General features: G+C 40.7%; 3 protein-coding genes across 5 annotated transcripts in view; 1 reads left to right on the top strand and 2 right to left on the bottom strand.

Moving 5' to 3' along the window:
- Nucleotides 1-15,687: 15,687 nt before the first annotated feature.
- On the top strand, nt 15,688-27,199 carry LOC137278868 (uncharacterized). The gene is made up of 7 exons (XM_067811688.1): nt 15,688-15,930; nt 16,882-17,167; nt 17,286-17,846; nt 19,148-19,272; nt 23,376-23,625; nt 26,097-26,180; nt 26,562-27,199. Exons 1-7 carry the CDS (start codon nt 15,688-15,690, stop codon nt 27,197-27,199), a joined length of 2,187 nt encoding a protein of 728 aa, XP_067667789.1.
- An 18,557-nt stretch (nt 27,200-45,756) lies between these two features.
- Nucleotides 45,757-58,449, bottom strand: LOC137286250 (uncharacterized). 3 transcript variants are annotated; one of them, XM_067818006.1, is made up of 9 exons: nt 58,326-58,358; nt 57,388-57,476; nt 51,706-51,974; nt 50,518-50,803; nt 49,851-50,411; nt 47,882-48,009; nt 47,197-47,446; nt 46,843-46,926; nt 45,757-46,402 (listed from the first exon to the last, which is right to left on the bottom strand). In XM_067818006.1, the coding sequence occupies exons 3-9, from the start codon at nt 51,952-51,954 to the stop codon at nt 45,813-45,815; spliced, it is 2,148 nt and encodes a 715-aa protein (XP_067674107.1). In that variant the 5' UTR covers nt 51,955-51,974; nt 57,388-57,476; nt 58,326-58,358; the 3' UTR covers nt 45,757-45,812. The 3 variants fall into 3 exon arrangements, with proteins under 3 accessions (XP_067674107.1, XP_067674114.1, XP_067674099.1); XM_067818013.1 differs by lacking the exon at nt 57,388-57,476 and adding an exon at nt 53,036-53,091 and having other exon boundaries at nt 58,326-58,355; XM_067817998.1 differs by lacking the exon at nt 57,388-57,476 and having other exon boundaries at nt 58,326-58,449.
- Nucleotides 58,450-68,346: 9,897 nt separating this feature from the next.
- The window catches only part of LOC137278077 (uncharacterized), a 5,273-nt gene continuing 1,530 nt past the window's right edge, over nt 68,347-72,089 (bottom strand). The window contains exons 3-7 of the mRNA XM_067810585.1: nt 70,669-71,229; nt 70,155-70,309; nt 69,727-69,976; nt 69,255-69,347; nt 68,347-68,897 (exon numbers count right to left, since the gene is read on the bottom strand). Coding sequence (XP_067666686.1) covers nt 68,347-68,897; nt 69,255-69,347; nt 69,727-69,976; nt 70,155-70,309; nt 70,669-71,229 — 1,610 coding nt within the window. The remainder of the gene's footprint in view (nt 68,898-69,254; nt 69,348-69,726; nt 69,977-70,154; nt 70,310-70,668; nt 71,230-72,089) is intronic.

Here is a 72,089-nt window from a genome sequence, read left to right as displayed (position 1 = left end):
AAGCACACACCCTAACCTACACCCAAACACACACCCTAACCTACACCCAAACACTCACCCCGGCCCAACACGCATGCCAGCGCACCAAAGCACACACAAAAACGCACACCGAAACACGCACCAAAACCTCACCACATACACACCCAAGCACACACCTCAACACCCATGCCGGACCGACACACACAAAAGCGCACACGCCAACAGACACTAAAGAACACACTAAAACCTCACCAAAACATACACCAAACGCACACCCCAACACACAGACGATACAGACGATGAACGTATCCTGCCCCACCTGTGATACTACCTGAGACGATGAACGTATCCTGCCCCACTTGCCTCACTAACACATGCAGAAGCATGTCAATTGTTTACCTGAAAAAAATCGTTAACACCTGCAATCCGAATGCATGTCACATTGGAAATAGTCTCACACTAACCACGCTAAAACGTTATGACTGATGCCATAAATGTAAGACCGCACCTGTTGCTTCCCTGCACGCCCACTCCGAGTTTCTTCAGTGTATTTCCTTTGCCTCGTACGCCATCAGGTCGTATGTTCACCTGAAAAAATACGGTAAGACCTTCTATTGAAATAAATGTCACTTTGGAAATATTCTCACACTAACCACGCTAAAACTTTCCGGAGAAGTGTTATTGATGCCACAAATGAAATACGACCGAGAAGAAGCACTCCCAGTGCATCACCTCTTCTTGTCGCAGAGGCTTGCAGATCACCATTAGATTGTACTTAGATGATTGTTAGCATTGAAATCGGGTATTTCAACTATGTGTTCTCAGTAACGTTGCCGTGGTTGTTGGTTTTTGTTATAGAGAATTATTTCTATGGATGTGAATGAAGCTATGCCTAGATTAATTGCCATTTGGTGCTAGGTTTGCTCGAACCAGGAACACGCATCACTTTTTGAATATCTAAGCAATACTTAAGCTATATAGAGGGGATCAGAATTACACAGTCCAGTGATCAACAACAGTCGAGATACGACATGTCAGCAAGGTTGACACCTGATCCCTTTAGTCACCTGTTTCGACAAGCATGGGTTGGTGAAGACTAATTTTAACGTCAATTTTCTCGGGACATATATGGAAGATATAACATGACAGATTACCAAATGATGCTTTAGGCATGGACGCAAGACGGCATGCCATAGTATGCCATAGTGCTACAGGACATTACACGGTGTACCATATTGCTAAAGGACACCACACGTTACACATTTGTGCTACAGGACATCGTACGTTACACCTTAGTGCTACAGGACGACATCACATGATACACCTTAATGCTACTGGACATCACATGATACACCTTAGTGCTACAGGACATCACACGATACACCTTAATACTTCAGGACATCACACGATAGACCTTAATGCTACAGGACATCACATGATACACCTTAGTGCTACTGGAGATCACATGATACACCTTAGTGCTACAGCACATCACATGGTACACCTTAGTGCTACAGCACATCACATGATACAGCACATCACATGATACACCTTAATGTTACTGGACATCACATGATTCACCTTAGTGCTACAGCACATCACATGATACACCTTAAAACTACAGGACATCACACGATACACCTTAATACTGCAGGACATCACACGATACACGTTAGTGCTACAGGACATCACGCGATACACCTAAATGCTACAGGACACCACATGATACACCTTTGTGCTAAATGACATCACATGATACACCCTAGTGCTACAGGACATCACATGATACACCTTAGTGCTACAGGACATCACATGATACACTTTAGTACTACAGGACACCACATGATACACCTTTGTGCTACAGGACATCACATCATACGCCTTAGTTCTACAGGACATCACATGATACACTTTAGTGCTACAGGACACCACATGATACACCTTTGTGCTACAGGACATCACATGATTCACCTTAGTGCTACAGGACACCACATGATACACCTTTGTGCTACAGGACATCACATCATACGCCTTAGTTCTACAGGACATCACATGGTACACTTTAGTGCTACAGGACACCACATGATACACCTTTGTGCTACAGGACATCACATGATACACCTTAGTGCTACAGGACATCACATGATACACCTTAGTGCTACAGGACATCACATGATACATCTTAGTGCTACAGGACATCACATGATACACCTTTGTGCTACAGGACATCACATGATACACCTTTGTGCTACAGGACATCACATGATACACCTTTGTGCTACAGGACATCACATGATACATCTTAGTGCTACAGGACATCACATGATTCCCCTTAGTGCTACAGGACACCACATGGTACACTTTAGTGCTACAGGATATCACATGATACATCTTAGTGCTACAGGACATCGTATAGTACACCATAGCTCTGCTGGATATCACAAGATACACCATAGTACTACAGGACATCACAGTATGTCGTTGCTTGGGTAGTTAAATGTCACGAATTTTGTGTTGCTCACAATAACATATGTAGTAAAACCGTGTAATTGTTGATATATTCAGGACACTATTTCAGTGATAAAACCATTCATTTTATATTTTGGCTAAAAAGAGGGTTGAACTCTGACACAGAAGCCGAGATTTGTTACACATTGAGTTGAAATTAGGTTAGATATATACTAATCAGCAACCAGAGTCGTCTTTTTCCGACGTCACAAAATGCACAAAACATGCCGTGACATCAACTAAAATGTCGCATTATTTTCAGTGATTTCATTACAGTTGAAAATGTGGCTGTTACTCCGTTAATAATGATGCAAAATTAATCAAAATACATATACACAAACAGGAGAATATGGGATTCTAAGAACTAAATTATGCATTTGATAGGGACATCCAATTCGCTATTACGTGTTTTTTTTGATGGAGTACACTGAATTCTTTTCTTACAAATTGTGAAACTACCAAAAGGTATCCTCTCACATTGGGGAACTTTGTATTGGAATAGTTTAGTTCATTGTGAACAAAACATAACGAAAATATACTGTCCGTATCCATAGCAAATTCTCTCCATGTGATCTGAGTTACATTGACATAATGTAAACCATAGTGGAGTTATGCCCCCTTATCTTTATACGTGCGTGGCCTCTTTCTCGACGTTTGACGTCACAGAAGAAAATCGACTTTTGACATTTATTGCAGGTCATTTTTGATTTTGTGAGTATGACGTTATGCATTAGCACATACATCTATTTCATATACACTTATGTCGTTCAGATATCAAGTTATATTTTCTTCGCTCACACTTTCCGTAAAGATGCCAAATTAAAAAAATTCGAAGCAGTGTGCTTTTATTGGTGCACGATGAAAAACTGAGAAATTTACTGTTTTTCAACAGACACAATTTTTTTGACAACTTTTAGCAGTGTCTATTTCTCAAACCCTGATTTAGCCGCAGTTATATTTATACCAACGGATAGGAAATTAAATATTCTCCATTTCTGTGCAATGTTATGGCCGTACGCAGATCCAGGACCACGTGAGCGTAATCTCGCACAACGTTCACTTTCCAAACCTTACGAAAATGTGCGCCTGAAAAAAAAAACTCGGCATCCAGGGGGTTAATGCGGACCTACGACAAAAAAGTGCGTTGAAACTGCGTGCTAGACATCTGTGGCGAGCTTTGAACGAGAGACATCTATCTTCTGTTATACCTCTACATGACAACATGGCGTACTCCTACAGCAACAAAAGTGGAACTGTGAAATCGTTGATAGACTACATATTCATGAGAGAGGACAACATGAGCAGTGTGTTAACCCACTGCATAGATACCAACGCTCCATTCTCAGCATCGGACCACCTACCTGTGATGATGACCTTCAATGTTCTACCAGAACCAGTACTTTCTAGTGGATATCGAATGAACTGGCGTAAAGCAAGCTGTGATGAAAAGACTCATGAAACTGAAAATTGTTTCCGTGGACTAGATTTTACCCCTGATAGGTATTCATGTGTAAGTGGCCGTATTGAAGCACAGAATGAGCACACACATTACCCAGTGTCATCTAGCAGCAGCTGTTACATTCATTCCAGTAATGTCTTTTCGACCATATCTTAACCCTGGCTGGAAGAAAGACAACATTAAACCCCTTCATGTTTATATGCGAAGAAAACGTAAGCCTTGGGTAGAAAATGGAGAACCACGCTCAAAAGGTGATGTTACATAAGTACAATATAACAAGCAAAGTCCATGTTCAGAAGAATGTTTAGAACATCTGAAAATGAAAAGCCACAAAAGTTTATAATGCTGCTGAATTGGACATAAACGACTTTTGTAGAACAACAAACGATTGAAAAATAAAAAGGGGCATTTAAGAACCCTAACTTTTGAATCTCAAATTAGCAGCACTTCTCAAGAGATATGTAACATATTTGGCAAATATTTCAGTAAACTAGCAATAGCAACATCTTCTCAATTACACAGTATGATCATGACTCTGAAAAGGGCGTCTGTGGGGAAATTTTGCCATAATGTTTTAAGATACTTTTCAAGAAATATTGGATACTCCATTTACAAGTGATGAAATCGTCAATGAAACGCCTTAAGAATGGCAAATCTCCTGGCCCCAATCTTTTGTATAATGAACATTTAAAGGATGCAGGCAGGTCCTTGACATCCCAGCTCTGTGTCCTGTTTAATAACATCTTGAAGTATGAGTATACAGAGACATATAAGTTTGGACATATCATACCAATACATAAAGGGAAAGGGAAAAGTAAATGTGACCCCTCCAATTACCGCGGGATACATCAACAATAGGTAAACTATTTGAACGTGTCATTTTGTTTAGAATTGAAAGATGGCCTTCACGTAAGCTAAGTAACTATCCACATCGCCTCCAGCTTGGGTTTCGGAAAAATCTTGGAGCTGACACAGCCGCACTGACCTTGATAGAAACCATATCTTACTTTAGAAAAGAAAATTTCCAGTTGTTTGTGTATTTCTCGATAATGACCGAGTTTGCCTGGATGGATTGTTTCTTAAACTGTATAACCTCGGGATAAGAGGTAAAATCTGGAGACTACTTCGTATGTCGTACTTGTCCATGCAATCATGTGTTTCCTATTCTGGTTTCCTGTCTGATGTCTTTAGAATTAGGCAGGGTGTAGGGCAGGGAAGAGTGATTTCAGCTTAGCTATTCAGCCTATACATCAACGATCTAATAGATAACTTTAGCTTTAGATAACTCAGGGCTAGGTCTCCATGGAGACACTGTCCAGGTATTATTCTCGCTGACGATACTACTTTAACCTCCAGCAATCCACGTAATTCCCAGACTCTTCTACATGTTGTACATGATTATGTTGCGAAGTGAAAGTTGAAGTATAACGTCAGTAAAAGCGCCTTGCTTGTATTGAATACAGACAGATCTCTTTCACCAGTTAGTCTGTACCTTGGTTCCACGGCCATCCGTCTCATGCAGTCTGATACGTATGCTGGAGTTCAGCTGTCTTCATGTAATAAGTCATGTGATAGAACAATGTCATCATGTGTAAACTAGTTAATATGTATCATGACCTTGGCTTGTGCTATGGTTCACTCAACCCTGTTTGTGCTGGTCGTATTTGGAACAATGTCATTTTACCATGTGCTTTATACGGCTGCACTGTCTGGAGCAGCTTAACATCAACAGAATTGGACATGTTGGAGGCAACGCAAAGATATTTCTGTAGAAAGGTACAAGGCCTGCCCAAACGCACTGCTTCTCCTGTGGTTATAGATACCCTGGGTCTATTACCAATTCAAGGGTGTATAGAAAAATCTTGTTTGCCTATGTTTGGTAGAATCTGCCGTCTAAACAATGCCTGTGTTGTTAGGCAATTATTTCTCCACCGTCTATTTGAATCCAGATGTATGGCCATCGTGAACAAGTATGGTTTGTCTGACGTAATTAATACGTATATCACAACAGGCGTTATATGATCTAGTGAGTGAGTGAGTTAATATTTAACGTCACATCGGCATTATCTCAGCCATATCGTGACGAGAACATTCAACAATGAAAAAGAGCATATAAACATTGTAACAACCTGTCAACGAAGGACAGTAAAACGACTAGAATATCACAAATTCAATTAAAACTAGCATGGAAAGTTAAAACTAATAGCACTATTTAGACAATACAATATAAAAACAGACTATAGATCGCCAACAACAGAAGGTAGATCACCACACTAGGAACCATGGGGACTTACAGTACCTTTGCTACCTGCATGGTCCCTAGTTGGATTTACACCATTCCTTCAGCTGCTGGCGATTGTACGAAAAGTTAGCCGAAATTAAAATCACATGAATACTACGATTAAAATCCTGGTAGACTTAAATTTACTGTGAATGTTTGTGGACTTACGTACCCTCTCAGGAGGACAATAATTTTACAATACTTCAACCCCCTTTGAGGGTACAGCCACCAACAATTCAAGTTACTAATTCAAACTACCAATCATTAAAATCTATTTACACAACATAATTTTAAAAATTCCACCAAAAAATCAATTTCTTTTAAAAAACCAATGATTAAATGACAACTAACAGTGTTAAAAAGGTCCTTGACAGTTTTGACATTGAAAAATTTATCCCTTGTGATGGAGAATTCAACACAGTCAAGCAGAATATGCTTGACCGTGATTTTTTCATCACAAGGGATACAAAACGGAGGATCCTCACCTTTCAAAAGGTACACATGAGTATATCTAGTGTGGCCAATACGACATCGTCGTAAAATAACCTCTTCAAATCTGGACCGACAACCCAAGTGGGTATAACCAATGTAAGGTTTTATCTCATGTAATTTATTGATACCCACTTGGGTGTCCCACGTCTTTTGCATCAGATCACGGATATAAGATCTAATGGTGGCTTTGTAATCACTATAAGGAACAAGAAGTGGTGTCACAGATTTGTTGAGTGCTGCTTTAGCAGCAAGGTCAGCCAATGTGTTACCAGAAATGCCTACATGGCTGGGTATCCAACAGTAGACGATGTCGTGTTGGCCAGTAGCAAGATCATTATACAATTCAATAATTTCTATTAATAGTGGATGTTTGCAAGAAATATTTTTAATAGCCTGAAGGCAAGAAAGAGAATAGGAATAGATTATATATTGTTTACGTTTAAGGTGACTTTGAATATATTTGAGAGCTGTTAATATGGCATTAGCTTCTGCTGTAAAAATAGAACTATTATCTGGTAATCTAGAAGATATTGTTCTGGATCCAATGACAGTGGCACAAGCCACAGCGCCACCGTCCTTGGACCCATCTGTAAATAAGGGTTTGTAATTGCTATATTTATGTTTTAATTGATGATATTCTTGTTTATATTGTAAGTCATTTGTTTCTGACTTTTTAAATGATGTTAGTGTTAGGTCAGCTTGTGGCCTAACCAATTGCCAAGGAGGAGAAGAAAGAAGACGGGAGGGAGCTATGTTTTCCAGCTGAATCCCAGCAGCAGAAAGAAAAGGTTTAATTCTATGTCCTAGGGGCGGGACAAGAGAGGACTTTTTGTTGTATAAATTCTCATAAAGGGGATTGAAAACACAGTTATATGCAGGGTTAGAATGATTAGAGTATAATTTAGTAATGTATTGTAAAGCTAACTTTATACGGCGCTGCTCAAGAGAAGGTTCATCGGCCTCAACATAGAGACTGTCAATAGGTGAAGTTCTAAAAGACCCAAGACAAAGTCTCAGACCTTGATGATGGACAGGATCAAGAAGTTTAAGATTGCTTTTGCAGGCTCCACCATAAACGATTGAGCCATAATCAAGTTTAGAACGAACTAGTGATCGATAGAGATGGAGAAGGGTAGCTTGATCTCCTCCCCATTTTGAATTTGAAACAACTTTCAACAAGTCAAGTGCTTTCAGGCATTTAGTTTTAAGTGATTTAATATGTGGTAAAAAACGTTAAATGTGAATCAAAGATTAGACCCAAGACTTTGGCTTCCTTCACAACTTTAATGGGCGTCCCATCTAGAGACAGTTCAGGGTCTTTATGGGGTTTGTATTTACGACAAAAATGTATGCAGTAAGTTTTCGATTTAGAAAATTTAAAGCCGTTTTCAAGACACCATTTATTAATCTTGTTTAAACACAACTGTAGTTGTCGTTCAATGGTATTCATATTTTTACCACGACAAGAAATATTAAAATCATCCACAAATAACGATTCATCAATTGAATCGTTTATAACTTTTGATAAACTGTTGATCTTGATGCTAAAAAGATCCTGATTGTAATGATCAAACAGGGTAGAACCCACACGGACCTGGAATTGTCTGTCGTTTAAAAAGTTGGCAATAAGTTGAGATAAACGACCTTGCAAACCAAAGTCATGTAAATCCTTCAAAATGCCATGTTTCCAGGTTGTGTCATATGCTTTTTCAAGATCAAAAAAGATAGACACGGCATGTTGTTTATTAATTAGTGCATTTTTCACAAATGATTCCAGTCGCACTAAGTGATCGACAGTACTTCTGTTTTTACGGAAACCACACTGTATATCTGTGATAAGATTATTAGTTTCTAAGTACCAAACAAGTCGATTATTTATCATGCGTTCCATGGTCTTGGAAACACAGCTAGTTAGTGAAATAGGTCTATAATTGGACGGATCCGTATGATCACGTCCAGGTTTAGGTATTGGTACTACTATGGCGTCACGCCATGATGGAGGAAAGTTACCCGATGTCCAAATATCATCAAAAATATTGAGAAGAGTTTCTAGGCAGGATTCCGGTAAGTGCTTCAGGAGTTGATAATGTATGTTATCAGCTCCTGTAGCAGTGTCATGAGCTTGATCAAGAGCAGTATGGAGTTCATGAATAGAAAACGTTTCATTATAATCTTCCCCATTATCAGAATTGAAATTAATAGGTTTTTTTCTTCTTGTTTTTGATATTGTTGGAATTTTGGAACATAATTTGAAGAGGAAGAGTGTTTAGCAAGGGTTTCACCTAGTTTATTAGCAATATCTGATTGATCAGTAAGCAATTGATCTCCATGTTTAAGATGATGGACAGTAGATTTAGTACCTTTACCTTTGATTTTCTGGACCATGTTCCATACCTTGGACATGGGTGTCCGAGAATTTATTTTGGACACATAATTTTGCCAAGATTGGCATTTGATTTGTTTAAAAGTACGCCGTGCTTTAGCATTTAAAATTTTAAATTTATTTAAATTATGCACCATAGGATGGCGACGGAAATAATGTTCTGCTTTTTTCCTTGCCTTCCTAGCTTGTTTGCAGTCATCGTTGAACCATGGTTTTCTTATGTGTGGAACTACAGAGGAATTTGGTATACACTCATCAGCTATGGAATTCAGTTCATCAGAAAAAGATTTAATAGCATCAGGAACGTCAATGAAACGTTCAGGTTTAAGTTTTTCAGCACACAGTGTTTTATATAAAGCCCAGTTAGCCTTTTTAAAATTCCGCCTTGATGATGGAGGAACATCAGATGGAGTTACAGCTTTTAATATAGTAGGAAAATGGTCACTTCCACACAGGTCATCGTGGACTGACCATTCGAATTCATTTAATAGTTCTGAATTTGTCAATGACAAGTCGAGAGCAGAATAAGTCCCTGTACCAGGGTGTAAATATGTGTTGGAACCATCATCACAAATACATAAGTCATTGTCGGAACAAAAGTCCTCCAACAACTTACCTTTAGTGTTTGTATTTACACCACCCCAGAGTGGGTTGTGCCCATTTAAATCTCCCATTATAATACAGGGCTTCGGGAGTTGGTCATATAGAGCTTGGAGATCGGTTTTAGCAAACGTCGAAGACAGCGAAATATAAAGAGAGCATAGCGTAAATGCTACATGTAAAGTAATTCTCACTGCAACAGCCTGCCTATTAGTATTAAGTGAAACAGGGCTTTGAATAACGTTTTGTCTGACTAGAATGGATGATCCTCCAGTGGCCCTATCACCCGGAGGTGAAAAAGAATGATATGCATTAAAATGACGAAGGTCAAATGCATCTGTTTGTTTTAAATATGTCTCTTGGAAACATATCGCTGAAGGTGTAATTCATGTAAATTAGTCCTCAATCCTCTGCAGTTCCACTGTACAATATTATTGGAATAAACTATCTTTTAGGGGGATTTATGGGGGATCTACCTCGCACTCTTTTGGAGGGCGACAAGCTATGTGCCCTAGAATGGACGTTTTCAGAAACGTCCATGTCTTCAAGTGACCCATATTTATTAAACAACTGAATCTTGTTTTGTGACCCTTTCAGGGCTCTGCCACTTATTTTTGTCAAAGGATCTGGCCTTTTAGGTTTAGTTTTAACGGTTTCCGAAGATTCTGGAGTTGACTGAGAAGGTGCCTCATGATCAGAGGATGCTACTGATTGGATTTGGGACGAATGTGACTCTGGCGTTTGGGTAGATATTGTAGGTGAAGTAATCAGAGGAGCTTCTGATGTAATCCACGTCAAGTCAGTTTGACAGCTTGTGGTTGATTTTGTAATCCTTGCTTCTGACGGTGTTTTAGTTATAGAAGCATAGCTTTCTTTAGGTTCAGAACTTTGGACCAGTTTTGGGCATCTGCAAAACTAATGTTTCGGGTGAATTTTAGTTTGTTGATCTCCATGTGAAACTTCCAGACAGGACATTCTTTAGAAAAGGATGAATGGGCACCAGTGCAGTTTGTACATTTCGTAACGTTACTGTCACAATCTTCTGTTGTATGTGTCTTTTCACCACAGTGAGCACAAACAACAGACAATGTGCAGTTATTAACCCCATGGCCGAACTTTTGGCATTTGAAACATCGAAGAGGGTTTGGAATGTACATTTCAACCTGGATGTTACAGTATCCTGCTTTCAGTGATTTTGGAACATTTGGAGAAGAGAAAGAAAACAAATATGTGTTTGTGTTGACAGTAGCATCATTTCTACGGGTTGTAAAACGTTTGACAAAAAGGACACCTTGCTCCTTCATCTCTGAGGCGATGTCAAGTTCTGACATGTCAGCAAACAAACGTTCACGGTCCCTGACAATTCCTTTGCTCGTGTTAAGTGTTTTGTGAGCCGAGATCGTAACTGGAATGACGACAAAAGATTTAGTACTCATAAGATTAGTGGCTTGCTGTCTTTTTGCACACTCAACCAGTAGGGCACCGGAACGTAATCGCCTAATGTTTTTAACATCACCAGCGATGCCTTGTATACCTTTAGCTACGGCAAAAGGATTCAACTTTAAAGGGGTCTTGTCAATAGTCTCAACAACAAGAAAACGTGGCCAGTAATCAATTGAGTTGGGCAGTCTGTGGTCAGTTTCAACGGGGTCAGTATCAAGTTGACGTTTGCTCTTTTTTTGAGGGGTTTCGTAAGCCATGTTTAGTTAGTTAGATTTCATCATCTGAGCTCCCCGCCCACCACGGAGTATCACAAGGACAGTGCTAAACGCAAGTGGGTCTCCGACTTGCAGCACCAAGGATACTCAGATGATATACTCTAGCGGAAGAATTATGAATAACTAATCCACCAGATTGGCCCATGAGCCACCGCCTTCTGGGCATAAGACTCTAGGCAAAATTCAAGTACAAATTATCATATTGCAAAATCCAAATAATGTCACTGTAATAATAAGGCCAAGTCCGAAAATCAAACAATTCCAAATAAAATTTGTGCATTGACATATATATAGTCCATACACATGGCTTGGCATGACCAGCCGATTGGTCGAACCGGGCCCATTCAACCACCCGTCTAGGTGAAGTAAGGGTCGAAGGGGTATGTTGGGCAAAGGGAACACGATTACAGGCCCCCAGTGCCCTCAACCCCGAGACTCCCGTCCTCCACCGACACAGGGCCGCAACCCACGGCAAACGGGTTGGTGGACCAAATATCCCCCCGGGTCCACAACGGGGGTGTCGGCGAGCTCTTCGCGTTACCCAGCACCCACCACGAGGAGGTGGCTCGCCACGGGTGCCTATATGATCTAAAGCAAAATGGAATGATATTGTTAAATCCAGAAACTGTGATGCTTATGAGGTTTTGTTGTGTCATCAGATAGCAGTGATAGAGGATCTCTCTAGAGTTTGCCTTATCCGAGGGCCTTTTAATGCAAGTAGACTGTGTGAATTAGCCCTGATTAATGAGCCCAAATTCACAAAATATCTCATGAAATTCACACTGGCTGTAAAAAGTTTGAATCCAGAGAGTGCATGTGCGGAATCGCAGCTTCTGATATTATTAAACATGTTATTATGGCCTGTACACATCTTAATGATTTGCGAAATGAAATGTTTGAAAGGATATGTGGTATTATGCCAATATCTGATTTTGTTGAATTCTGATTTTGTTGAAACGATGATGATGAAATTATTGCTGACTTGCTTGGTGGATCTTGTACAACACTTGGTAAGTTAAATGTGACTGAGTGGGAAAATGTAAGGTTATTAGTAGCTGATTTTATGTCTATCTGCCACTCTAAAATATCTGCACAATAAACTGTTTATTGCTTCATTGTATATTTAACTTGGCAAAATCTTGCAATATGTAATAATCTTGATACACTTGGATGAAATAAAGATAATCTATCTATCTATGCAAAGATATACAGGGGAAAGCGCCCACATTCGCCACGAGCTAGGTTATTAGTTGTAGGGATCTTAACGCCTAAAACCGTTTGCAAGCCAGTGTGTGTGCAGTTTCTATATAATCACTGTGACAGAATCCCCAGACATCGGCACCGTACAGCAGAATAGGAGCTTTTTTCATATCAAGTATATTAAAGTATAATTCATGAGATATATTCCCTAGTTTACTTATTGTTTTAAGAATACCAAATAATGCCCATGTTCTTTGCCAGCTAGCATTGGAACACTGACTAGACCAAGACATGTCCCCTGTGAATGTTATACCTAGATAGTGGAGTAATCGTGACGGAATTCTGTCATAATTATGCTTCACACCAATAAGGTAACCTCCTGTTCAGTACAGAACACATAAGCCGGTGTATGAGACTCCCACAAACAGACAGAAAGTCCACAGGGCTGATTACTGAAAAATGTTGCCGGCCCTCTTGACTTTTAACCATTGAGATATGGTGTTAAAAGAAAGTAATCAATGAATTGCTTGTGGTGATGTAAACTGATGTAAACTGAAACATGTGCAAAAGCAAATTTAATAAAACCGTAACTTGGTGGTCACTGTTATTTCATTTAGAGTCACTGCATCAGAAAAGAATGACATTAATCATTGACTGAAAGTGTTAGATAAATGGGTTGGTTGATCTGTGGAAGTTTGATTGATCATGAACAATACAGACATCATCTAGTTACCACAACTGTAAATTATTTTGGACATATTTTCCGTAGTCAGTGACATGGTCAAATATGTACCCTTGGAAAATGCATTGGTGCACATGGACGGCTATCACATAAAGTTGTAAGCCCACCATGTAACTAGCAAGCTGCTGACCGCCGGGGAGACGCTATTTCATACACTGCATAAGCCTTTCTAAATACACTGAGTAGGGAAATACCTCTATAGTTAGATGGGGGATGTATAGTAACTTTCTTATATAAAGGACCAATGGGGCAAGCAAGCATGTTCAAACTTGATACCGAAAAGCACTGAAATAGATGGTACCAGGATGTCTGTTGTATATTTGAAGAAATCTGGAATCGATAGATCAGCACCTGTCCTTCAATGGCGGTTAAAACCTCCTGCTGTGTTAGATGAGAATCTGAAATGAAGCATGTCATATCAACACAGTTATCAGAGTCAATTTCCTGGTTAAGACTGACTTCTTCATCAGTCACATCCTCGGACAGATACTGGTTTTTGAAATGATCAGCCCATCCAGGAATGGTTATATTCGCGTAAGTAGTATGGGACGACAGCCATTTAATGTAGACAAGGATGATGTACTGGCGTTGAAACATGTAGAGATTTTGTCTCTCACTTTATCATAATATGTTTCTTTTTATCTTTAAGTAGAGGTGTGTAGGCATTCCGGGCTTTAATATAATTACTTAAGTGAACTCCATCTTTATAACGACGAAATACTTTAAGAAGTCGTTCCCTTTCTGATCTTTAGAATCTATAGTCCGCGTCAAACCATGGTTAGGAGTGTATGAGTCTAGTTTTCCTATGGCATTTCATACTACCGGCTGCTTCAAAAATCACTGCAGTACAAACCAAACAATGTCTTCAACAAGTAGCGTACATTTCTCACATATGTCAACAACAGTAGGTAATAACAAGTTCTTCCTGGACTGTTGGAGATATGCCATGCCTCACACATAACGGCCCGTCACACGTATTACACGTGCTACCTCAGCGCGGCCGTCGGTAACAGGACCACGTGACTGAAATGAGCACACTAACGGTAGATGGCTTGACTTGGGTCGTGAAACAACTTCAAAATGTTTACAATATGGACATAGGTTATTAGGTTATTAGATACAATAACATAACGATTACACTTGATCCACTCTGACTAATGAACGTAAAGTCGAAGATACCAGAATCTGCACCACAACGGCCGTTTAAGATGGACATATTAAGAGCAGCACGCATATTTACCAGGACAAGACCAGCATTGTTGATGATATTATTACTCGACGACCTGGCAATGTTCACACTATCCTCAAACGACGACATGTCATCATCCCCTAAAATATCAGAAATATTATTATCAATGGCACCGGATAGTGTTCCCGTTCGAGCACTGAAGTCGCCACCAAAGTCACATGCACATCTTTATTCATTGATCCAAGTACTTCTACAAGTGACTTATACAACAGCACGATACCACACTTAATCTGTTTGTGTGTATACCAGGTAGACCCATTTGGGTGTATATATACGCTGGCACATAGGACGTCTTTATCCAGTGAAAAGACGTACTTGTCAAATGGCAAGAATACAGCATTCTCTGTGATTTTAGACATTTTCACATAAATATTCAGTGACTTTTTCACAAGAACAGTTGTCCCTCCTGACGGCCTTTCTCTACTCGCTGAGACTGTACGATACGTGCTTATGGAAAATATGGTCAGAATCATAATCAACAGTCCATGTTTCTAGAAACCTAATAATATCTGAGTCAATGGTGTAGTTGGTAAAGCATGTACCTGAAGGTGTATTGAAGAAACCAGAGATCCCACCCCCCAACCCCCACCCCCACCCCCACCCACCCCCACCCCCCACCCCCACCCCACACACACACACCCTCCAAAACAAGGAATTGTTTGCTTACGCTCAAAGCAGTAGGGCTGTGTGGCTGGGCGTGACCACACCCCTATGTCAGTTTACATGAGGATTGTCCGCTGAGGACTGAGAATATACGACAAATAGAACAAATATCCACACAGACATGCCGATTATTCACCCACTTGTTATTGTCCAATTCAGATCAGCTTATATTTATGAGATAGACTGATATATGGCATTGTCTCATCCTGTTACTGGGGGCTTCTTGTTTGTTTAATAAACACTTGGCAACCCCACTTGAGGAAATGTAATCATGTCGTCGATCTTCTAGGAACAAAATCAATTATATTGGTTTTTTCAACGTGTAACTGTCAGAGCACACTTATCAACCTGGTTGGGTGATCACGGGTATAAATACGGGGTTGTACCCAGGTGCCCACAGAAGACTAAAGACTATGTGGTACTTACTACTGCTTGTGCTCCTGCATGGAACTCTAGCTTCCAAGGGGGGAGCGGACTTCACTCTCACTCCGGGCACTGGCGGGAGCGTGGTTGTCAACGCTGCAGTCGACAGGATTAGATCTAACTGCATCCTCGGCGACGACCGACTCTTCCTGCGACGTCTGGCCTACGTGGAGACCACCGACGGTGAAGATTCTGACACATACAGGCAAGGCTATGATGGTGGAATATGGCAGGTAAAGTACCTGTATACTGTGCCAAGTAAGCATTCCTGTAGAACGTTGTATACTGTGCCTAGTAAAGTATCTTGCAGAACACCGTAGTACTTGCGTGCGTGCTGCTGTACAGAACGCTTTAACTACAATGCTACCTCACTGATCCAGTCATGTAAAGAAAGTAGAGGGAGCACTGTAACAAGTAAAACATCCCGTAGAACATTATAGTACTTCAGTGTGTGTTGATGTATGGAATCATTTACCTATTTGTCTACCCTAGTGTGTATAGTGTTCTGGAGACCACTGTAGTGCTGTGTCAAGTATACAGCATCGAAAAGAACGCTACATCGGTGTGGTGTTTGTGTGTGATCATGTGGTGGAAGTGGGGTGTCTTGTGCAATGTGTTTTGGGTGGGGTGGGGTGGGGTGGATGTGTCTTGTGTTCTGTGTGTTGGGAAATAGGGTGGGTGGATATGTCTTTTGGAATTTGTGTTGGCGGATGATCTGTCTTGTGCCATATGTGGTGGTATTCGTGTGTGTTGCTCTCTGTGTGTAGTTTTTAAATGTGTGGAAGGGTGCTCTGTTGATGTGTGTGTATGGGTGTAGTGTGAATGTGATGTTCATGTGATTTGTGACGGGTATGGCGTGTAGGTGTTTTGTGCTGTGTGTTGGTGTTGTGTGTGATGTTTGGTTATGACGTGTTGGTATAACGTGTGTTGTATAGTGTGTAGATACGGTGTATTGGTTTGTAAGATATGTGTAAGAGTGGCTGGTCAGTTTTGACGTGAGTGTATGGAGAGAAAGGTGGATACGTGCGACACACTGTTCCTACATTGAATGACGATCCCATGAGATACTAATGTTATCATTAATTCAGCTGAACAGTTGGTACCTTGACCGTCACTGTGTTATATCTACAGAAACATACAGCTGAAGAGTCGTTCACTGTGATCCCGTCGTTACATTCTTTCAGATAGACGAGGACAAATTCCTTGAAACGAGGTCCTGCCCGTCCTCAATATCTGCAGAATGCACCGCAATCCAGTCAATCTTCAACATCGACTGGCGCAGTGCATCCTGGACCGATCTCAGAAAGCCCCTGTACTCCGGCCTTGCGGCGGCACTGTATATAAAGAAGTACAACAGTGGCAGCCCACCTGGTGACCTCAAAAGCCAAGCCTCGTTCTGGGCTTCGTACCTCAGACCAGGAGGATCAATGGATGACTTCCTCGCTAAAGCTGAGTCACTGAAAGGCATCGGTAAGTAAGACAGCCACATTGATTGTGAATGCAATGATTCAATGAAGAGTCAATGAGTCATTTTCCGCATTAGGCGCTATAATGAAGACATTATCGCTCATCTTTAATTTCAAACCAGATTGCAGAACCCAGCTTGATCTCGCTTTCATCCTGGACGGCTCCGGGAGCGTCTCCACAAGGGATTTCAGGCGGATGCTTGACTTCATCGTTGACATAGTCTCTGAGTTAGACATATCGGAGGATGGTGTGAAAGTGTCAACTGTTGAATATGCTTCCTATGTTGGCGGAGATATTCTCTTCAAAAACTTTACCACCAAGGATAGTTTGTTAAACTCTATCAGTAATATCAAAAAGAGTGGCGGAGGAACAAACACTGCTGCAGCCATCCTCCACACTGTCAACGTCTTGTTCAGCTCAGCAGCAGGTGCCCGACCTAACGCCAAGCGGGTGGCTATCCTCCTCACTGACGGCAGATCCAACAGTAAATCAGCCACCATCAGCGCTGCTCAGAAAGCCAAAGACGACGGCATAACAATGATATCAGTTGGTATTGGAAGTATCGATCAATCCGAGCTGAAGGCCGTGGCAACCGAGCCTGACTGTACCCACGTCATCATCCTCAACGACTTCTCCGAGATTGACAGCCTGCTGTACCAACTGAAGGACAGCTCCTGTGGAGGTAGGCCAGGCCTTGTGCTGTATACCAACCCACTTTCAAATTAATGATGTAGAAAGGAACACCTGCAGTCATTTGCTATTCATCAGACATAAATACTGTGGCGCCTTAAGTGTCAATATGCTTATAGGCTATGTGTAGCTGGTAGAAATGGGATGTGAATAATTAGGGAACCATGCCTCATGGCGAGGAGATCTAATGCAAATATTCCAATTTTTATTCTTATTATTTATTATTCGGTAAAGATCATCTCACAAACTCACTGTTCCAACGTTTCCAAATCTCATGCACAGGTACGCAATCCTTTGTCTCAACAATATGGCCTGAAAGGGTCAAGTAGCTAAAATGTACCGTTTGGCAGTTATTCTTGCCGTCTTTTTGGGGTCATGTTTTTCTTCAGCAGTTTTCTGAATAGTAGCTTTCAAAATCTGCTGGGCTCCAACCATCAGCTCTAGACATTCCAGACTTTCCATAACTGATGTCCAGAAACCAGTGCGCAAAGTCTGCACAAACTAGTACCAGGAAGTGCTTTTGATAGCCACCATATTGAATGCTACTTCAGGGCCAAAGTTCTCCTCAAAAACATTTTAAAGACTTCTCCGCGGACTTTCCAAAAGCAAACTTACCAGGTGAAAATAGAAAATATATTTTTGAAAAAGAAAACACAGTGTATATGAGTGTATATGTCTGACAGCTGAAATCCTCGCAATTCCAGAGCCCTAACTGCTTTCACTGTATACTCAATGTCAGCGGCAGCCTGTTAAAGATGAAACTCTTTCTTGCCCAGAACATCTCTTTTAGACAAGGCATATTTCCAAACTTTTCTCCTGGGTCATGGTAAAACGTACAGGGAATAATTGTGTATTGAGGCTGTATTTCGGCGAGCCGCTTGCTTCTCGAAATTGTGTTCTGGCCAGGTGTTTGATCATGTCAAGTCCTGATATACGCTTCAAACACTCATAATTCTGTAACCAACGATTTCCACTACAGTTTGCGTATGCTCGCATGCTACCCGTGTCCATTATATCTATGGAATATAGATAACAAAGGAACAAGTACAATTCTATTTGCTCACTACAACCGCTGTCTTCAGAACACAATGGAAGTATGTATCTCAAAAGTTTGCATATATATGCTAAGGTGCATGTTAAAGGCACGCAGAAGGCAAACTGACTAAGTTCTAATGTCTTATTGCCTTCTGTTTGGGAACACACAAGAACTACTCACATTACTGCTTGTAACAATATTCTTCTACATGTAATAGTAACGTTTTGTCCACCAGTTCAGATTATTTTCGTCTTCAGCACCAACTGTTGTTGACAAAGACAAACCTATCACGACGCCACTTCCAGTCAACGTCACCGTAGACGACTCGTTTGTTGTTGAGGACGACCCCGCAAACTCTGGTGCCGATGATGGCGAAGCTATTGTAAGTGACCATAGAAGAACTAAGCTTTTCTTTTCTTTTTTCTTCGAAACAATGCATAAACTCTGCGATATCCGATATATAATTGAACAGACATATTTATTCAGTAATGTGGACCCAACGGCCTACATTTATCATGCTTTGTTCACATTGAGACATGGAATTCAGCCGCGGCAAGACTTTTTACGAATTTATTTTGTACATTACATAAAAACATGGTATTCATCTTCAATCGCTCCAAGATTACAATTTATACAGATACATCTGGTTATACAATTGTGTTTATTTCTCTTAAAAGAAACAATTTTAAAATTATGTAAGGATACAAAATACTCTCAGGAGAGACTTATTCAGCTGCAAAATATACGTTTCAGGCTCCAGAACTGCTTTCAGCTTAGAATAGTGTGTGAAATAACGAACTACAAATAGAAATCATGCCAAGTATGTTTGAACATATCAGTTAATTCATCTTTCTCTAAACTGCCGTATAAACATAAACATATCCGCGTCACCAACAGTTTGTGTTAGCCACAGAAATGAAAAACCTGTTCTAAACAATACAGTTCTAATGTTGGACACCCAATGACATTTTCCATTTCCATCTATTTTTTTAGTAGTACATAACATTGATATGGATACCGACAACTTAATCCAATACTTAATACATCGTACTTGAGTTAGTATGAGCATGTCACATCTACCAGTCTCACCAAGTATAGCCGTGTTAGATGCAAACTTTCCCACCCGTAAGTATCGTTTAAAATATGCACTTGCTCTATTACAAGATGGTAATTACTGTACCAAATTTCACTTGCATATAATAAATCAGGAGCAATTTCCTTATCAAATATTTCACATGCTGTAGTGAATGACATATATCTGTTCTTACTAAATAAGTGAAATCACTGCCTTAGATGCCTGTGCAGCTAGAGTATTAGAAGCGTTTGACCAAGAGAGCCTTGAGGAGAATGTCAACCCTAAGTACTTATAATATGTAATACTGTTTAGTTGTTTATCCCCAAAGTATCATTTCTCGTTTCTCCGTAATGTACCACCGTTTCTAAACACTTTTATATTTATTTTTTTCTGTGTTCACTTTAAGACTCCATTTTTTACACACAAAAAAACAACACATCTAATACATTTAACTGTCTTTGCAAACCTGCTACTGTAAATGAAAACATTGAAACATCATCCTGCAAACAATAGCATCGTTATATCTCCAATATCTTGCCATATGAATGTTCCATGACTGCATTTATCATCTATATCAATTACAAGTTCATTTATAAAAAAAAATATAAATAGCACAGAGCTTAAAACATAACCTTTGCGAACACCACATGAAGTTTCAAACAGTTGCTCTCTTCAGATCTTATACAAGCTTTAAGTGTTGAATACATGCTCTTCAAAATGTTGAACATTTTGCCATGGCAACCTTTTGTAACTAACATATATAACAGTATTTTCCTGTAAATGTAATCAAAGGCTTTTCTAAAATCAACGAATGCCACGTAAAATCTGCCACCTTTTAACAAAGATATTTGCTGCACAACGACTGTAGGATAGAAATATTGTCTATCGTAGAGTAATCAGGACGGAAACCTGCTTGAGACTCCGAAATCAAATTATTAACATCCAACCAAATTCTATTCGTTTTTTCTAAAACAGACGTAAACACTTTACAAATAACATTTAGCAACGAGATCACTCTATAATTATTCAGATTTGATCTGCTTCCAGACTGAAACAGAGGGACAATCATTCCAATATTCCACACCTAGGAAAAGTGACCTGTATCTAATGTCTTAATAAACAGTAAATGCAGATATTTAGTAACAGCTGTAGTGTCGGCTAATTTAAGAAGTTCTGTTGGAAAACCATCTTCGCACGGAGTCATGTTTCGTTTCAGCATACCAATACTATCTTCAATTTCTTTTACTGTGGTTTGACCCGACAATAGTTCATCAGTAAGGGTCAAATTATTACAATGGTCACAGGAATGAGAATGTAAGAAATCAGATACAGCTTCATCAAAAACATTGGTCTCACTGCCTTCGCTTACCACATATCAGGGATTTCAAAGACTTCCAAAACGATTTACAGTCTCCATACCTTGCTGCAATGCACATACCATCCGCATTTTTCTTATCGTAATACTCATTTTTATCTTGACAACACCTCTTAAATTCACGCTTCACTGACAAGCATTTATTTAAATGTAACCGACACTTAAATTTACGGAAGATAGATAATGCTTTCTGTCTTGATCAAACCATGGTGGTTGTTCTCTTTGATTATTTGGGCTGGTATTAAACAATGACCTAGTTGGGGAACAATATATCAGAATATCACCCATTTTCTTAGCAGCCCGGTTAATATCGACACCGAGTAATGTAACAAAATCTTCAAATATACTTGACTCGTTGGTTTGCATGAGACAGTTATTATGTTCTGTGACAAAGGCGTCAGGGAGTCTGTATCTCGGTACAAGGGGTAGAGCAGGCACGCAGAAACATAAGAAAATGAGCTGGATAAGACTACAACTATTGGCATGTGGTCCGACTCAGTGCGCTCAAGTATTTGGAAATCTTGCAAGTAACCGAACATCTCAGTGGACAAAATCCAACAGTCAACAACACTTGTACCTATATTGGAAATGTATGTATACAACCGAGAAGCAGCTGGGTTACAACGCCCATTGTGTATATGTGTATACCAAACAGTTTACACAATTCGAGCAAGCATGTGCCATATTTATTTGTAATATCGTCTTCTGAGTTTCGAGGTTTTTTCAAAATTGTCCGTGTTATATGTGTCACCAAGTAGAAGGTATTCACTGCTATCGTCAGTAATAAAATCAGGATCTGACCCAGCTCTCGCATGTAGGTAAAAAAAACAAAATAAAAACATAAAACAAATTTACTGGAATTCCCATAATCACGCCTAATATGCAACAGTTTGTTTTGCAGACGGTAAATACCACTGTCTTCAGATATTTCATACTCGGGAGACTTTTCAGGATGAATGTATGTGAACAGAAGAAATATAGTTTCACTAGTCTGGGAAAACTGTTTATTAACTACCTTCAGTATAATGATATTACCCCGGTGTGCATATACCCTTTCTAAAGTATTGTCAATGCCTTGACGGATCATCAAACATATGCCACCAGACAATCTTCCTCTGGCGTACTGTCGTTTTTCGTTACAGTAGTGAAGTACAAACCCATTAAATGCGCCCTCTAGTCCAGTTGACCATTGAGTGCACATAGTTTCAAAAACGAAAAGAAAATATCGTACATTGAACAAAATGTTACAAAGTCAGGCCATTGTATTTCAGGGAACAAACCACACACATTCCAAGCTAATGTAGAAATGTTATCAGCATCATGAACACGTTTTGATTTTTGTGAGTTCACAACTGTCCTATGTGGTAAGGGTGTGTACATCTTGATCAGCAGGGGACCTTGCAGCTGCTGCATCACCTTTCCCATCCCTGCTGTAGTTGCCTCTGGGTCCAGTTTTGTTGTTGATCTGTTTGGAGCAGCGACTCGCTCTCTTCATCATAAATGAACACTTTCCCCTCAGTCATAAGTTTGTCGTAGCCCATGAAAGAAATCTTGCCTCTTCTCTGGCTTTCGTCATGAAAGGGATGAGACATGACCTTAACCATCTCACTCTCTCAGTGTCTCGGTGCTCTCTATCCCCCGTTTAACAGTCCCTCGCAGATTTAAGAATGGTTGACATGTCCTATAGTTTGCAAATTTTACAGTTATAGGACGGGTGCCAGTCTTTGAAGGAAGGCGATGGGCTCTCTCTATTGGCATGTCCTCAGCCTGCATTATGTTAAGATTGTCTTTAATATAGGTTCTCACTCTGGATTCACCTTCACCCCAAGTGTCACCTTTTGAGTCAGGGACCCCATGAAACAAAAGATTAATTCGCCTGGATGGAACCTCAATGAAGGATTTCGTATTTAGAAGATAAAATTGAAGTATAATCTATTCAGTATCTGATAATCATGTTATGCAATATTTAAAATCACGCTGAAAGTCACTTGTGACTCAACTTCAACCAAACTATCAAACTTCCCTGTTTATTAAGGTGGGAGAAGTTATCTGTGGGACTCTGGCAATGTACGCCTCCTACAGCACCCCTCGACCCGGTCCCGCCTTCTATGACTCCAAGGACAGCGCCAGTGATGGAAAGCCGGGCGTTATACACTTCAGCAAGGCCATGAAGGGGAGATCACTCTACATTACTGTCATTGGAAGTCGACTCCCTGTTACCATTGATCAAATGCCTTCTTGCATCAACGCAAGTTTTAGCGTGGGCATTTCACAGCTCCCATCAAGTAAGTTAATTTGCCTAACATAGCAAGAAAATAGCAGACTAAGCAGAAAATATACATGATGTCACAAGACTGAATGTGAGTTTAGCTTTAGGCCACTTCTAGGAATATTCCAACAAAAACACGATGGGTACAACAAGGATGAGCTTCACACATTGCAATCATGTGAGAATAGAATCGGCTAGTTCGTCGTGACAAGCGAACGCAACAACCAATACACCCATCCCTTGGAGAGTGTTCAGAGTGTCTGATATTGGTGCTGTAACACTTCTATTTGTTTATACAGAGGTAGTGAGTGTATGCAGAGATGGCTAAATTAAGAGAGATGATAACATCTGCATTTGTTTATACAGAGGTACAACTCATCTGTAGAGGCGGTCAATCAAACAATCTTTATTTACAGTACTGAGGAGGCCATAGGCCTATAGTACATTTTACATCTGTAGCAGACGGTGCAACATACATAAATATATAGTAATTAGTATCACAGCTGTAGAACTGAGGATCTCATATTCATGGAATGGTACATAAACATTGCAAGATGTCCTGTTGCTGTTTGATTTTGTGATGCCATGAGGGTATCGAATTTATCTATTCGAGGGTCTAAGTAGAAATATTGTTTTTTTTATGCATTCTTTTCTGATATTTGCATACAATGAACAAATAAGCAAAAAATGATATTCATCTTCTACCTCTTGATAAGTGAAATGTTTACAGAATCGGTTTTCCCGTGGTCTCCCTAAATGCCTACCCTTTTCTATTTGAAATTCATGGGAAAACATCTGAAACGTTCTAGTACTGTTCTGAACTTCTTAACATTAATGTCTAGAAGATATTGTTCCACACCAACGAGTGACTTAAAACAGTAGTAATGGTATAACATATTGTATAAAGATAATAAAGAGTGCCACTTTTGAAAATACATATCTTTTAGCACTGTTACGTTTTGTTCTCTCCACATAGCCGCAAGACTGAAGTATCTTTCTTACACCAGAGGTCCAGCTGTTTTCACCTCTATCGTCATAAAGTATCATCATGTTTTAACATTTTTATTTTTGTTTTTGGAGGGGGGAGTCTGGTGCTTGGCATTTTAGGCAGTCTCATTCAGTATTTTACTACTTACATGTAGCTAGTTGTATACATAGGATACCTCACACATTCCCCATAAACTGTTACTTTTGGAGTTTACTCCTAGACATCTTTTGCACGCATTAAGATGTACCTTTTCTACAGAGTCATAGATTTCTTGGCCACATACGTCTGCACCATACAATAAAATAGAACAGATCTTAGTGTCAAAAAATTTGAAAAAGGTGTCAAAGCTAATATTTGGAAAAGGTCTTATGGTTCTTAAAATGCTTATTAAAATCTTTTTAGCTTGTAGTGCGGCTCTGTTGCAATAACCAAGTTAGTCGACTTGTACACCCAAGTATTTATAAGTTCTTACAACCTCTAAACTTTCACCTTTATAAAACCTTTTCTCTCGTTTTGATAATTTTCCTCCATTTTCGATAGCGATGACCTTTGTCCTATCGATATTGACATTCAATTTCCATTGTTAATAGTAGTACTCATGTTGATTTATCAGATTTTGGTGTCCAGATACTGTGAACATAACAATATCATCAGCAAAAATGAGAGGATAAAGCTTATTGGTTTCTGGATGTAATTGGATATCCTCATTACAGTTTTCATATATTTGTAGCAATAGTCCATTGGTGAAGAACGAAAACGAAAATGGACTTAGTGTATATCTTTGTCTCATCCCAATGTTACAGTGGAAGGAATCAGAGAGGTTATTATTGTTTCGAACACAAGCCTTTACGTTGTGATATATGCAGCATACTAGTTTACTAGTTTTAGTACTGATACCTTGGGATTTACAAAGAGACCACAGCAACATTCTGTTAGCCGAGTCGAACGCTTTTGCAAAATCTACACTTTTTCTCCCATTCGGGCTAAATATTTCTGCGCGAGTGTCTGCAAAATATATACATTGTCAGTTGTAGAGTACCCGTACCTGAAACCGGCTTGTGCTTCATCTATCCTATCAAAAGAATCAGTCCAAAATACTAAACATCTATGAATAATACTGGAAAATGTTTATACTGAAAACACTTACAAGAGTATATCCCTACAATTGTTGGTATCCTTTCTTTGTGCAAGGGAATTGCTCCTCTTGTAACATCTGTATATGTCTATACAGAGGTGAAGGTTATGTGTAGAGAGGGCCAGATTTAGAGAAATTGTAACATCTATATTTGTCTATACACAGGGAGAGGTCATGTGTAGAGAGGGCCAGATTTAGAGAAATTGTAACATCTATATTTGTCTATACACAGGGAGAGGTCATGTGTAGAGAGGGCCAGATTTAGAGAAATTGTAACATCTATATTTGTCTATACACAGGGAGAGGTCATGTGTAGAGAAGGTCAGATTGAGACAGATTGTAACGCCTGTATTTGTTTATTCAGGGGTAGAGGTCATCTGTAGACAGGGCCAGATTGAGAGAGACTGTACGAAGGACGACCTGGAAGACAGTGGGTTAAGCTGTGAGGGTAGGTGCAATGATGCTTAAAGTGTGAAAATCTCACCGCGTGCGTGACTTCATTTATGTCTTCAATAATGTCTTGGAATTAATAGACATACAGGTTGCCTCTCATAGTATACACTTATGTTCACCTTATGAAAGGAATGTTAGAAAAAACAACAACGTTATAGGAACGGAAGACATGTAACGTAAGTCACTTAGACAAGAGAAGAGATACGCTTTCTACAGATGGCGGCAATGTGCATCAGACCATCTTTGTATCTTCACTGTACATTTCGTCTGTGAAAAGAAACATTAGAATGCACTTGGATGAACTACAATGCCCTTGAATGAACTAAAATGCCCTCCCATGATCATTTAAAGTATATCTTTACATATGCCCAAAGAGGAACAATGTATAACCACGTAAATGTTCCAGAATCATCTGACGTCAGCAACCCTTGTTCTCCTGACAACGTCTGTGACTACGCCCATCCATCTGACTCCACCAAGTTCATCCATTGCGACGCCCTGGGCAACATGTATGTAACACAGTGTCCCGGCAGAACCCAGTACAACCCTGACACAGTCAGCTGTGGGTCTGAACCAGTCCAGGGAGGAGTGCCCTGTGGCCGATATAATCCTTGTACAAGAGAAAATATTGCCAATGGTAATTTGTACCACCCTTACCCTCCCGACCCATCCAAGTTTGTCCAGTGTGATGTATTCGGGGCTGCCACAATCATAAGCTGCCCCTTAGGTCTGGTGTGGAACGATGCTTTCAAAACTTGCACCCACAAAACAGGATCCGCTCAGCAGCCGACACTGGGACCAAAAGATGAACCTTCTGGTCATACCACCAGTGTCCCCCTATCTGCCACTGCGACCGACGCAAACCCTTGCAACAGCAATAACAACGGCCACGTATTCCCTCACTCACTCCGCTCTAAGTACATCACGTGTACCAACAACGGCGTTGCCGTGGTCCAGTCATGCGCGCCGCCACTGGTGTATGACGACACCATCAAGACCTGCAACTGGGCTTAGCTTAGCTCGCAATGTGGCAGTCTAGATTTAGATAACCCTTCGGTTCTATGTCTGTCTATTAGCGTAATCTTCTGATCATTAGCCAGCTGCTGTTTTCAATCAAACATATATTTTGTGAATAAATGGAAATGCAGTTTCTATATGTGTGGTCGTGTTTCTTGAATAAGTAATCCTGCAGATGTTCCTACCACTGTGTAAGAAATACATAATACAAACCAGCAATCATAGATATATATACTTCCTTATATATTGATAAATGGAGGCCAACAATCCTGCAAATATGTTACTCTAGGCAATAAATATTAAGAGTCTAGGCCAACGTCATCCAAAGTGTACAGCTGCTGCTATGAAATGAATATGAATATGGGGCCAGCAATCATGTAAATGTATACTCTCCTACATACTGAATATACTGACTTGGACTTGGTACTTGAAAGTGTTTGTATGCAGACTTGGTCTCGTCTCCCTTTGACTTGAATAATGTGATGTAAAACTTAACTCTACGTGTAATCAATATTTAGGAGTTTAAGCAAAACTGCATGCAAACACATAGACCCCTGAGTATACAGGAGTTTGGACCAGCAGTCTTACAAATGTAGTATGTCGCTATATAATGAGCAGATTGGAACTCAGGCCAGCAACGGTGAGTGAGTGAGTGAGTGAGTGAGTGAGTGAGTGAGTGAATATTTATCGTCACATCGGCAATGTTTCAGCCATATCGTGACGAGAACATTTAATTCTGAAATGGAATATATGTATAATATAAAAACCTGATATGAATATGAAACCAGCATGAAAAACTAAAACATTGTAATTAAAGAAGGCTATAGATCGCCAACAACCGAAGGTAGATCACCATAATAAGGACCATGGGGACTTAGAGTACCTTTGCTCCCTGCATGGACCCTAGACTGATTTACACCATCCCTTCAGCTGCTGGCGAGTGTACAAGATAAAATAACAAGAATGCTACGATTAAAAACCTGGTACACTTACATTTACATCGAATGTTTTGGGACTTACGTACCCCCTCAGGAGGACAATAATTTTACACTACTTGAACCCTCTTTGAGGGTACAGCCACTAACAATACAAGTCACCAATCTAAGCTACCAATATTTAAAATACATCTATTTATAGAACATATTACTCAAAATTCAACCAAAAAATCAATTTCTTTTAAAAGAACAATAACTAAACGAGAAGCAACAGTGGTAAAAATATCCTGGATGGTTCTGACATTGAAATATCTATCCCTTGTGATGGAGAATTCAACTCAGTCAAGCAGGATATGCTTGACTGTGACTCTCTCATCACAAGGGATACAAAATGGACGATCCTGACCTTTTAACAGGTAGTTATGGGTAAATCTTGTATGGCCAATACGACATCGCCGTAGTATGACCTCTTCAAACCAGGACTGACAACCCAAGTGGGTATAACCAATGTAAGGTTTTATCTCATGTAATTTATTGATACCCCACTTGTGCATAACATCACGGATATAAGATCTAATGGTGGCTTTGTAATCACTGTAAGGAATAAGAAGTGGTGTCACAGATTTGTTGAGTGCTGCTTTAGCAGCAAGGTCAGCCAATGTGTTCCCAAAGATTCCTACATGGCTGGGTAACCAACAGAAGACGATGTCGCACTGGCAAGATCATTATACAATTCAATAATGTCAATTAAAAGTGGATGTCTGAAAGAAATATTTTTAATAGCCTGAAGGTAAGAAAGAGAGTCGGAATAGATTATATATAGTTTACGTTTAGGGTGTCTTTGAATGTATTTAAGAGCTGTTAATATGACGTTAGCTTCTGCTGTAAAAATAGAACTGTTATCTGGTTATCTAGAAGATATTGTTCTGGATCCAGTGACAGTGGCAAAAGCCACTGCGCCACTGACCTTGGACCCAGTTGTAAATAGGAATTTATAATTACTATAATTATGTTTTAATTGATTATATTCTTGTTTGTATTGTAATTCTTTAGTTTCTGATTTTTCCACCGTCCTTGGACCCATCTGTATCTAAGGATATATAATTATTATTTATATTAATGCTTCATTTGATTATATTCCTGTTTACTTTGTAATTCATTTGTTTCTGATTTTTTAAATGTGGCCAATGTTAGGTCAACTTGGGGCCCTACCAACTGCCAAGGAGGAGAAGAAAGAAGACGGGAGGGAGCTATGTTTTCCGGCTGAATGCCGGCAGCAGAAAGAAAGGGTGTAATTCTATGTCCTAGAACAAGAGAGGACTTTTTGTTGTATCAATCCTCATAAAGAGGATTGAAAACACAGTTATATGCAGGGTTAGATTGATTAGAGTATAATTTAGTAATGTACTGTGAAGTTAACTATATACGGCGCTGCTCAAGAGAAGGTTCATCGGCCTCAACATAGAGACTGTCAATGGTGTAGTTCTAAAAGACCCAAGACAAAGACTTTGACCTTGATGATGGACAGAATCTAATAGTTTTAAGTTGCTTTTGCAGGCCCCACCATAGACGATGGAGCCATAATCAAGTTTAGAACGCACGAGTGATCGATAGAGATGGAGAAGGGTACCTTGAGCCCCTCCCCATTTAGAATTTGAAACCACTTTCAACAAGTCAAGTGCCTTCAGGCGTTTTGTTTTAAGTGATTTAATATGCGGTAAAAACGTTAAGTGTGAGTCACAGATTAGAGCCAAGAACGTAGCTTCCTTAACAACTTTAATTGGCGTGCCATCTAGAGATAGTTCAGGGTCCTTATGTGGTTTATATCTACGACAAAAATGTATGCAGTTAGTTTTTGATTTAGAAAATTTAAAGCTGTTTTCAAGACACCATTTATTAATCTTGTTTAAACACAACTGCAGTTGCCGTTCAATGGTATGCATATTTTTACCACGACAAGAAATATTAAACTCATCCACAAATAATGATCCATCAATTGAATCGTTTAAAACTTTTGATAAACTGTTTATCTTTATACTAAAAAGTGTGACTGACAAAATACTGCCTCGTGGAACACACTGATCCTGATTGTAATAATCAGACAGGGTAGAACCCACTCGAACTTGAAATTGTCTGTTGTTTAAAAGTTTGCCTATGAATTCAGGCAAACGACCTCGCAACCCGAAATCATGTAAATCTCTCATAATGCTATATTTCCAGGTTGTGTCATATGCCTTCGCAAGATCAAAAAAGATTGAGACAATGTGTTGTTATTAATCACCGCGTTTTTCACAAATGATACTAAACGCACTAAGTGATCGACAGTACTTCTGCTTTTCCGGAAACCACATTGTATATCTGTGATAAGGTTATTTGTTTCCAAGTACCAAACAAGTCGATTATTTACCATGCATTCCATGGACTTGCAAACACAGCTAGTTAATGAAATCGGACGATAATTGGATGGATCCGTATGATCACGTCCAGGTTTAGGTATTGGTACTACTATAGCATCAGGCCCTGAGGAAGGAAATTTCGCAGAAGTCGAAATATCATGAAAAATTGATAAGAGCGTCTCTAAACAGGATTCTGGTAAGTGCTTCAGGAGTTGATAATGTATGTTATCAGCTCCTGTAGCAGTGTCATGAGCTTGATCAAGAGCAGTATGGAGTTCATGAATAGAAATGTTTCATTATAATCTTCCCCATTATCAAAATTGAAATTAATAGTTTTCTTTTCTTGTTGCTTTTGATATTGCTGACATTTAGGTATATAATTAGAAGAGGAAGAGTGTTTAGCAAGAGTTTTGCCCAGTTTATTCGCAATATCTGATTTATCTGTAAGTAATTGATCTCCATGTTTAAGATGATGGACACTAGATTTAGTACCTTTACCTTTGATTTTCTGGACCATGTTCCACACCTTGGACATGGGTGTCTGAGAATTTATTTTGGATACATAATTTTGCCAAGATTGGCGTTTGTTCTGTTTAAAAGTACGCTGTGCTTTAGCATTTAAGATTTTAAATTTATTTAAATTATGCACCATAGGATGGCGACGGAAATAATGTTCTGCTTTTTTTTCCTTGCCTTCCTAGCTTGTTTGCATTCATCGCTAAACCATGGTTTTCGAATACTAGTATGTGGAACTGCAGAAGACTTTGGTATACACTAATCAGCTATGGAATTCAGTTCATCAGAAAAACATTTAATAGCATCAGGAACGTCAATAAAACGTTCAGGTTTAAGTTTCTCCACACAGTGTTTCATATAAAGACCAATTAGCCCTTTTACATTCTGCCTTGATGATGGAGGAACATCGGATGGAGTTACAGATTTGAGTATAGTAGGAAAATGGTCGGTTCCACAGAGGTCATCGTGGACTGACCATTGAAATTCATTGAGTAGTTCAGAATTTGTGAGTGACAAGTCGAGAGCAGAATAGGTCCCTGTCCCAGGGTGTGAATATGTGTTGGAACCATCATTATAAATACATAAATCATTGTCAGAACAAAAGTCCTCCAACAACTTACCTTTAGTTTTTGTAGTTACACTACCCCAGAGTGGGTTGTGCCCACTTAAATCTCCCATTATAATACAGGGCTTCGGGAGTTGGTCATATAGAGCTTGAAGATCAGTTTTGGCAAACGTCAAAGACGGCGAAATATATAGAGAGCATAGCGTAAACGCTACATGTAACGTAGTTCTCACTGCAACAGCCTGCATATTAGTATTAAGTGAAACATGGCTTTGAATAACGTTTTGTCTGACTAGAATGGATCCGGATCACCCGGAGGTGCAAAAGAATGATATGCATTAAATTGACGAAGGTCAAATGTATCTGTCTGTTTTAAATATGTCTCTTGGAGGCATGTCGCTGAAGGTGTAAAATCTTGGACTAATAGCTGTAATTCATGTAAATTAGTCCTCAATCCTCTGCAGTTCCACTGTTCAATATTACTGTAATAAACTATCTTTGGGGGGATTCATTGGGAATCTATCTCGCACTCTTTTGGAGGGCGACAAGCTATGTGCCCTAGAATGGACGTTTTCAGAAACGTCCATGTCTTCAAGACACCCGTATTTATTGAACAATTGAATTTTGTTCTGTGACCCTTTAGGAGCTCTGCCACTTTGTTGTTTTGAAGCATCAGGCTTTGGCTTCGGTTTACTTTTCACTGTTTGTTGACTATCAGCTGTCGATTGAGACTTTGAGTGTGAATGAAATGATGATTTGTGATCAGAAGAAGACTTTGAGGTACTAGGAAGTGATTCCTCAGTCTGTGATGATATAGCAGGGTATAAAAACTGTGGAGAATCGCAATTTACCCAAGTCAAGGTAGTTTGGCAGCCTGTGGTTGATGTAGTTTTAGAGTTAGATCCCAATGATGTTTTTGCTACTGTAGCATAACTTTCTGGAAGATCAATATCTCTTAACCAGTTTTTTGGCTTTGGAAAAAAAAGAGATATTTTGAGTGAATGTGATTCTATTGATCTCCATTTGCTCTTTCCAAATAGGACATTGCTTAGAAAATGAAGAATGATCGCCTGAGCAATTGGTGCACTTTTTATAATCACTGTCACAATCTTCTGTTGTGTGTGTCTTCTCACCACAGTGAGCACACACAACAGGCAATGTGCAGGCATTTACTCCGTGTCCATATTTCTGGCACTTAAGACACCTTAGCGGGTTGGGGATGTATGTATCAACTGGAATGTTACAGTAGGCTGCCTTCACTGAATTGGGTGCATTTGGAGAGGAAAAAGTAAATAGGTACGTAGTCGTTTTGATGGTTTCGTTGTTTCTCTGAGTTGAAAAGCACTTGACATAGACCACACCTTGATCCTTCATTTCAGATCCTATATCAAGGTCCGACATATCATCAAACAATCGATCATGATCTCTCACAATACATTTACTCGTATTCAAGGTCTTGTGAGCAGAGACCGTGACCGGAATGCCCACGAAAGATTTCATGTTCATCAGGTTCGTTTCTTGTTGCTTTTTCCCGCATTCGACTAGCAGGGCACCCGAACGCAAGCGTCTAATGTTTTTCACCTCCCCAGCAACACCTTGAATACCCTTGGATACAGCAAAGGGGTTCAGCTTTAATGGTGTCTTGTCAGGAGTCTCAATAACAACGAAACGCGGCCAATATTCAACCGATGCAAACGGTCTATGGTCAGTATCAACAGGGTCAATATCAAGTGGACGTTTTGTTTTTTGGGTTGTGATTTCATACGCCATAATTAGAGTAATACGTTTCATTATCCGAGCTCCCCACCCACCACAGAGTACCACAAGGACAATGCTAAAGCAAGCGGGCATCCAGCTTGCGGCACCAAGGATACACGGATGATATACTCCAGTAGAAGAATTACAAAGAATTAATCCACCAGATTGGCCCATGAGCCACCGCCTTCTGGGCATAAGACTCTAGGCAAAATTCAGAACTTCAAATACGTTCCAAAACCAGAAAAGTCGATGAATAATTCAGCCAAGACTGAAATTAAAAGTCCTAATAAAATTTGTGCAATGGCATATATATAATCTATGCACAGGGCTTGGCATGACCAGCCGCTTGGTTGAATCGGACCAATTCAACCTTCCGTTTTGATGAAGTAAGTGGTGAAAGTGGTGTGTTGGGCAAATGGAAAGCAGTTAAAAGCCCAAATGCCCTCAACCACTAGGTTCCCATCCTCCACTGACACGGGACGCAACCCACGGCAAACAGGTTGCCCAATTTAGACGCCTCTTACGACAAGCAATGGGGTGCTGTGGACACATTCTTTCCCGGGTCCACACGGGAGAAGAGCACTTAGCGTTACCCAGCACTCACCACGAGGAGGCAGCTCTTCATGGGTGCCACATACTTTTTGTAAACTTTAACAAAACATTTAGATACCATAGAAATACCCCCACGTAACCAAGCAGATGCATATATCATAATCGGTGAATAACAAAAACGCACACCTGTTTTCTTCAGTATGGCATCCCACGACAGCCCAGGTGATGAATATTACCATGCCAGGTCCAAAGCATATTGCTTTGAACATGGTTTTCTGAATATCTCAAACATATCTGCCAGCAGCAACACATCTGTTTTCAAATATAAATCATGATAATCACCTAGTGTCTTACAGCAATGTTGTTCCCATACATTTTTAGTGTGGGCGCAATTGCCTTGTGAGACAGACGCTTCTGTGAGCTTGCTCGAGAAGCAGTCAATGGGAGGTAACTCTATCTCATTAAAACTAGACAAGTCGTCCATGTATTCATATGGGTAAATACCCTTACGCAGCAGCAAGGCTCTAGTTTTCTCTTCTGTGTATCGATTAGTTATAGCTGAATTGTCTGGGTTATTAGCCTTTACCAACCTGTCTAGAGATGACAACAGAAACTGAACACTATCAATGAATGTCACCCCATTTAGCGAAAAGGATATATATCTCTCCACGTTGTTTGGGATACAGGACATCTTGCCGTCTACCTTTGAAATAGCTTGCATAATCAAGTGTGAATCATACCCACATATATTGTGAAACACCACTGAGATATGAATAAGCTTAGGGTTTATTCTCAACTTTAGATTACAGTCATTGTGAGCCGCACCTCTGTATTTACCAATAATGTGACAGTGGTCTCTAACCGAATCACCATTCAGAGCTTTACAGCATATGTGACAATGCATGCTTTTGTTGTGGGCTTCCTGATCTGCTTGGGTCAAACACATTGGTGTTATGTTGTGCAATGTTTTCATAATCTCTTTCTCCTCGTGTTGTAAAGCCTTTAGAAATTTCTCAGCCATGTCTTTGCCTCTATAAATGACGGATTAGACTCATTGTGAGCCGCACCTCTGCATTTCCCTGTCACGTGACAGTGGTCTCTCACTGAATCACCAATCAGACGTTCACAGCATACATGACAATGCATGCTTTTGTTATAGGCCTCTCTATCTGCTAGGGTCATATGCATTGGTGTTATGTTATACAATTCTTTCCTGATCTATACTTCATCATGTTGTAAATATAAGCAACCACATAAGCAAAAACACATGCCTGATGCTGTTGAACTTTCTGAGTGTGACTTTCATGGGGTTGCCATATCAATAGGCTTAATAATGGCTTCAAAGTCTGCATAGATAATGTATGGTACTGGCATCTGATTTTTGTGGTTGATAAATTTCAAAATATTGTTGTTTTCAGTCGGCATATCTACACATATACCTGTGTCCCCTACACCTCGACAGTCATCCCTGTGTGAATCGAGTAGATCAGCCATAGAAAACCCATGAAGGCACCTTTCACAAAAGTGTTTCTTTCCCTCATATTTTGATTGATCATACAACAGTTGGCTGAAATACTTAATTCATAGGTAGTGGCATTTTTCACCTTGTTGTATCATAAATATATTAATCGTTTTACGACCATCAATGTCCATGTCAATAGAAGAGTTGATAGTATCTGTTTGTGTTGTAACTTCCTGATTATCTCTGAAGTAAACAATGGTCTGGTCTGTTTCATTCCCCTGTTGTTTCTCTAATGTCATCTTTAACATGAGTTGAAATTTAATACCTCTTAAATCATTCAGTTCTTCGTTCACTTTATCAAAAACCAATTGCCTTATATCTTCAATGTCTATGTTTCTTTGAACTTCCATCTACCACCCGCTCAAATATTTCCCTATAGCACACTCACAAGGCGTGAATTGTAATTCCATAGGGGCCTGTAAATTGAGTAATTCAATTTATCAGACTTTCTCATACCTGAATAATTTCTCAATCCCCTTTCACAAGCTTGTAATTTATGAGTATGAGAATGACCGGTAGCCAAAGGATTTCAGTTTGTAGGATGACCAATAGATTGGGAGTGTTTGAGCACAAGTTTCGCGCTGGGACATACAGATGTAGGAGTTCAGTGAGGTAGGAGGGAGCCAATCCATGGAGACACTTGTATGTCAAACAGAGAATCTTAAAGTCAGTTCTGGTCTTCACTGGTAGCCAATGCAAATCTTTCAACACAGGTGTTACATGGGAACATTTAGAAGTCTTGCTGATGATGCGGGCAGAAGTATTTTGTATCATTTGAAGTTTCAAAACGAGAGTAGAACTGAGGCCTTAAAGGATGCTGTTGCAGTAAACAAGCCTTGATGTAACAAAAGCTCGAAAAAGGGTACCAATGAGAACTGCTTCTGTGTTAGTGTCCTTGAGTTTAAATGTATTTGTAGTCATCCAGCACTTGATGTCCTGTGTACATTTAGCTATGCGGTTAAGAGATGTGGAGAGACCTGACAGATGGAAGGCTTTCAGGAGCTGAGTGTCAGGACCGAACCAAGGACTGACCCCTGTGGCACACCACATGTGATTGTAGCACCTTTAGATGTGAAGGTAATTTTTACTCACCTGTCTGTCACTATGAATAGTTAGTGATTCAATTAATAGTGTAAAGATAGGCATGGTACGAATGTTAACGTCTTTATTAGACGAAAACGACGTTCAGTTGAAATGGATTATATGAACACCTTTGACTAACAAATGAAGTAAAAGGTGTGAAACATGCTGTATAGTACTTTACACATATATTTACAGAAGCGTTATGGAGAGTATTGTGGAACAGTCGTGGTGATCTTCAAGAGACAAGAAACTGGAAAGAAGGCGTCACAGAAAAAAGCAGCAAAAACCCCGAAAGAATCAAATCTGTAAGTATATCTACTCGAATAACATGTAACAATTCTTTTTCATCACAATATCTGATGATGGATACTAAGCTCCAGAAATATACGTTTACATGTTTAGGGATTTTTGCTTTTTACATTCTTAAGATATGTAACATATGATTCAGATGATTAATTAATAAAGCGTAACATAAGAATCATCGTTATTGCATAACCCCTACAGTCTCTATACACAGAAAATAGGATATTACCAGTTGTTAGTGGTGAAGAAGATCTTTGAAGGGCATTTAGAACACAACGTTTCAATTACATGATGAAGGAGTAAGCATTAACTCCAAAGTGTTGTGTTCTCATAATAAAGAAGTTGATATCCATAAAAAATCTTCATTCAGATGAAGAAGATGCCAATTAATTGCTCTCGATCACCTTTACCTGGGAATCCAGTAAACTCGGGACCTACAAGTCTGCACTGGACTCAGTCACAATTTTCAACGCCACCATTCGAGCTAAGGTCAACATGAAGACCAGGATGAGGCATCCAAACCAGAATGATAGAGGGTTATCCGTCCAAGGATGCCCCGGAGTGGGCTATTACTAAGCTAATAGATCACATGAACGCAGTTTTTTTCTATTTTCAATTCAATTTGACTTATTCTCAATGTAAAACTTTAATAGGTTTGATCTTTAAAAAAAATATTCTAATTTTTTTTCAGTTTTATTCAATCTTAATTTGTATTTATTTTCAAATAGACCTATATTTATTTTAAATACACTTTTATTTATTTTCAAAGTTCTTTATTACATCTTATTATTGTAGTGTATTGCAAGCTGTGTGTTATAATATGTTTAGCAATAGTAGTGACTGATTTGGGTGTGTTTGTCTCTGTCAGTGTGAGGATGTACATGTCTGCCAAGGGGTGCAAGTGAATGCTAGCTATTGCATGTTTTTGGAAATATTTTTGTTATAAATGTTGATCAGTTAATTAGTGCTATATATTCTTATTAGTTATATGTTTGATCTCTGTTTGTCTGAAAATAAAACAGTGAATCATATTGTATCATTTTTACTTTATGTATCTGTTATGATTGCACACAAACTCCTTTTATTCTCTTTGCCAACCACGAGTAACAAGTATGTTACATACAATGACAAAAAATTGACTCCTGTGAACCCGAGTAAATGAAATGCTGAGGAAAGTTTTCTGGCAACAGAAACTCAGTTTGTAAGTCAGTCACATAACTAAAACTCTACGAAAACCTGATGCAGTCTTGGTAACTGAAAGTCTGCTGCAACCTGATGGGGTCTTGATAACTGAAACTCAACCGAAACCTGATGGATTCTCTAAGTTAACTAAAACTCAACGGAATCCCATTGGAAAATGGGTGACGGATATCGTGTGGAAACCCTTAGAAAGTGGATAATTGTAAGTTTTTGTTATTGCAGAAACTCAGTGTAAAAGAATGGAAACTTGCTGGATTCTAAGCGGAAACTTAAGTTTAAGTTTCAGTCCAGTTTCCATCAGTTTTCCACGTCAAGTTTTACCAAGTCATTTCTCCTGTGAGTGAATGACTTATAATTTAACGTCACATCAGCAATATTTCAGCCATATCGTGACGAGAATAAACATGATTATACAGAACATGTAGATATTATAAAACCCGCCATCAAAGTACGGTAAAATAACTAGAGTATCACAATTTGAGTTTAAGACTAGCATATGAAGTTGAAACGACAGCACAATTTGGACAATACATAATATAAAAGTAGGCTATAGATCACCAACAACTGAAGGTAGATCACCATACTAGAAACCAAGGGGACTTACGTTACTTTAGCTACCTACATGGTCTTTAGCTGGATTTACACCATCCCCTCAGCTGTTGGCGATTGTAGGAAAATGTAGCCAAAATTGTGTAATGACAAAAATAATACGTTTAAAATACCGGTAAGTTTAAATTTCACTTTGAAAGTTTGGGGACTTACACACCCTTTCAGGGGGACAATAATTTTACGCTGCTTTAACCCCCTTTGAGGGTACGGCCACCAACAATCGCAGTTGACAATTCACACTACCATGTTTAAAATATCAACTTTCTATTTACAAAACATATTATTCAAAATTTATCTAATAATTCTATTTCCTTTAAAAATTTGATGATTAAATGATAATTAACATTAAAAAGATCCTTCATTGTTTTGACAGTAAACTTTTTCTCCCTTGTGATGGCAAAATCAATACAGTCAAATAAGATATGCTTGACCGTGATTCCTTCATCACAAGGGATAAAAACCGGAGGATCCTCACCTTTAACTAAATATTCGTGTGTATGCCGCGTGTGGCCAATACGACATCGTCGTATAACGACCTCCTCAATTCTGGACTGACAGCCCAGGTAGGTAACACCAATATACGGGTTTATTTCATGTAATTTATTGATACCTACCTGGGTGTCCCACTTCTTTTGCATCAGATCACGGGTGTAAGTTCTAATGGTTGCTTTGTAATCTGAGTATAGAATAAGGAGTGGTGTCACAGATTTATTAAGTGCTGCCTTAGCAGCAAGATCTGCCATTGTGTTGCCAGAAATGCCCACGTGGCTGGGTAACCAACAAGAGACGATGTCATATTGGCCAGTAGCAAGATCATGATATAACTCAATAATTTGTATTAAAAGTGGATGTTTACAAGATAGCTTTTTAATAGCCTGAAGGCAAGAAAGAGAGTCAGAAAAGATTATATACTGTTTATGTGCAGGATGTCTTTGAGTGAGTGAGTGAGTGAGTGAGTTTAGTTTTACGTCGCACTTAGCAATATTCCAGCTGTATGGCGACGGTCTGTAAATAATCGAGTCTGGACCAGACAATCCAGTGATCAACAACATGAGCATCGATCTGCGCAGTTGGGAACCGATGACATGTGTCAACCAAGTCAGCTGTCTGACCACCCGATCCCGTTAGTCGCCTCTTACGACAAGCATAGTCACCTTTTATGGCAAGCATGGGAGGATGTCTTTGAATATATTTAAGAGCCCTTAGTATTGCGTTTGCGTCTGCTGTAAAAATAGAGCTATAATAAGGTATTCTAGAAGAGATTGTTCTGGATCCAATGACAGTGGCACAAGCCACTGCGCCACCATCCATGGACCCATCTGTAAACAAGAATTTGTATGTATTATATTTATGCTTTAATTGAATAAATTCTTGTTTATATTGTAATTCATTAGTTTCTGATTTTTTAAACACTGTCAGTGTGGCCTCGCCAATTGCCAAGGAGGAGAAGAAAAAATGCCATGAAGGAGAAATATTCTCCAGCTCAATCCCAGCTGCAGAAATGAATGGTTTGATTCTTATCCCAAGAGGTGGAACAAGTGAAGTTCTTTTATTATACAAATCCTCATGAAGAGGATTAAAAACGCAGTTATGAGCAGGATTGGATTCATTAGAATATAACTTTGTGATATATTGTAAAGAAAATTTGATACGGCGAAGTTTTACAGATGGCTTATCGGCCTCAGCGTACATACTGTCAATGGGAGATGTTCTGAAAGATCCAAGACAAAGTCTCAAACCTTGGTGTTGAATCGAATCTAATAGCTTTAGGCTGTTTTTGCAGGCCCAGCCACATACTATGGAGCCATAATCAAGTTTTGACTGGATGAGAGATCTGTGTAAATGAAGGAGTGTAGTTTGATCCCCTCCCCACTTTGAAATGGACACAAATGTTTGCCGAAAATCAATCCCAGAAACTTGGTTTCCTTTACAACGTAAATTGGAGAGCCATCCAAGAACAGTTTGGGATCTTTATGAGGCTTATATTTCCAACAGAAATGTATACATTTGGTCTTTATCTGTGGGAATTTAAAGCCATTCTCAAGTGACCATTTATGAATTTTATTTAAACACATCTGTAATTGCCTTTCGATGTTATGCATATTTTTACCACAACATGAAATGTAAAAATAATCCACAAACAATGACCCATCTATTGAGTCATTTAATACTTTCGAGAGACTATTGATTTTTATAATAAACAAGGTAACAGACAAAATACTACCTTGTGGAACTCCCTGATCCTGATTATAAATGGTCAGACAGGTTTGATCCAACGGGAACTTGAAATTGTCTGTCTTCTAAGAACTGGGATATAAAATTAGGCAAACGGCCTCTCAAACCAAAGTCATGTAAATCTCTCAAAATACCATGTTTCCATGTTGTATCATAGGCCTTTTGCAGGTCGAAAAAGATTGACACAGAATGCTGGTTATTTGCAATGGAATTATTAACGAATGATTTTAGGCAAACCAAATGATCAATAGTGCTTCGATTTTTCTGAAAACCACACTGAATTTTAGAATTAAGATGATTGGATTCTAGAAACCATACTAATCTATTATTGACCATGCGTTCCATGGTTTTACAAACGCAGCTTGTCAAAGAAATTAGTCTATAGTTAGATGGATCTGTATTGTCTCGGCCAGGCTTAGGTATTGGTACAACAATGGCATGATGCCACGAAGGAGGAAAGTGTCCTGTAGTCCAAATATGATAAAAAATGTTCAGAAGTGTCTCAAGACAGGCATTTGGTAAATGTTTCAGGAGCTGGTAGTGGATATTATCTGCTCCAGTTGCCGTATCATGAGCTTGCGCCAAGGCAGTATTCAGCTCATGCAGTGAAAATAGTTCATTATAATCTTCACCATTTTCGGAATGAAAGTTGAGTTTCAACTTTTCTTGATGAGTTTTATATCTCTGAAACTTCGGAAGATAATTTGATGAAGAAGAATGACTAGCTAAAGTTTCACCCAACTTGTTGGCAATGTCAGTTTCATCTGTTAACATATCATGTCCATCTTTAAGATGATGAACGCTAGAATTTCTACCTTTGCCCTTGATTGTCTGTATCATGTTCCACACCTTCGTCATTGGTGTACGTGAATTAATTTTTGACACAAAAGTCTTCCCAGACTGACGTTTACTTTGTTTAAAAGTACGCTGAGCCTTGGCATTATTTATTTTTACATTATTTAAATTGTGACCTGTAGGATGTTGTTGAAAGTACTTCTCTGCCTTTTTCCTTCTTTTCCTTGCCTGTTTACAATCATTAGAAAACCATGGTTCACGGCAATGAGGTTTAGCAGAGGACTTGGCAACAGTTTCATCAGCGATATCATTCAGTGTATCTGAGAACAACTGAATAGAATCAGGAACATTTACAAAAGTGTCAGATTTCAATTTTTCTGTACAAAGTGTTTGAAATAAAGGCCAGTTGGCTTTCTCAAAGTTCCACCGTGTTGCAGGTAGGTCATCAGTTGGATTTAAAGTGGAGAGAATTGTCGGAAAATGGTCACTACCACAAAGGTCATCATGGACCGACCGTTTAAACTCATAAGAAAGAAGATTTTTATGGATATCAACTTCTTTATGAGAGAACACACCGTTTCGGAGTTAATGCTTACTCCTTCATCAGGTGATTGAGAAAGGGATACAGAGGTGTATTTATATGTACAGGTAAAACAATAACAAAGTAACAAGTGGAATGAGTTAACGAAAGCTAGTATAAACAAGCACTGATAGGAAGCCGATAGTTAAGATAACAATGATGGAAGCCAATGGTAATGCATTACAGTTGATTGGATATGTTTACATAACACAGATACGGGGTAAGGCCGATGTACATGATTGGGGATAAGGATGGAAGCCAATGGTGATACATTACGCATGATAGGATGATGTACATAACACACGATAGGGGGTGAGCATGTTTACATGAGGGTTGATGATGTACAAACACAAGTAGAGTAAGCATTAACTCCGAAACGTTGTGTTCTCTCATAAAGAAGTTGATATCCATAAAAATCTTCTTTCTTATGTATTTTCACTTCTAAATGACATTCAAAGACGTTTAAACTCGTTATAAATATTTGGATCTGAGAGTGATAAGTCAAGTTCAGAATACTTTCCAGTTCCAGGATGTAAATATGTGGCTGATCCATCATTAAATAGGCATAGATTATTGTTAGAAATGAAGTCTTCAAGGATTTTGCCTTTATTATCATTATTAGTACTTCCCCACAAAGGATTATGTACGTTCAGATCACCCATAATTATAGAGGGTTTGGGAAGTTGGTGAAATAGATTCTGAAGATCGGACTGCTGAAGATCTGAAGAATGGGAAATATACAAAGAGCAAAGCGTAAAGGTTATCTGAAGAGTAAGACGGACGGCAACAGCCTGAAGATTGGTTTTAAGAGGAACCGGACTATGAATGACACCCTACCTCACGAGTAGAGAAACACCGCCCATGGCTTTTCCATCGGGAGGGGAGAATGCATGAAAAGAATTGTACCGACGCAGTTCAAATCGATCTGTACTTTTCAAGTACGTCTCCTGTAGACTAAAAGCTGATGGTGTAAAATCTTGTGATAATAACTGTAATTCTGTAAAATTGTTCCTGAGGCCTCTGCAATTCCACTGTATGAAATGCACAAAAAGCTGCTTAGTACGGTTCAACTGGAGATTGTGAGTGCGTGGCAGCGCTACTCCTACACCCTGTTTGTGACGGAGTTATCTCCATGTCAAGCGGTTCGAACAGATTTTGAACTGCCACAGAAGGTGTTAAATGAGAAGACTCTTCTAAATGCTGAAGGGCTCTGGTCTTTCTCCTCAACCTTTTCTTTTCATTATTTGTGAGTTTATCAACGCACTGTGTATCTGGAGTTAAATTAAAATCAGATATTTGTCTTGGCTGGTTGTTCTCAGTTTGTGAGGCTGATGATCGCTGACAATCTTGTGATGAGCGAGTCGCATCATCTAAGGTTATTTGAGAATCCTTTATCCAAGATATTTCACTCTGACAAGATGTTGAAACGAGAGTAGCTTTTTTGACAGAAGAGGAAACAGGAGAGGACACTGTAGCAGAATAGGTAGGAACTGTTGCTGGTTTTGACTGAGCCTGAATCAGTTTCTTTGCTTCGAAGTATGAGATATTATTGTTGCACTTCAGTTTCAAGATTTTGTTCTCATACTCAAATTTTGGACACGTTTTCCATGATGCCATATGCTCACCACTGCAATTTGCACACTTTATCTCATTAGTACATTCAGTGCCTTCACGGTTTCCACTACAACATGAGCATACTGGTTTACCTGTGCAAGATCTTGCACCATGTCCAAACTTTTGACATTTGTAACACCGTAGTGGATTTGGTACATATACCTCCACTCCAATATCACAATACCCAGCCTTTATGAATTTTGGAAGAGTTGTCAGACCAAACTTGAAAAGATTTGTTTTGACTAAAGTTGATTCTTGTTTTCTGCTGAAACTTTTAACAGAAGTAACCCCCTGATCTTTCAGTTCTGCCACAATCTCATCTTCTGTCATATCATACAAACAACGTGGCCTGTCTCTAACAATACCTCTACAGCTGTTGAGAGTTTTGTGAACAGAAACAACAACCTAGCTGTTTACAAACTGCTTTACTCCCAGCAGACTGACAGATTGTTGCCTTTGTAAACATTCAATCAAAAGAGAACCATTTCGTAAACGTGTTACGTTTTTCACCTCTCCACAGATACCTTGGATGCCCTTGGAGACGGCAAAAGGATTGATATTTAAAGGATGTCCATCAGAACTTTCAATTAAGAAAAACCTTGCCCAGGAATCATTTGTGAAAGTAGATATCTCTTCATCGGATGAAGAAGACATATGACGACGTTTGCTCGTTTTAGATGAACCAGAATGAGCGTTTTTAGCCATGGTGTATTACTGCCCCCCACCCGCCATGGAGAGTCAACAAGGATGGTACCGCAGTGGAAACCAGACTGCAACACCAGGGTTACAGGGATGTCATACTCCAGAAAATACAGACTTGAAAAGCCATGGTATCTAAAAGAGTAAGTGTCAGACTGGTTCGGCCCATGACACTGTCCTTAAGAACACGGAATTCAGAGATCTATATAACCAGTTTGACCCATGAGCCACTGCCTTCTGGCATAGGACTCTAGGTAAGTAAATGTATCAATAATTTGTATACTAGTATTTAAACTGACCAATACCCGAAAATATAAGTGCAAAATGTAAGCAATTTCTATGCACAGGGCATGGCGTGACCAGCTGATTGATTGAATCGGGCCCATTCAAACTCCCGTTACCCTCAAGCACCAGGATCCCTTCCTCCACCGTCACCGGGCCGCATCCCACGGCTAACGGGTTGGTAGAGCAAATATCCCCCCGAGTCCACTACGGGGGTGTCATCAAGCTCTTAGCGTTACCCAGCACCCACCACGAGGGGGTGGCTCGTCACGGGTGCCATATCTGCTGTGTATTTCACAGATTGTACTGAAATTTTGCATGCACATCAAAGAGTAGTATACACAACGGGGGCATGAGATAATGAATGACCTGGTCCCGTGCCCCCCAACTGTATATACTACTTCACGGATAGAGGTTTGACTTGGTAGGATGTGATTGGATGTGCACTGAGGCATTAGAAATGGGCAGGGGTATTGGTAGGAGTGTTAGTAGGTTCGGAGGAAGGAGCATGGATAATAAATGTGGATGGGGTTTGGGTAGGTGTGGTTAGACAGGATGTGGGTAGAGTGAGTCAGTTATGGTTTATGCTGCACTCAGCAATATTCCAACTACATGGTGGTGGTTTGTCTGTCGAGTATAGACCACACAACCCAGAGATCAACAGCATGATCATCGAACTTGGGGATATAATGACTTGTGTCAACCAAGTCATAGACCCTCACCACCCAATCCCGTTAGTCACCTCTAACGACAAGCATAGATTACTGAAGACCTATTCTAACCTGGATATGGGTATGGTTAGGATGTACGTAGGGGCGTGTGCAGGATGGTAGAAGTATTTCTGGGAGCATGGCTTGGGTGTGAGTAACCATTAACGGGACTCTGCAAGGGATCCACCAGAACAAGCTTGGGCTGCGACAGACATTTTATTCCATACAGGACATGACATATGCATCCAACAGGCATCTAGCCGTGGTTGCAGCGATTGATGGTGATGTCAAACTGGAGCAAAGGCGGGCATGACATGACCACTGCAATTCCATGGTCACACAGAATGAACTTGCTTGCATCGGTGTGGGGGAACATTGCTCCATTGTTGCTGCCATTGCAGCTGTTGGAGGCAGGGGAGGCGGAGGGTGTAGAAGTTATGGGGATTGATGGTTTCAGAGTGGTTGTGGCAGAGACTCTTGACTGGTTGGAACATGATCTCCTGCCTTCATTCCACACAGTTCCAACTGGGCAGTCCCTCATCCACAGTTTCCCGAATGCATCACATTGCATGTACTTGGATGGGTTGGGTGGGTAGGGGAAGTCAAACAGATGTTTACCAATGTTTGCAGGGGTGCATGGATTGGTAACATTGCAGGAGACCCCACCCTCGACTGGTTCAGCACCACAGCTGATTGTGTCAGGATTGTACTTGGTTTTGCCAGGACATTGTGTCACGTACATGTTGCCTTTCAGGTCACAACGAATGAACTTAGTGGAGTCAGAAGGGTGGACGTGGTCACAGGCTTTTCCAGGGAAACAAGGATTGCTGACGTTGTAAAATGTATCTGAAACACAGTAATGCTGAATGAAAGCAGTTTTACAGTTGGCACGTGGCAATACAAAAGATGTATAGATACCAAGATTTTAGATGGCATGGAAGTCTGGCAAGACTGCCTTTGCACACGCCAAATTGTGATACGTGCAACAGAGCCCAGCTTAACATCCAGTACCCTATTTCTGGTGACAAGCAGATTCAGGATTCCAAACTGCGCGACCACCAAATATGTACAGCCGTGTTTGCCTTTCACAGCTGTTGACAGTCGTAATAGTGTGTGGCAAATATGGGGATTATCACACCTGAAATGGTTAAATTCATATAAGAAATATATGTTCCGTGCTAACTGATGAATGTGTGAAGGGAAAGGTGTGTGACGTGCTCCAGTTATCGCAAGTTCTGTTTTGTGTAGATGTGTGAAATGTAAAGACTGTAAATTTATCAACTGACCATCACAGTTGTATCCGTTGTCCTCCAAGTCCTTCCTAGAGCACTGTCTTTCCTTGGCACCTTCCTTACAGATTACCTGAGCCTCTGTTCAAACAGACAATGAGCAGAAAGTTAGAACACACATATTGTCTTGCCACGACGTAGCATTCATACGGCTCAGGAAGAAGAAATTTTACCTTCAACAAAACATCTTCATCCATGAAGACAAACTTCAAATGGTAAGTCTGATTACTGTTGCATCAATTTCAACTTTCCCCATGATTCATTCCGGGCTCACTGTGCAAGTAAATTATATAGATTGCTACACAAACCACCCCGATCTTTTCCAAAAGGACTGTGTCAGCGTGCACTCACTTGGTGGTTGCTGGGAAACGCGCACGCTGAAACTGGCATTCATGCATGAAGCCATCTGAGCAACGGACACGGACAGTCGAGTGCCAAGGACAGTTATATACAGTTGTCTCCCCTGCATGGTCTTGTTGAAGAAGATGATGCCAGGTTTTCCATCACGTGCAGTGTCCCTGACGTCGTAGAAGGCAGGTCCTGGACGAGGGATATTGTATGACGCGTACATGATGAGGGTGCCACATACCACCTCACCCACCTGAAACAATGACAACGTCGACTTACCGTATCGACTAAACAAACAAACACATTTCGAAGCTGGCATTAATTTTTAAACGTAGAATGTTTGCTGATTATCATGTCAGTAAATCATAAAACAGCTAATTGAAATAGAACAGATTTACCTTCCACGGGGACACAACTAATTACTACATTACTGCCTACTACAGCTTTATCTTTACCTTTGACACAGCTAACGTACGTGCCACAGGTTTACCTTTGACAGTAACAAAGCTAATGTGCCTACCTCAATTTTATCATTGCATATAACACAGCTTACGTACATGCCACAAGTTTACCCTTTCCTACAGCTAATGTATCCATGGGATGTACGTGCCGCACCTATTTCCCTTTAGCACAGTTAATGTACGAACCACTGCTTTATCTTTGCCTGGCACACAGCTGATGAACGTACCACAGCTTTATCTTTTCCTTGGACAGGTGTTGTGACGTTATCATCCTTAAATTCAAACGTGTCTTCCACAGTTGTGTTCTGGGGTAGTGGCATGTTGATAGTCTTGTTTTCCTTGACTGCAGTCAGAGCTGAAAAAAGAACGGTTTCGCTGAAAAGTTCTAAGCCTCACTGTGAAAAAAAGTTACAAAGTCCACGTTTGTAATTTGTTTTTCTACATAGTCCCCTTCCAAGTTCACACACTTTTGCCAGCGATGCTGCAAGGCCCGAATCCCGGTCAGGAAGAAATCTTCTTCAGCTACCCTAAAAGAATCAGTCACAGCGGAAATGACGTCATCATTACTTGCAAAATGGCGACCGGCGAGTTCCTTTTTCATTTTGGGGAACAGGTGGAAGTCAGAAGGAGCCAAATCAATGAATAAGGAGGATGGTCAATGAGTCCAAAGCCACAATCGCGGACTGTTGACATGGCCACCACCGATTTGTGAACAGGCGCATTGTCTTGGTGGAAGAGGACACCTTTAGCGATCATTCCTCGTCGTTTGGCTTTGATTGCTTCTCGCAACTGGTTCAGTAGATCAGCATAGCATCTGCCGTTGATAGTTTGACCTTTTTCAAGATAATCAATGAGCAGAATACCCCTAGAATCCCCAAAGACTGATGCCATCACCTTTCCAGCTGAAGGAACAGACTTGGCTTTCTTCGGAGCTGGTGAATCAGGATGCTTCCACTGTTTTGACTGTAGTTTTGTTTCTGGTTGAAAGTGATGTATCCAGGTCTCATCCATGGTTACAAATCGTGCCACAAAATCATCAGGATCTGCTTCAAAACGACGCAAATTGTCAAGGGACGTCTGGAACCTGACACGTTTCTGTTCTGCTGTCAAGAGCTTTGGCACCCATCTTGCAGAAACTTTCGTCATTCCTAATTCGTTGGTGATAATATGCTCAACCCTCTTATCAGAGATGCCCACTACACTAGCAATATGTCAAATAGTCAATCGTCGATCATCCATCAACATATCGAGCACTCGCGTGATGTTTTCTGGAGTTGCTTTTGAAGGGACCCGTGAAGGTCCCGGGGTAGAATAGGCCTTCAGCAACCCATGCTTGCCATAAAAGGCGACTCAGCTTGTCGGGTGGTCAGGCTCGCAGACTTGGTTGACACATGTCATCGGTTCCCAATTGCGCAGATCGATGCTCATGTTGTTGATCACTGGATTGTCTGGTCCAGACTCGATTATTTACAGACCGCCGCCATATAGCTGTAATATTGTTGAGTGCGGCGTAAAACTAAACTCACTCACTCACTTTTGAAGGCCTTCCTGAGCGTGGGTCATCATCAAGGCTTTGTCTGTCACGTTTAAATTCTGCAGCCCACTTCTTTACTGTGGAAAATGAAGGAGCATCAACCCCTAGAGTGGAGACCATGTCAGCATGTATCTGTGTTGGGGACATCCCTGTCTTTTGCAAATACTTGATGACTGTCCTGTATTCAGTTTTGTCCATTTCTGATGATTTCAGAGGGTAGGTTTACCAAAAGAGCTGTAGTTGAGATAAACCTATTAGTACGTTTGTAGTTCTTGTGTCTATGATTCACTAAATGATTGTCCTCATTGGTGGCAAACACCTGTCTCTACCTGGTGGGGAAAAAACACTCAGGCTGAGAACTTTTCAGCCAACCCTCGTATTAAGCATTGAAGGTTTTCATTTAATAGATATTTCATTCTACAGTATCCCATTAAATAAGATGTAAGACACACAGATTGAAGAATGCAAAGTACCGTTTTAAATAAGAGGGGCAAAGTCTTTGAATTAGAGGGGCAGAATCAGAAAAAGACTGGACATTTGGTTTACGTTGCAGCTTGCCTTTGCAGTTTAAATACTGGTTGCAGTTTGTTTTCCGCTATTTTGTGTACGCAGTTTACAACGTTCACTGACATAACGAGGCATGTTTGTAAACAGGCACCTACCTCTACAAGAACTTTCTTTCAGTTGATAGAGCAGACTGTCAATCTCCCTGAAGCTACTGAGCATGATCATGTGGGTACAGTAAGGCTGCGTAGCCACACCCTTCAACTCCGACACATCAGCGTTTCCTATACCAACAGATATCATGGTAATACCTGCAGCTTTGGCCTTCTGAGCAGCGCTGATGGTGGCTGTTTTACTGTTGGATCTGCCGTCTGTGAGGAGGATTGCTACCCGCTTGGCGTTAGGTCGGGCACCTGCTGCTGGGCTGAACAAGACGTCGACAGTGTGGAGGATGGCTGCAGCAGTGTTTGTTCCACCACCACACTTTCTGATTCCACTGATAGCAGAAACCAATCTGCTTTTGGATGCAAAGTCTTGGAACTTGATGTCATCCCCAACCGAGGAAGCATATTCCACCACAGAGACTTTAACCCCATCCCTCGAGATGTCTAATTTCTCCGTCACGTTTTTGACGAACTTGATCGTGCGATCAAAGTCATACCTGGATACGCTTCCAGAACCGTCAAGGATGAATGCAAGGTCTAACTGGGTCTTGCAACCTAATGAAAGAAGGAAAACTCATGAAAGAGCACTTACGTCCTTTTTGCAACCTTCTTCAGAGTAAATACCATACAGTTAATAGTAAGCTAACTTGTAGTAACATACCAGTTCCTGGCATTGTTCTGGCTTTGGTAACGAAACCAGACTCACTCCCACTCGGTCTCAACTTTGAGGCCCAGAACGAGGCTTGGCTACTGACGTCACCAGGAGGGTTGCCACTGTTGTACTTCTTTATATACAGTGCTGCTGCCAAGCCGGAATATAGAGGCTTTCTGAGATCCGCCCAGGATGTACTGCGCCAGTCGATGTTGAAGGCTGACTGGATTTTGTTACACTCAGTAAGTATGGATGAGGGACACGTCTTCGTCTCCAGGAAGTTGCTTTCATCAATCTATTTTTTGTTAAAGGAGTATAAGTAATTGTAATGCACAAAGCTGTACTGTAACCGCATGCTAAGTTTTAGAATGATTCGAATCCTGCTTTTTGACAATCGGTGCAATTTACCTTGACGTTTCAACATTTCTAAGGAAACAGCGCTTATTGAAGAGAGTTAATAGTTGTATATTGTTGTATATTCACAGTATCATGGAACTGCTGTACATATCACATCACATCATGAAATAATACTCCAGAAGAAGACATAAGTACAATACTCCATCCCTTCATTCCATAACAATTAGCATGGACTGCAAACTTTCCAGTTCAAAGAGCTTGCGCAGATGTTCGCTTGATCAGGGGTAAAACATCAAGGACCTTCTCAAGGTGGGGATTACGGGTTTCACTCTTTTGTGCTGTTTTGCTGACGTGTTATACAAGTGGATGCTCCAAGGATGAAGCATCAGTGATCAACATGTAGCCATGAAACGTCTGTAACATGGCAATGGCTACAAGCATGCATTGTCTTGGTGTTGTTTGCAGATAATCAATCGTGGTTTATACAAACTGTCACCAAATGACAGTCTAAGATACCGGACACCAGCGTTAAAATGGGCAACGCTGCAACTAAACTCCCCTCCACATCCACAGGAAATATCGGTTAGGAACAGAGTCACATTAATTAGAAATTACGACTATGATCGGAGCACGTGCATGTTTTGTGTTGTTCCGACCAGAAATTGAGGTCAGCAGGAGAAAATGGAATGGATTTCACAGGGCAAACTGTACAGGATATCCAAAAGAACGAAGCACCAAAAGTACATCTGGAGATGAGTGTAATATCGCTTTCACAGACACAATAAACAGCTCGACAGAAAAGCCTAGCCCTCTGCACACAGGCAATGTACCAGAACCTACCTGCCATATGCCACCATCATATCTTGATCTGTAGGTCTTGGGGGCTGTTCCGTCGGTGGTCTCCACATAGGCCAGGCGTCGCAGGAACAGACGGTCGTCCCCGAGGATGCAGTTGGATCTAATCCTGTCAACGACAGCTTTAACGACATTGGTTCCTGAAGCTCCAGGTGACAATGTCAGGTCCACACTCCGTCTATCCCCAAGAACGCCCGTCAGGAACAGCAGTGTCCAAACCAGGTACGCCGTCATTCTACTCTGATGTTTGTTCGCTATATTGAAGATGGAAGGATTTTACAAACGTACCTAGTACTGAGTAGTTTGATATCAGCTGTAGAGTTAAATGATATACGAGTGAGTTCAGATTTTAAGTCACATTGGCAATATTTCAGCCATATCGTGACTAAACCAAGGTGTAGATTTATAATGATTAAAATCAAATTAACACCTGATTAAAAGATCCTTTGTGCTTCTTGATTTAAATAGTTATCCCTTGTGACTGAATATTCACCACAGTCAGGGTCAGGCAAGACATGCTTGACTGTGATTCTTTCATCACAAGGGATACTGAACAGAGGATCGTCACCTTTCCTGTCCCAAAGACAAGAGTTTTTATGGACGACAACTTGGATGAAGAGTCGCGACGTTCCGAAGTATGTTCACCACCATCAGGATATGATGGTGGTGAATGATTCACCTGATTCACCTGATGAAGAAGTAAGAACATACTTCGAAACGTCGTGAACTCTTCATAATAAAGAAGTTGTTATCCATATAAATTTTTGTCTTTATGTGTATCACTTCTAAATGCCCTTCAAGGACTCTTTCTTGCCCTAGCAGCAAAATCGTTGTGTTGACAGAAGTACCATCATGTCTGGGTAACCAACAGACGACGATGTTGCATTGACCAGTAGGAAGAGCATTATGACTCAATAATTTCTGTTAGAGGTGGATGCTTCCATGAAAGATTTTTAATAGCCTAAAATCACTAAAGAGATCCAGGAAAGATTATGCATTGATACGTACAGGATACATACAGTCTTTATTAATATATTTAAGAACTGTTAATATGGCGTTAGCTTCTGCTTGGAAAATAGTTCTTTTATTCGATATCGAGAAAATATTGTTATAGAGCCAATAACAGTGGCATAAGCAGCTGCATTATCATCCATGGGCTTATCTGTAAATAAGGATTAAATAGGTATTACGTTTTAATTGATTACTGGCTTTTTATTGCACTTATGCTCGTGATGAGGATTACAAATGCAGTGGAATGCAGGGTTAGGCTCTTTAAAATACAGCTTTATATTGTATTGTAAAGATAATTATATACGACGTTGTGTAGGAGACGGTTCGTCGGCTTCAACATAGACACTGTCAACAGAAGTTCTGAAAAAAAGAACAAGACAATGTCTCAGGCCTTGATGGTGGACAGAATCAGGTTGCTTTTACAGGCTCCCCAATATACGATGGAGCCACAGTCAAGCCTCGAGCGGATCAGTATCAATAGAGGTGTAGACGCGTAGCTTGATCCAATCCCCCCTTTGATTAGAAACGACTTTTAGAAAATCTAGTGCTTCAGGCATTTACTTTCTAGGTTTTCGACATTGGGAGGAAATGCTAAATGGGACCGCCTAAATACCTTAGATGGCAGTGCTATTTAAAACAGTTCTGCGTCTTTATGCGGTTTGTATTTTATACAGACGCGTATGAAATTAGTTTGCAAGACACCATATATCTATTTTGTTTAAAGACAACTACATATGACGTTCAATAGTATGCATTTTTGTACCACGACAAGAAATACTAAAATCATCCACAAAAAGGGATCCAGTGACTGAATCATTTAAAACTAAACTGTTGAGTTTAATGCTAAATAAAGTGACAGACAAAATACTGCCTTGTGTGACACCCTGATCCTGAACATAATGATCAGACAGGATAGTGAGTGAGTGAGTGAGTTTAGTTCTACGTCGCACTTAGCAATATTCCAGCTATATGGCGACGGTCTGTAAATAATCGAGTCTGGACCAGACAATCCAGTGATCAACAACATGAGCATCGATCTGCGCAATGGGGTACCGATGACATGTGTCAACCAAGTCAGCTAGTCTGACCACCCGATCCCGTTAGTCGCCTCTTACGACAAGCATAGTCACCTTTTATGGCAAGCATGGGTTGCTGAAGGCCTATTCTACCCCGAGACCTTCACGGGTCCAGACAGGATAGACCCTCGCGGACTTGAAATTGGCTGTCAGTTAAAACATTTGACATGAGACGGCCCAAATCATGTAAATCGTTTCAAATATCCTGCTTACATGCCATAAGCCTGCTCTAAATCGAACATGATTGACTTTGTATGTTGATGGTTTACTGTGGCATTCTTAACGAATGATTCCAATCGAACCAAATCGTCAATGGTACTGCGATTGTTACGATTCTAAGTACCATGTTAATTTGTTATTGACCATGCGTCCCATTGTTTTGTTTGCAAACGCAGCCAGTCAAACAAATAGGCATATTATTAGATGGACCAGTACGATCAAGACCAGGTTTGGGTATGGGTACAACTTTGGCATCATACCTAGATGACAGAAATTTACCAGTTGACCAAAGAGCATACGAAAATAGTCAACAGTGTCTCCAGACATGATTCATGTAAGTGCTTTAGTAGGTGATAATTTATACCATCAGCCTCTGTAGCAGTATTATGGGCTTGGTTAAGAGGATTGTGAAGCTCATGAATAGAAAAGATTTCATTATAATCATCCCCGTTATTTAGACTTTTCTTCTCCTGTTGTTGTTGGTGTGGGTGAAAATTAGGAGAATAGTAAGACGGGAATGATTATATTGCAAGCGTTTCACAGAGATTATTTGCAATATAAGATTTATCATTTACGAAATGATCTCCAGATCTGAGACGGTGGATGCTTAACTTGGCTCCCTTACCTTTAATTTTCTGGATCATGTCCCAAACCTTTGACATCGGTGTTCGTGAATTGATCCTTGAAACATAATGTCGCCAAGACTGGCGCTAATTTTGCTCAAAAACCGGGTTTTAGCATTTAACCATTTAAACTTATATAAACTATGGGCCACAGGATGACGTAGGAAATACTGTTCAGCTTTCTTACGTGCCTGTCTAGCTTGTTTGCAGTCACCAGAAAACCATAGTTTAAGTATGTGACGATTTGCAGAGGACTTCGGACTACATGCAGCCGCTATTCTAAGACGGGAATCAGAGAAACATTTGATAGAGTCAGTGACATCAACGTATCACAGTTGATTTGAAAGGGTTTAAAAAAAGACAAGTCAGCTCTGACAAAATTACATTTTGTTGACGGAGGAACATCACATGGTGTCACTGATGTATCGTGGGAAACGTATCAATTCAGTCAGATGTGGTCATGAGCTGACCATTAAATTCACGCAGATGATTAGAGTCAACCACCGACAAATCGAAACAAGAGTAGGATCCTGTTGCATGGTGGAGATATGTACAAGTGCTATCATTTACAAATGCATACATTAATATTGTTATTTAGGAACACTTCCTGAGGCAATTTTCCTCTGGTATTGATGGCGTAACTACCGCAAATATGCTTATGGGCATACAAATCTCCCATGATAAAACAGGCTTTAGGGAGCTGGTCATGAAATGCCTGAAGATCACACTGTTGAAGAGGATTAGAAGGTAGTATATTAAAAATAAAAGGTTATACGTGTAGCAACAGCCTGGAGTGGGGTATTTAGAGGAATAGGACTTGTGCATGACACCCCTGTCTCACCAGAACAGATAATTCAGAGGAGAAAAACAATGATATGAATCATATTGAAGGAGATCAAAATCACCATTGTGTTTAAGAACCATTTCCTGTAAGCAAAATGCTAAAAACGGTTTAAAACCCTGAACTTGTAGCTGAAGATCATTAAGGCTTTTCCGAAGTCCTGTAAAATTCCAGTGTATTATATTAGTAGAGAAGCTCATGGAGGTTCAGCTGGAGTGAGTGAACGGGGTGAATGTCCTCTAGACCGCAATGGCAGCGATTGAGAGACTTCCATAGCAAGAGGTTCAAAGGTGTCATGAACCTCTAGAGAACCTAACAATGGGGAAGGCATCTCACATATGGTTAAGGGCCCGTTAGGGGAAGAACACATGTGTTCACCTCTGCAATCAGATGGTATTGCTGCTGATATGCTTCTTACTGCAGCGGGCATAAACTGGTCAGTCATGACATGATTTAGCCCCATGGCCGAACTGCTGACAGGAAAACAACGTCGTGGGTTAGATATATAATTTAGAAGCATATAGTGTCCAGCTTTGATCTAAGATGGAATCTTCGTAAGCCCAAAGTGAAAAGATATGTGTTTGTTTGAATAATATTTTCACAATACTTTCTACTAAAACGTTACACAGATATTACACATTGTGACTTTACTTCTGAAAGGATCTTGTCTTCAGACATTTCAGAGGGGCATTTTGCACGATCGCCTACAATGCCTCTACACGAATTGAGTGTTTTGTGGATCAAGACAGCAATTTCGGTATTGGCAAAATGCTTTGCTTTAAGAAGATTCTGAGAATGTTTTCCCTTCGCCCATTCCACAAGCAGGGAACAAGAGTGGAGACGAGTTGCATTTTTCACAGTTCCACAGATGCCTTCGATGGATTTTGAAATAGGAATGGATTGAGCCTGAGAGGCGCACCATCGGTTTCATTCACAACCAAATATCGTGGCCAAGATGCAACATTGTGCAAACATGCTCTATCACAAGACGTTCCATCGTCAGTGTCAATGAGACGTCTTTTAGCTCAGGAGCGTGAACCAGTGAGTAATTGGATAGCTATGATAAAAAAAAGATATTCAACATCGCTGCTCGCCACCCACCGTGGAGTGTCAATAGCAATGGAGTAGTAGTGGAAACCGACTAAAACACCAGAGCTACAAGGAAGTTATACTCCAGTGAAAAGGACACAGGTAGTTATAATAGGGAAACATCGAAAAGGTCAGGCTGATTCGGCCCTTGATAGTTACTCGATGAACAGTAGAACCCGGAGGTCATTAATGCCAGATTGGCCCACGAACCACCGCATTCCATATCAACCGCATTAGTGAGTGGATGTTAACGTCAATTAATATTAACCATGCACAGGGCACGGCGGCACCAGTCGATTGATAGACTCGGGCCAATTCTACTTCCCGTCTAGGTGAAATAATGGCTGAAGTAGTATGATGAGCGAAAAGAACAAATTTCAAGTATTCAATTGCCTCCAACCACCAGGATCTCGTCCTCCACCAACACAGGGGCACAAGCAACTACAAAACAGGTTGCCCAATTTGGTCCCTTTTACGTCCAGCAATGGGATGATGTGGATATATTCTGTCCATGGTCTACAGGAGAGAAGAGCGCTTAGCGTTACCTAGCACCCACCAGGATGAGGTGGTTCTACACATGTGTCTGATGTTATATGACTTTAGGGCAATGGATACATCGGACCATTTTAGTAACAGCGTTACCATACACGGTAGGCATTTTGGAACATTGTTTATCAGGGTATATACGGGATATTCCATGAGTCATATAAACGGAATATCTCTCTTAATAATTATCGTGCTGTCAGTAGAAAAGAAATCAACGGAGCTTGATCGCTGTATTTTTGGCCACCATCATTAGAGTCATTACCTGCCTATTCAAAGTCTGAGAAAGACCAGTTGGCCACTGAAGCATGATATTGTGGAGGAGTTGCGGAGCACTGTAGGCTGACCTGATATCTGTCACAAATTCGAAACGGGCTTTAAAAGGTTTTAAAGCATTCAAATCACTTGCACTTATTAAATCAAGTCACATTAAGAGAATCAATATTGACTGAGGATGCATAAGGACGTACATACATGATGCCAAGTAAAAACTCTCTAGGGAAGCCAAATACCTATGAATCAAGACGTACATAAATGCTATCACTAAAATATACAGAGAGCACATCGTGTGGCGAAGAATAGCTATATGCAAGAACTGGAGAGCGCATAGTGCACTGAGAAATAGATTCAAGCAGACCTATTCAGAGCATGTCGTGCACTGAAGGGTACATTCATACAGATATAAAGAGCACAGCGTCTGCTGAAGGATAGAGTCTTACAGATAGAGAGAGCACATGGTGAGATTAAGAGTAGATTCATACAGACTTAGCACAATTCGCTGAAAGGATACATTCATGCAGATCTCGAGAGCGCATCGTGCGCTGAAGAATAGCTACATTCAGACATAGATAGCACAGCGGGCGCTGAAGGATAGATTCATAAAGTCGTAGAGAGCATATAGTGCGCTGAAATATTCACGAAGTCACACAGACTTAGTTAGCGCATCGTACGCTGAGTGTCAGCTTTGTGCTGGTATAGGCATCACATCGTAAACTAAACCACATGGATATGTTAGTCTGGAAACGTAAGTGAGCCGGCCCAAGGTTCGAACCCATGACCATAGGCCCAGAACGGACATTCCCATGGGATAAGCATTCGCCAGGATCGTCCTTCTGAATAACAAACCTACCACGATAAATAGAGAAATGTATAGTTCTGCCTGTCTACGACAACAAGCGTGACAAGGAGACAGACGGAACTCACCTTGCGTGACGTGGTCCTGCTGCCGAACACGCTGTGTCACGCAAGACAGACGCATTATATAATGCGAGGCTGTGACATGAATTAGTAAAGTGTGAACAGTCATTTAGTAAGCTGTCAAGGATCTAGCGCTATTGACCATGTGTTTCTACACTATCATGTAACACTTGTTTTGTATAGATTTTCAGCTGGATGGCGATGTTCACACCTGACAGTCGTTGTCACACCAGTTTGGGGAACACGCCCCGAGTCTGTTTCAGTGTGTGTGTCCGAGTGCAGATCACAGCGACAGGAACACCTGTGCATAACACTCTTGCTTCACGCATCATGGAATACAGCGCTGCACAGCTCTTGTCAGACTGGAGATTAATCGACATATGGCAGCAATTTACCGCTCAGCCATATTTAACACAGTTTGAACGGACTATTGTCTGCTACCTGTAAAAAGAACAGGCACATTTATTTGAGATCAGTGGCTACAGTAAAATATTAGAACCGGGGGGCACACTTCAAAATAACATGATAAGTGTACATTCAACCGATCTGACCTCAGTCATAAGCCCTTACTGCCATATCCGCCCTGTCTTCACTCATACGTCGTCTCCACCTTATGACACTGACAACACTTCTAAATACAGTCCATCTTCATCCACTTTATCCTCAGTTCTAAGATCTGTCCACCTTCATCCACCTTAAACCCAGTTCTATGTACAATCCACTTTTATCCACTCTGATCCACTGAACACAACTGAATTACAATCATCTTCCATCCATCCCAACCTCCATTGTAAGTGTTTTGCCGTCTCCTTCACCCACCGACTTCGGTTCTAAGTACAGTTTACCGCTCTGTCTACAATCATAAGCCCTTTACACCTTCACTGTCACAGTCGTAGGTCCTGTCCACCACCTATATCCACCTTCTCTGCAGTAGTAAGTCCTGTCCAGCTTCATCCCGTCTGACCCCAGTCGTAAGATCTATGCACTTTCATCCACCCTGACCTCAGTCGTAGGTATCGTCTATTTTAATCTGCCTTGTCGTTAATCATTAGTCATTACCACTTTCATCCACCCTGACCTCAGTCGTAGGTATCGTCTATTTTAATCTGCCTTGTCGTTAATCATCAGTCATTACCACTTTCATCCACCCTGACCTCAGTCGTAGGTATCGTCTATTTTAATCTGCCTTGTCGTTAATCATTAGTCATTACCACTTTCATCCACCCTGACCTCAGTCAAAGTCGAAGTCAAAATATGTTCGTTTGTATGTGAGGCCACCGGCCCATATAAAGCGGTTACAAAGAAAGTTTACATTTAGGAGGATAACAATTGTTTTCTTGGCATAATAGCATGGTGGATATACAGTGATAATCTTTTTTAAAAAAAGACATCGCATGAGGAAAGACTTTTGTAAAATGCTGCATTATTACTTCTGGTCGTAAAACAGTTACGGAGATAATCAGAACAGATTTTATCAAAGACCGGACATTCAACAAGAAAAAATAATTCGTCTTTAATGCCATTTTTCAAACCGGACATAATCGATAATAACTGATAGTCTTCGTCCTTCATTTACTTTCAGCAGTCTCAGATCTTTTCAGCAACAATTGATAAATATCTTTCCGGTTCTATAAAGGGCTTAAACTGTCTGTAACAATCAAACGGGAGCTCTCTTCTAACCGCGAGTGACATTCTTGTTGAAAAATACATATACAGCGATCACCAAACTGGTTCATGAAAATACTATAATATTACCTATGGGTTGGTTTAACCAGACAATACCAAAACCTTTAGAATAAGGAAGGCCCCTTGTAAGAGGCGCCCAAGTTTCTTTGCCGTTACAATCTAAATGTAGAAGCATATTGAGGAACATTTTCTGGAGACGGTGATGATGCATTGTGCCATCCTTAGCCTGTATTTTATTCATCTAATCTGGGCATTAATGAAAACTGGAAATATGCCACAATCTTCATATACAATGCCGTTAGGGGTAGATTTTCTAACGACTAAAATTTCTTGCAAGCCTTTACGTGTATCTTTTCATACACCTGGAAAGGTTGGAAGCCCCATATTTAGAACCGTGTCACGAGTGAATTTTCTGTATATTTTGCTATTGATTCAGTAATAATTATAATTGGGTCACAATGTTTTGTGTTTTGAATAATAGATGATCCGCATTTTTAGGATTTTAGGATTTGGGCAGCAGGCTTTTCCGGTAAGTATCTGCCAGACTGTTTCTCTCTCACATTAAGACTGGTGAGTTTGCTATACTATATATTTTGCGACCCATTGGCTCAGATTTTGCCGCATTTGTATTGTATTTGAAATCTGTATTGTGAAACTGCCTTGTGACTTTGTATACCTTGCTCTCTTTGCTTATTAATAATACAATTTGAACGTTTATGACTTGTCTTTGCTCTGTTTTGCTGGTTCACAGGGGACTTCTTACATTGTTTGTCACGGTAAATTCTTAACCGTAACAAAATTGGGTGCTCGTCCGGAATAGAATTCATTTGACATTTGAGACCATTTGTGAAATATATTCCAAATTTCTGCAATTTCGCAGCAAGTTAATTGAGGAACCAGCAAAATGGTGTTTGAACTTGAGAAGTTTGTATTGTCCCCTGAATCTGAGACAATCAATTAAGTGAGCAAATGAGACTTATTGCAAATTTCTTCACATCTCAAACGTGATGCCAAACTTGCTATGAGGAAATTTCAGATTTTAAAAATTGTGTTGTATCACTATATTGATGAGGGAAGTTTTTGAAGATGATGTTTTGGAAATGGTGCCAGAGGAATATTCAGACCTGTTGGAAATGAAAAAAAAATAGAAATAGAACTGAAAAGGATGGACATAGAAAAAGAAAAAGAAAGAGAAAAAGAAGAAAGGGAATTGAAAAAGTTTGAGATGGAGAAGGTAACAGCGAGAGAAATAGAACTGAAAAAATTAGCAATTGACAGAGGAACTGCTCTGGAAAAAACTTTAGGTTGATGACTTACACAAGGCAGCAATGTTGGTAGATGAATATTGTTCGACTCACAAGAGTTCTCTGGGTAATGCAAAGTTTTCTGGCCAAAAGGGCTTTTTCCCGGTTAAGGCTTCAGGACATGCAGGTAATAGTGGTGTTAGAACAGGTTCAAATTCTAGTGGCAAGCATTCACATACTTTTCAGGCTAAGCCTAAGACTACCAGTGTTTCTGATCCTGTTTGTGCATGTTGTAAGAAGCCAGGTCATTTGACTTTTGCATGTTACAAACTCCAATTTAGAAATCAGACTACAGGTTCCCCAAATACTTTTGTGTCCATCGCACGTAAGCCTTCTTTCCAGGCGGTTCTGAGGAAAGTTTTGTCTGTGAGAGTAAGTCTCGAGATTCTGTAGTTCGGAAGTTTTTGCCCTTTGTGTCTATGGTTTCTGTGTCACTTATGGGAGATAATTCTACCCCATGGCCCGTTATTATCTTGAGGGATACTGGGGCTCTTCATTCTCTGATTTTGAAGGCTATTGTGCCTTTTTCTGATGAGTCTTCAGCTAACGCAGATGTTTTGCTTCAGGGTATAGGTGGCAATTCTTGTGCTCCTCTCCATTTTGTGAATTTGACCTCAGATTTGATTTCAGGTGAGGTAAAAGTTGATGTTTTCCTGACTCTCTCCCAGTTGCGGGTGTCGATTTGTTGATCGGTAATGATCTTATTGGGGCCAAAGTTGGCGCTGATCCTATTGCCAGTGTTTTACCGGAGAGTACAATCAGTACAGAAAAGTTGGAGGATGCATTTCCGGATATTTTTCCCTCTCGTGCAGTGACTCGTTCAGTGTTAAAAGGCATTTCTTCCAAGACTTCTTTGCAGAATGATACAATTTATGATTTGTCAGGTACATTCATGGATCATTCCTTTTGTGAGGAGATGGATGACGTATCTTCAAAAAGCAGAAGCTCTTCAGGATTTCTTGATAAGTCAGATAGTTTGTCAGGTGGTGAACACATTCTTTCCAGAGAGCAGCTTATTAGTGCACAGGGTAAGGTGTTGAAGTACAGACGTTGGCTAGTAAGGCTGTTTCTTTTGAGGAGGTGAGCAAGGTTCCAGTTTGTTATTACTACAAGGATGGTGTTTTCATGAGGAAATATAGGTCGCCGGATGTTCCTGCGGAGGATGAATGGAAATTGTACAATCAAATTGTGGTACCGAAATTATTTCGAAAACATGTACTGTCATTGGCACATGAAAGTCCTATGGTAGGTCATCTGGTTGAAACAAAGCTTTTGAGAAACTTTTGACACATTTCTTTTGGCCCAGACAAGATGTGGCTGAATTTTGTAAGACCTGTTATGCATGCCAAATTGTTGGAATCCCAAAAGAAAAAATTCCGTCCGCTCCCTTGAAACCAATACCGGCTTTTAAGGATACTTTCAGTACAGTTATTACTGATTGTGATGATCCACTGACAAACGATCATCATTTTGTGTCACCTTTCGCTATTGTGTACGAGGGGGGTGCCTCTTGCTTGTAGTGTCATTTACACATGTGACTTACTCGGCAAACCAGACATTCGTGACTTCGGTAGCTGAAACAATGAGATTGTCACACGACGCTAAGTCAATTATTTGCAAACTATTTAACTTTTTTTTAAAAATGAAGGTGACAGGCGTAGGCCTCAATATGCTTTGGCTAAGTATCGTTTACGAACTGCATGTTCTGTTGGGATGACGGAAGGGAAGTTAAAAACTATCTTGAAAAACTGTACCAATTCAATCTGCACAGACACGACTGAGGGGACCGTCTCAACACCCACACGATGTGAGAAAGTCGATTCATTTCAACAACAGCTGGTTAGAAACGCCATTAAGTCTGTATATAAACAAAATACCTATTGTCTCTCTGCGTATTCTGAAAAAGCATATGGAGACAAATCATTCTTTGGTCATTTCAAAATATCAGTTATGGAAGTGGCTTCATAAATTTGGTTTCCGTTACAAGAAAGTACTCTCAGAAAATAGACGTGCACTGTGCGAGAGGTCTGATATTGTTGGACTAAGAAACCAGTACTTACGCACAATTCGAAAGACACGTACAGAGGGTAACGAGCCTGTATATTTGGACGAAACATGGTTCGCTAGCTCCTCTTCAGAGTCCTGTGCCTGAAAATTACCTCTTTGCAAGGGAGAGCGACTGATTGTGCTCCATGCTGGTTGCAAGATTCCTACCTGGCTGCTCCCTAGTCTTCAAGGCAAAATCTAAAGACAACTGAGACTATCATACCGAAATTAACGGGATGGTTTTTTTAGAATGGGTACAAAATCAATTGGTAAACGCACTGCCCCGCAAAAGTCTGATCGTCATGGATAACGCTCCATATCATGGCGTTCAAGTACCTAATACTAAGGCCCCAACATCTAACAGTAAGAAGGGGGACATGATAGAATGGTTGCAAAACAAAGCAATATCGTTTCCGAATGTGTTCAGTCCAATGTGTTTCCCAATGTGTTCAGTGGAGTGTGTCTCCCAATGTCTTCAGTGGAGTGTGTTTCCCAGTGTGTTCAGTGCAATGTGGTTCCCAGTGTGTTCAGTTCAATGTGTTTCCCAATGTGTTCATTTGAGTGTGTTTTCCAATGTGTTCAGTTCAACGTGTTTCCCAATGTGTTCAGTTCAATGTGTTTCACAATGTGTTCAGTTCAATGTGTTTCCCAATGTGTTCAGTGGAGTGTGTTTCCCAATGTGTTCAGTGCAATGTGTTTCCCAATGTGTTCAGTTCAATGTGTTTCCCGATGTGTTCAGTGGAGTGTGTTTCCCAATGTGTTCAGTGCAATGTGTTTCCCAATGTGTTCAGTTCAATGTGTTTCCCGATGTGTTCAGTGGAGTGTGTTTCCCAGTGCGTTCAGTGCAAGGTGTTTCCCAGTGTGTTCAGTTCAATGTGTTTCCCAATGTGTTCAGTGGAGTGTGTTTTCCAATGTGTTCAGTTCAACGTGTTTCCCAATGTGTTCAGTTCAATGTGTTTCCCAATGTGTTCAGTTCAATGTGTTTCCCAGTGCGTTCAGTTCAATGTGTTTCCCAGTGCGTTCAGTTCAATGTGTTTCCCAATGTGTTCAGTGGAGTGTGTTTCCCAGTCAGTGTGTTCAGTTCAACGTGTTTCCCAATGTGTTCAGTTCAATGTGTTTCCCAATGTGTTCAGTTCAGTGTGTTTCCCAATGTGTTCAGTAAAGTGTGTTTCCCAATTTGTTCAGTTCAATGTGTTTCCCAATGTGTTCAGTTCAATGTGTTTCCCAATGTGTTCAGTGGAGTGTGTTTCCCAATGTGTTCAGTTCAATGTGTTTCCCAGTGTGTTCAGTTCAATGTGTTTCCCAATGTGTTCAGTGGAGTGTGTTTTTCAGTGTGTTCAGTGCAGTGTGTTTCCCAGTGTGTTCAGTGCAATGTGTTTCTCAATGTGTTTAGTTCAATGTGTTTCCCAATGTATTCAGTTCAATGTGTTTCCCAGTGAGTTCAGTTCAACGTGTTTCCCAATGTGTTCAGTTCAATGTGTTTCCCAATGTGTTCAGTGGAGTGTGTTTCCCAATGTGTTCAGTTCAATGTGTTTCCCAGTGTGTTCAGTTCAATGTCCTTTCCCAATGTGTTCAGTGGAGTGTGTTTTCCAATGTTTTCAGTGCAATGTGTTTCCCAGTGTGTTCAGTGCAATGTGTTCCTCAATGTGTTCAGTTCAATGTGTTTCCCAATGTCTTCAGTTCAATGTGTTTCCCAGTGAGTTCAGTTCAATGTGTTTCCCAGTGTGTTCAGTGGAGTGTGTTTCCCAATGTGTTCAGTTCAATGTGTTTCCCAGTGTGTTCAGTTCAATGTGTTTCCCAATGTGTTCAGTGGAGTGTGTCTTCCAATGTGTTCAGTGCAATGTGTTTCCCAGTGTGTTCAGTGCAATGTGTTCCTCAATGTGTTCAGTTCAATGTGTTTCCCAATGTCTTCAGTTCAATGTGTTTCCCAGTGAGTTCAGTTCAATGTGTTTCCCAGTGTGTTCAGTGGAGTGTGTTTCCCAATGTGTTCAGTTCAATGTGTTTCCCAGTGTGTTCAGTTCAATGTGTTTCCCAATGTGTTCAATGGAGTGTGTCTTCCAATGTGTTCAGTGCAATGTGTTTCCCAGTGTGTTCAGTGCAATGTGTTTCTCAATGTGTTTAGTTCAATGTGTTTCCCAATGTATTCAGTTCAATGTGTTTCCCAGTGAGTTCAGTTCAAAGTGTTTCCCAATGTGTTCAGTTCAATGTGTTTCCCAGTGTGTTCAGTGGAGTGTGTTTTCCAATGTGTTCAGTTCCATGTGTATCCCAGTGTGTTCAATGCAATGTGTTTCTCAATGTGTTCAGCTCAATGTGTTTCCCAATGTGTTCAGTGGAGTGTGTTTCCCAATGTGTTCAGTTCAACATGTTTCCCAATGTGTTCAGTTCAATGTGTTTCCCAATGTGTTCAGTTCAATGTGTTTCCCAATGTGTTCAGTGGAGTGTGTTTTCCAATGTGTTCAGTTCAATGTGTTTCCCAGTGTGTTCAGTTCAATGTGTTTCCCAATGTGTTTAGTGGAGTGTGTTTCCCAGTGTGTTCAGTTCAACGTATTTCCCAATGTGTTCAGTTCAATGTATTTCCCAATGTGTTCAGTGGAGTGTGTTTCCCAATGTGTTCAGTGCAATGTGTTTCCCAGTGTGTTCAGTTCAATGTGTTTCCCAATGTGTTCAGTTCAATGTGTTTCCCAGTGTGTTCAGTTCAACGTGCTTCCCAATGTGTTCAGTTCAATGTGTTTCCCAATGTGTTCAGTGGAGTGTGTTTCCCAGTGTGTTCAGTGCAATGTGTTTCCCAATGTGTTCAGTTCAATGTGTTTCCCAATGTGCTCAGTTCAATGTGTTTCCCAATGTGTTCAGTTCAATGTGTTTCCCAATGTGTTCAGTTCAATGTGTTTCCCAATGTGTTCAGTTCAATGTGTTTCCCAGTGTGTTCAGTTCAATGTGTTTCCCAATGTGTTCAGTGGAGTGTGTTTTCCAATGTGTTCAGTTCAACGTGTTTCCCAATGTGTTCAGTTCAATGTGTTTCCCAATGTGTTCAGTTCAGTGTGTTTCCCAATGTGTTCAGTAGAGTGTGTTTCCCAGTGTGTTCGGTGCAATGTGTTTCCCAATGTGTTCAGTTCAATGTGTTTCCCAGTGTGTTCAGTTGAATGTGTTTCCCAGTGTGTTCAGTTCAATGTGTTTCCCAATGTATTCAGTGGAGTGTGTTTCCCAATGTGTTCAGTTCAATGTGTGTCACAATGTGTTCAGTGGAATGTGTTTCCCAATGTGTTCAGTTCAATGTGTTTCCCAATGTGTTCAGTTCAATGTGTTTCCCAGTGTGTTCAGTTCAATGTGTTTCCCAGTGTGTTCAGTTCAATGTGTTTTCCAATGTTTTCAGTGCAATGTGTTTCCCAGTGTGTTCAGTGCAATGTGTTCCTCAATGTGTTCAGTTCAATGTGTTTCCCAATGTCTTCAGTTCAATGTGTTTCCCAGTGAGTTCAGTTCAATGTGTTTCCCAGTGTGTTCAGTGGAGTGTGTTTCCCAATGTGTTCAGTTCAATGTGTTTCCCAGTGTGTTCAGTTCAATGTGTTTCCCAATGTGTTCAGTGGAGTGTGTTTCCCAATGTGTTCAGTTCAATGTGTTTGTGGCAAAAGGTGCAAGAAGTCCACCCGGACAGCAACATATAAAGTCTATAATATCAGAAAAGTCTGAAACATTAAATAGTATGTACTGACCAAAGAGCACGATACAATGATTCATAATGGAGGTTTCTAGTGCAATGCAGCTGAGACAACCCTAAAGTAAAGGGTCACAAATATAATATTAACTCACCAAAGTCTTGGTTTTCAGTTAGAAACAGTTCTACTAAATCTTTCAAAGCGAACCGTCTTGAATGTAGGTCAAGCTTGACGAAGAAGCAGACAGATGTAGGTAGGCCGAATGATGACACAACTCCTGTAGTACTCTGAGAGTAATATGTGTCCCCTCACCATAACAACCAACCTTATGTATACCCAGTCACTTATTCTTGAGCATTCCAGCGAAGTATGGATCCTTCGTTTACCAACAGTCAAACCATCACTCCAAAGGGAGACAGCCCTAGAGTGCAACCTTAGAGGTGTGCAGCTAAAACACTACTACCGATGATAGGAAACGTGACCCATAATAACTATCCCTCAGTTAGGAGATAAACATCATGTGTAGTCCATTTTCTGGGTGTTATCGAGTATTTGAATGTATTTGGAACCGACGGCGTGAGCCGGAGTTTACAAATGAAATATTCACGTGCTTCAAATACTCAATAACACCCGGAAAATGGCCAACACATGATGTTTATCGACATTGTAAACACAAAAGTGAATCAAAGGGTTTTACTGTCTGCACTCGTTTACATCGAGTATGGGTTCAGGAATGAAGTGTCGTCAGTTGACCGTTCCAGCTCGTTCCCATGGTAACATCTGGAGTTGCTCATTTGTGACGTCATTCCTACTTTAGGTCTAATATCATTTGAATGACGTCACCACTGTTGATGACACAAGAAAACAATTGTTTGCGATATTTCTACGTGTTAATACGCAGTGAATAGTCTTACAGTTTCCGGGAATCTAATACCATTTGATCACGTTTTCCAACCAATCAGATTACAGAACACAGTGACTTCTGGTTAACAATTTATTTTAGGGGAATTTGCCATGAGGGGCAACAGTTTTTCATATTCACTAAGAACAAGTAAAGCGCAGCTTTTTGTGTCTTTATTTTGGTACCGCAAATGGTAGCTATCTAGTTCAAGGTCTTAATACTTCGTGTGTTGAGGACATTAAGGGTCTGTTCACTCTCCACACCAGCCCAGACATTACCATGTATTTCGGGAAAACATAGATATATTTTAAAAACACATATCATATAAGCATGTGTGAATGGTCTGATCAACGTAATGTTTACAAATATACACAAACTTACAGATTACATCTAAAATCATTTAACTGGTGAACGGTAAATCAGTTTTACTGCGTGTTTGGCTAACGACGCGAGGTCCAGTCACACTTTCTGCTCTCGGTGTTGAACACCAGTCCATGGGGACAAGGCATTGTAACAGCTTGTCCATGGACACACATGTAAAACTTGCTGGGATCGTTGTGAGGGAAGAATGTTCCGTCGTTGCTGGAGTTGCAGGGAACAGAAGATGACATCGCTGTCGAGGTGCAGGAAGAGTGAGGGTTGTTCCAGGTCAGTCCGTCTGGACATTGCTTGACCCACGCCTTACCCCAAACGTCGCACTGGACATACTTGGACTCGTCGCCAGGAAACGAGAAGTAGAACTCGCCCAGGGCCAGATTCTCTGATGTACACGGGTCTTGGATGTTGCTGGGGAGAGGAGACGAGTTACCTCCCTCTATGGCCTCGTGACTGCAACCCTCGGTGCTCTCGTTGTACGTCTCGTTGTTCGGGCATTGGGTTATGTACATTTTACCTGTGACGTCACATCGGATGAACTTTGTCAGGTCCGATGGATGAGCGTGTGTTGACACTGCACCGGCCTGGCAGGGATTACTTACATCTGTCCATGTATCTTGAGCAATAGATGGAATCAGAGAGAGAAGTGTCACACCAAGTTAATATGGAAGCCAAGGGATGTGGGTCTACATATCATGGTTGCCATAGGAAACTTGCGAAATCTTAAGCTCGCGGGAGCTTTGTGAAACGGGCCGCAATGTCACACCAGAGTTGGTAATATAGACATGTAGAGATATGGGTTTACCTTTAATGGACGTTAAGTCCGGTGTATAAAGGCGAGTCTCCAACAATTAAATGTATAAGCAGGGAGATGCCATACACAGAAACACATAGAAACAAAACGTCAATGGATGTGTTGTCGGAGCCATTAACTTGCATATGAACAGGACAGAGCATTGTATAGAAGACTCACCTTGACACAAGAGGTTTCTGTAGATGCTGCCTCTTAGATCCTTCTCCGTGCACTCCCGTTCAGAGTGCCCCACTCGACACACCACCTCAGCCCCTGAAACAACACTATGTACAGTGCATCTATCTAGGGAAGAGCTACATACAGATACTTTGATCTCATCATAACAAGGCGCTGTTAAGGTCCACCAAGGCTGTAGGTTGTTGCCATGAGGGTCGGGTTGGCTTCATGATGAAGCAGAGGAGACAGCATGCAGACAAAGTGTCATTTTGAAACTCGTCAAAAGTCTCACACTATCTGTGGGATACAATCTGTCCCATCCGTAACTCGAACTCACACTTCCTGAACTGTACGCTATTTCTTCACATGTGGTAACAAGGACACGGATATGGTCAAATATTTACAAGCGAGGATACAGACACAGGAAACCTGATACAGTGGTTAACGTAATATGTTCAAGAGAAAAGCTGCTTACTTGCAGGCTCCGTAGAGACCGATACACTGTAGGACGCATGCGCACAGCGTGTAATGTCAGCAGTAGTTACTGGTACACGTGACCCGATGACTGTGATGTACAGTGGTCTCCCTTGATATGTGGTGTTGAGATAGATAACGGATGGCCTTCCCTCCCTTGCACTGTCGCGGATGTCGTAAAATGCAGGTCCTGGTCGAGGTGTGTTGTGGGAGGCGTAAATCTCGAGAGTGCCACACTGAACCTCAGACCGCTATCATACAAAATAAGGCAAAGTCATTGTTCGAATGTTTATACCCCACCACTCACTCACTCACTCACTCACTCACTCACTCACTCACTCACTCACTCACTCACTCACTCACTCACTCACTCACTCACTCACTCACTCACTCACTCACTCACTCACTCACTCACTCTAGTTCACGTACCACTACCGTAGCCTGGCTGTGATCACCGTCAGATGTAGTCGTCGTGTTGTCGCTGGGGACTGTGGGGGCTTGGGCCACGTAGATGTCGGAGACTGTCTGGTTTTCAGGCAGGACCTTCCTCACGGTGGTGTCAGAGTCAGAGATGATCTTCGCGGCTGAAGTGGTGAAGCAGTGTATCATCATCCTTCGACAATACCTAAACAGCCGATGCATCATTCATAATAGAGTGTCGACTAAGTAACAGATCTAAGGTGGCCTAGCAGTTAAAGCGATCGCTCGTCATGCCGCAGATCTGGGTCCGATTCTCATTATGAGTACTCATGAGTGAATCCCATTTCTGGTATCCCCTGCCGTGGTCTTCATACAATATTGCTAAAAGCGGCGTGATACTTAACTCATGCACTCGCACACAGAAAGCGGACCCGGCTGAACCATCTGACAGATGCACCTCTTTTTTTTTGGCTTCAATATATTGTGCTAGGATCAACGCTTCTCTCCTGGACTGTGAACACACCTGTGCAAGAGCTGTCCTTCAACTGATATAGTAGAGAGTCGATCTCCTGGAAGTTGTTGAGGACGAACACATGGGTACAGTTAGGTTTACTGGCAATACTGGCCAGCTCCACTTTATTGATGTTGCCCACGCCGACCGAGAAGAATGTGATGCCTAGGTCCCTCGCTTTCTGGGCGGCAAATACAGTGTAGTTTGGCATACTGGAAACACCATCCGTCAGAAGAACGGCCACTCTCTTGGCGTTTGGCCGGGCACCTGTCGACGTGTTGAACAAGGTGTCACCTGCTTCCTGGATGGCGAGATGAGTCGACGTTCCTCCATTTCGTTTTCTCATCCTTAAGATGGACGACTTCAGGGCTGCCTTCGTGGTGAAGTTGTTGAACGTGACGATATCCCCAACTGTAGTGGAGAATTCCAAGGCAGACACTTGGATTTCGTCTTCATTTATGCGCAGGTTGTCTATGACGTCATTGATGAAGGCCAACATACGGTCGTAGTTTGTGCGAGATACGCTTCCAGACCCGTCAACGATGAAGGCTAGGTCCATCTCAGTCTTACATTCTGCAGGTAAGAGAAAACGTATTTGTGTGACGAGGCGATGTTACACAGTGACCATAAGTGTCCTCAACGAGAGAAGTGCACAAAGAATCGTACAGTATGTATGTGGGATTGCGAGAGTGTTTTGGAAATATATGTGCCGCACGTTCATGTGACTCGTGAACAATGAAAAACGTCGGCGGTGATTGTCGGAGTCTGAGAAGGAAAAAGAAAGGGAGTGTCGTCTCTATGAAAAGGCTGGGACTCATATTGCCAAACCATGTACACTGCCATATTGCCAAACCATGTACACAACCAGACCATGTACACAGTCCTACTGCCAGACCATGTACACAGTCATATTACCTGACCACGTGAACAGGCATATTGCTAAGTCATATACACAGCCATATTGCCAAGCCATGTACACGACCAGACCACGTACATAGTCATATTGTCAGACCGTGTACACAGTCATATTGCCAAACCATGTACACAACCAAACCATGTACACAGCCATATTGCGAAACCATGTACACAGTCATATTGCCAGACCATGTACACAATCATATTGCCAAACCATGTACACAGTACTTATTGCCAGACCATGCACACAGCCATATTGCGAAACCATGTTGTACACAGTCATATTGCCAGGTCATGTACACAGTCGTATCGGCAAACCATGTACACAACCGGACCATGTACACAGCCATATTGCCAGACCATATACAAAGCTGCACAGGAACGGAACATCATATTTGTTGATCACACGGGAATGGTCAGAACTCAAGGTCACGCCATCTACGTAACTGACGACTTAATCTTCATCAGCACAGCAGCAGTAATGGCGATGGCACGACTACGTACAGGCGCTACAATCA

The sequence above is a fragment of the Haliotis asinina genome, chromosome 1 (genome assembly GCF_037392515.1).
Source record: "Haliotis asinina isolate JCU_RB_2024 chromosome 1, JCU_Hal_asi_v2, whole genome shotgun sequence".
Taxonomy (NCBI): domain Eukaryota; kingdom Metazoa; phylum Mollusca; class Gastropoda; order Lepetellida; family Haliotidae; genus Haliotis; species Haliotis asinina.
The sequence above is the reverse complement of the archived record's forward strand: the minus strand, read 5'-3'. Positions and strand labels throughout refer to the sequence as shown.

Excerpts from the sequence above, each read along its gene's own strand:
- LOC137278868 (XM_067811688.1), top strand. The coding sequence starts at position 15,688 with ATGTGGTACTTACTACTGCTTGTGCTCCTGCATGGAACTCTAGCTTCC. Across the intron at positions 15,931-16,881 it reads ATGATGGTGGAATATGGCAG|ATAGACGAGGACAAATTCCT; the intron begins GTAAAGTACCTG and ends ACATTCTTTCAG. Across the intron at positions 26,181-26,561 it reads CAGTGGGTTAAGCTGTGAGG|GAACAATGTATAACCACGTA; the intron begins GTAGGTGCAATG and ends ATGCCCAAAGAG.
- LOC137286250 (XM_067817998.1), bottom strand. The coding sequence starts at position 58,428 with ATGACTGTTCACACTTTACTAATTCATGTCACAGCCTCGCATTATATA. Across the intron at positions 48,010-49,850 it reads GAAAGAAAGTTCTTGTAGAG|CTCTGACTGCAGTCAAGGAA; the intron begins GTAGGTGCCTGT and ends TTCTTTTTTCAG. Across the intron at positions 46,927-47,196 it reads CGTTTCCCAGCAACCACCAA|AGGCTCAGGTAATCTGTAAG; the intron begins GTGAGTGCACGC and ends CTGTTTGAACAG.